A 59,704-nucleotide genomic window follows, 5' to 3' on the forward strand; every position below is an offset into this window, starting at 1 on the left:
GGGATGGACGTGGGCTTTTGGGAGACCTGGGGATGCACTGGAGGATCAGAAGTGCTCTAGGGATGGACGTGGGCTTTTGGGAGACCTGGGGATGCTCTGGAGGATCAGAAGTGCTCTAGGGATGGACATTGGCTTTTGGGAGACCTGGGGATGCTCTGGAGGATCAGAAGTGCTCTAGGGATGGATGTGGGCTTTTCGGGGACCTGGGGATGCTCTGGTGGACCTGATGCACTCTTGGGGTGAACATGAGCTTCTGGGTGACCCAGGGGTGCTCTGGAGGATTGCAAGTGCTCTAGAGATGGAGGCCCAGGGTCATTTGGAGGATGAGAAGCCCTCTTGGGATGGATGGGAGTTTTCAGGGCACCGAGTGCGCTCTGGTGGGTCTGCCGCACTCTTGCAGTGGACGCGAGCTCTCGGGTAACTCGAGTGTGCTCGCAGGGGTGACCGTGTCCCAGGCGGTCACCTCTCCCTCCTCCGCTTCTCGCAGGTGGCCGAGCAGCTGATGACCATCGCCTACGAGAGCGGCGTGAACCTGTTCGACACGGCCGAGGTCTACGCGGCTGGCAAGTGAGCGCCCACTCCCGCGCCGCCGGCTCCGCGCTGCCTCGCGCTCCCAATCACGGTCCCATCCCGCTCCGTGCCCTTCCGTGGTTCTACGAGCTGCATCCTCGCCAGGCGCCCCGTGCTCGGGGTGTATGTGCACCCTGGGGACCACGAGCAGGACATGGGGTGGGATGTCCCCTCGGCACCCCCAGCGAGCCGGCCGCGGGGAACCGCGAGCACTCAGCCCATTCTCTTCCTTCTCTCCCCTTCGGCAGGGCGGAGGTGATCCTGGGAAACATCCTCAGGAAGAAGGGCTGGAGGTAGGACCCGCGGCGCTGAACAGCACTGCGGGAGCAGGAGCTTCACTCAGCCGTGTGGGTACCGGACCGCAGCATCCCGGGTTCTCCTGGGAGCAATAACCCTTCTCCTTTCCTGTCCGCAGGAGGTCCAGTCTGGTCATCACAACCAAACTCTACTGGGGTGGAAAGTAAGTTTGCTCTCCAGGACATCTCGGGGGTATCGAGTTTGGCTTTAAAGCAGCACATCCTTCTCGGATGCGGGGTTTGTTTGCCCTCCCCCAGGACAAAATAGTAGCACTGAATTTTTTCAAATCTACCCGAATATCTGTGCAGAAAAACAAGTGAAATAGCTGGTGAGCTCATTCTGTGAGCTCCTCATCTGGAATCGGGGGCAAACAAATTAAATGATAAAGTGGTATTTCCCCCATTTCTCTGAAATTATTCCCGCTGTTGGGTGCGGGGCCGCTTTCCACCTCTCCAGCGGGGGAATGTGCCACGCGACGCTCGTGCAAGTGCGCATGGTGCAAGCGCGTGCCCGCCTGCGGGACGGCGCCCAGCTCCTCGTTCCGGGCGCAGGGCGGCTGGGCACACCCTCACCAACCTGCCCTTGTCCCCTTCGCCAGGGCCGAGACGGAGAGGGGCCTTTCCCGCAAGCACATCATCGAAGGTACGTGTCTCCCCTCCGCTCGCGGGTGCATGCAGCGCACTCGGCACGAGCGCCACTTTGCACCCGGTGCAAGGAAATGCAATAATGGCACGCGCTGATTTTCTTGCCCCATGCATGCCGGAGATGATTAGGTGATTTATCCGTCAAACCCTGTCGCTCGGGGTGCTGCTGTTGGCAGCACCGCTCTGCGGGGCTCACTGGGAGGGAGCCCGGCGCCCTGGAGCCTCCGGCTCTGCCGGTGTCCGTTGCATTTCCAGAAAATAAAAAGCATCGCTGGCAGCGGGTGGCATCACGTCACAGGCAGCGTAGGAAATAATGCAAATGTCGCCGCTCGCTGTTTTCCATAGAAACCTCCCAAACATTTCCATAGAAACACTTAGCAAAAGCGCCCAGCTTTTCAGCCCCAAAGCTTGTGAGTGCTTCAGGCTGCTCCCTTTGGGCACGTTCCCCGCGATGCTGAGCCCGGCACCGAGGGTGTGCGCTGGAGGGGCGCTGCGGGGCCCCACCGAGCTCCTCTGGGGCGCGGGGGCACCCACGGCCGGCGCTGGGGCTGGTTTCGGGTGGGTTTTCCTCTCCCCTCCGCTTGCAGGGCTGAAGGCTTCGCTGCAGCGGCTGCAGCTGGAGTACGTGGACGTGGTGTTCGCCAACCGCCCCGACGCCAACACCCCCATGGAAGGTGAGCGGCCGCACGCCGAGCTCTGACACGCTCGGGCTTTTTGCCTTTGTTTCACTTCTCCTTTCTCCTTTAGAAATCGTGCGCGCGATGACACACGTGATTAACCAGGGCATGGCCATGTACTGGGGGACGTCGCGCTGGAGCGCCATGGAGATCATGGTGAGCAGGACACGCCGTTTTCCCCCCGTTTTCCCTCATTCCCCCGTGTTTTCTGCGTGGGGCTGGTGCCTGCCCTGGGGCCCACAGCGCGCGCGTCCCACTGGGTCCCACAGGAAGCCTACTCGGTGGCCAGGCAGTTCAACATGATCCCGCCGGTGTGCGAGCAGGCCGAGTACCACCTCTTCCAGCGCGAGAAGGTGGAGGTGCAGCTGCCCGAGCTCTACCACAAGATCGGTACGGCCGGCGCGCGATGTCGCGCGCGGGGGCGAGCGGGGCCGCCCGCATCCCTAACCCACCGTCCCGCGCGCAGGCGTCGGAGCCATGACGTGGTCCCCGCTGGCCTGCGGCATCATCTCAGGGAAATACGGGAACGGGGTCCCCGAGAGCTCCAGGGCTGCGCTCAAGGTGGGTCCTGCCCGGCCGCGGAGGAGCCGCGGGATGCGGGCGGATCGATGATGGATGGATGGATGGATGGATGGATGGATGGATGGATGGATGGATGAGTCCGCTCCAGCTCCGCCACCACCTGGAGCAGGATCACCTCTTGGAGAAGCACCATTTCTCCCTTTCATAGCTGCTTCAGGCAGCCAGTCCTGATTTCCTCAGGCTCTATTAGCTCCCAGGGTGATCTTTTTGAAGAGATGGTCATAACTGCCCCAAGGCTTCCCCTTGGGAAGACCAAAGCTGACGGCTGCTTGTGCCGCGGTTGCTCCCAGTGCTACCAGTGGCTGAAGGAGAAGATCGTGAGCGAGGAGGGCCGGAAGCAGCAGGGCAAGCTGAAGGACCTGTCGCCCATCGCGGAGCGTCTCGGCTGCACTCTACCTCAGCTCGCCGTGGGTGAGCGGCGGCGCAAGGGGACCGGTGGCACCGGGAAGGGGCCGCGCTCCCCGGGAAGGGGTTGGCTGGGAGGACATCCATGTGCGAGCAGCGCCGCGTCCCCGGCACGCGGCACGGAGGAGGTGGGAGCAGGGGGGACAGTCCAGCCTCCACACGGAGGGGAAGATTCCCAGCGCGCAGGAAGGGCATGTTCCAAAGGGGAGAGGGCAATACGGCCGTGGAACAGCCTTATCCCCTTTGATGGGGCCAGGAGGGGCTCAGGCGGCCTGGAAAATACAACAGCTTCTAAAAACGCTCTAATTTTCCAATAGAGATAGTGTTTTTGACAAACATTATGAAAAGCATTCCTGTGTGGCCATAGGAATTATTAGAAATAGAAATAGAAATTGCAAGCTGTGGGCCTCAGGAAGGCGTGCGAGCCGCAGGCGGCGGCACCTGCTCTGCCCTGCCGCGGGCGGCCCTTCTAGGGGCCGCAGAGGCCGGCTCCGAGGCCGGGAACGGGAGCTGTGCCCTCGCTCGCAGCATTCCCAGCTCCGGTGGGTTTGCGCGTCCCGCGGGCCGCGTCCCTCACCGGGCTGCCCCTCTCCCCCAGCCTGGTGCCTGCGCAACGAGGGCGTCAGCTCCGTCCTCCTGGGATCCTCCAACCCCGAGCAGCTCATCGAGAACCTGGGCGCCATCCAGGCAAGTCCAGCACGGCTCCGGCTTTGGACTTCAGTCCGAGCTCACTTTGGACTTGTAAAAACCTGTGGCTCTAACAGCAGCTTAACGAATGTGGGCTTTCCTCTGCTGCCAGGTCCTTCCAAAGATGACATCGCACATCGTGAACGAGATGGACAACATCCTGGGAAACAAGCCCTACGGCAAGAAGGACTACAGATCCTGAAGCAGCGCATGACGCGCCGGCCCGCACGGTTCGAGCAGCGCGGAGCCCCCGGCAGCCCCGCGCCGGGCCACGGCACCCACGGGCAGCGGCGGCGCCGGCACTTCCAAGCACAGCCGATCTCTCTTACCACCGAGAACGGTCTCCTGTTTTCTTACCTTCGACTGAAACCATTCGTTTTGACTTTCCTCTTAGCACCTCATGCTTGTGCTGTGAAAAAACATATGTAAAGCAAAAAAAAAAAAAAAAAAAAGAAAAAAGATTTATAACCTTTAGGTACTTGGTAATTAAAGAAGGATGTACAGATATATTTTTTCAATTAACAAAGCCAGATGCAACTTAAGGTTTTAATATATCCACATTTGGGGCATGTCAGCTATAAAGTTTCTTTGGTTAGATTAACAGAGAGAATGGGCATGTTCAGATTTTCCATTTGCTTTTTTTTATGCTGAATACAGGCTTTAGACTTAGGTTGTAATTGAATAGAGGACTTAGGGCAGACAATTAGTTAGAAACCCTATAGCTCAGCTCCTACCCATACCAGCAATCCCAGCTGTGGAGATATTGCTCTGGACAAGTATTTCCGAGGACAGGCTGGAATTGCAGAGTGAGGACTCCAAGGGGAATGTCAGGATAAGGCAAACAGCTGCTGGTTGGGGAATTCTAGTTCTATATAGGCTTTAAATCAACAAACCCTTGATAAAACTGTAGGTTTTTTTCAATTTGCAGGAATCTGCCTCTACTTTTGCCTGCTTGTAGACATAGCTATTGCAGCTTTAACTATTCATGAGCTTTTAAGGGTATAGATACTTTTAAATGTATATAATATAAAGCTGCTGAAAAATTACAGAAAAATCAGGTATGTTTTTTCGTGGAGGGCTACCTGTGCTTTAACTTGATCTAGAATCGGGCACAAGTAAATGCATAGTATTTTTAAGATACATTTTCAACCAGTAGGGTTTTACTGTGAGCATTTCATCCCTCTAAGGAGTTGATGGTCAGCATTAATTTGCCCATTTTCGAGAACTGTGTTATATTTTTACCATGAGTTTGCTTTGTAAAACGCATCTAGGATTTCATTAAATATTTCACACCTGTATTGAATAATCATACTTCCTAAAGGCTGCAATTCTGTACAGTATTTGTAGGATCCTTGTATTCTATTTCCCTTGACTTCATGGTATCTGCAAAGTGTGTACAGCACCTCTGTGCTGCGCGGGCAGATATTAATCCTTATATATATATTTTTTCTTCTGTATTTAATTCAATGAGCTATGGTATGTGTAAATGAGCTTAGCTGCTGTATATCAGGAACTACAATCTGACTTTGACTTCTGCTTGGACTAAATAAAAGCATTTTGTGCATCTAATTTTATACTTGGAGACATATGCTGTTTATAAAAAGGAAACCTGCGCACGAGTTACAAGGTATGGTGTCATCGTAATGTAAATTATGCTGAAAACGAATTAAGATTCCACTGCAAAACTTTAATCTCTACCTGCACCCATTTAGGACAAGGGAAAAGGACACGTGGCCACGACGTGGGGCTCAGCCGGTGAGAGAGGGTCTCGCTTTGCCATGGGCTGCGCCTCTCAGAGAAGGTACTTTTAAAGCTAGCCTAAGGCTGATGCCAATCACAAAATCTATTTTTGTCCAAAATTAACATAACGGGAACATCTGCAGTACTTACTGTGTATTTCCTAGATGAAAATTTACTATTTAACTATTAAAAAGGATCTTCTTCATGCGCAGCACTGGGCTTTGACTTTATACACTTACCAAGTCAATTATTTTCCCAGTAACAGCCTTGCTCCTTTTTTCCCCTCCGGGGATACAACCTAGTGCTCTCTTTTTCTCATCTACATGGGAATCCAACAGTTCGTTATTACAAATTATATTAATCCCTCCCCCCTTTTTTATTAAAAAGTTGATGACATTGTCTCTTACTTGGAGCACAGGCTACCAGTGCGCTTGCTTGCGGGCTCAGAGGAGAACGGGCTGCTAAGCGGTCCCCAAGCTTTAGGTGAACCCTCAGCATCCTACACGTGAAGCTGGTTGCGTTACAAAAATCACACTTTTCATGAAGAAACCCACAGAACAGGCTTGCCTTTTTTTAAAAAAAAACTTTTTAAACAGTTTTTATTTCAGGCTGTCAATTCTGCAACATTTTCTCTCCCAAAAAATCTGGCACGTAATATGCTCTAAGCTCAGTAACTGCCAATATGGAAAAAAAAATAAGGTAAGATGAAAAGCCGTTAATAGAAGACTTAGTGAACTGACAGTAATAGCAGAAGAAAGGGCTGCTTCAATTTACTTTTCTCTAGATGGCAGATTTCTTGAAAAATACCTGCAGCTAGTCTCCATCTCTGCAAATACTGACAAGTTAAATGAGCATCAGCACTGCCTATTTACATGTCGGAATTTTACTGTACAGTTTTGGTAGAAGGTACGAGGGGGAAAATTAAAAGCAAAAACAGCAAAATAACAACCTTTAAGTCTAATTGCTTACAGAATATTGGTCTTGGCATTACCTTTGATGAGTTTATAAAATTGTATTAGAAATTCTTTTATACACGCTAAAAACTCGTATTTAGTGTCATATTTAAGCTTACACAGTCCTCTATACAGCTAACTTCTGTAGTAATTAGTTTTCTATTGAGGACTTTAAAAGTTGTTAGAATATACATGTACATATAAGTGTGAATATATATTAAAAAATAATAACCTGACAGGTCAACAGCAATACAATTATGCATGGTAAGCAGCAGTAATATGGAAAATATTCCCTTAATAGCTAATAAGCAGGAGCAATAAAGATAAATTCTATATTGAGGGAAAATATCCAAGATAATTTGATAATTTGAAGTGTAAAATAACTGAACAGAACAGTTAAGTTTCTCTGGCAGCTCTAAAGTGTACCCAAACCCATGGAATTTTTAAGATGTAAACAAATCAATAGTATTACATTTGCTGGGAAGCAAATTAAAGCAAATTACATAATGTCATTAAGATCGAAGGAAAAAAAAAAATCTCAACCTGAAAAGATGCTGAAGAGAGAGAAATATGCCCAGGAAATGGGTAGCACAGGTACTATATTTTGTCGCTGTGGCCGTATTTGTCAGAATTAGCAGGCTGCTGACTGTACTTTAGGATTAGCATCAAGAAGAGCGGAAAATTCTTGATCAGGCTTTGACAAACGCTGACAACTACAGGCATTTCATGCCTCAAGCAGGTGGTGGTTACTCTTCTGCCCTCAGCAATGGCTTAGAAAGAAAATTCTTTTTAATAGCATTACCAAAACAGAACACTTGATATAGATACTGACACTTCAAAAGGAGCATCAGAAATAACTGCTGTCTTTCCTGCTGTGGTTTCCAAATCACTGGAATCTGGCCCTCAGTCGTGCCTCTAGTGCGCTAGCCCTAGGACACAGCAGGGACACAAGTCAGAAATGTTGTTTCAACTTGTTATGGGAAAATTTACAAGCTCAGCACACTTGAGGCCAAGACAGATGGATCTCCAGGGCAGAGACTGCAGCCCGCTGAAGTCCTGTTTTACTATTTTTGCAAAAAGATGAATATTAAAAAGATCAGCATAATAATTCTTACTTTAGCTCTGATTATAGACTCATTCTTCTTTAGGATACCAACTCTGTAAGCAATAACTTTTATAATACAATTATAGTAATAGAATTTATCATTTAACAAGTGTATTATCTGCTTCACTGATAGCATGAGAAAAACAGAAGAATTGAGTGATAAATGTGTTTAAACAAAAAAGCAGCTAAAGTGATTTTCCTATTAGTTAGGCTGTGCCGGAAAATCTGCATGTTTTTCCTGATTTAAGACTTCAGAGATGAAGGCAGATTTTTTTTGGAAACCAATTCCAAACCACCTCCCTAGGACACTGTTCAGGTTCTGTCCATAGGTCAAAGTTGTTCAAGAATAAGGAGTCTTTCCAGGAAAATAGTACATAGTGACTTCAGAGGACTCGTCTCAGTTAACAAGCTCTGAAACACTCTCTGCCCATGCAAACCCCCTTTTTCAGCAATTCAGAATGGAAACACAAAGAACTAACGAACAGAAAAGCCTCCTTTTTATTAAAACTTTCCATGTTACAATGATAAATGGCAGATTGTCACTTTTTAGGATCAGGGAGTCCGGCTCTTGTAGCAGTCACCAAATTGTGTTAACGATTTTGAGGGCAGCTTTCTGTGCCATCGTCTGCCTGGTACCTGCAGTACAAACGTACCCACGAAGCGCTTCAGAAAAGGTATGTTCAGTAACTGCTCACATGCCATCTTCCCTGTTTGCTAAGTAACAAACTTACTCATCCAATTACTGAATAATGGCTTGTAAAGATACCAAAAAGTAAATATAATTCACTCATTTTCCTTTTAAATCCCACCCCAAACCTTCAAGAAGTCATGCCATAAAAAAGCAGTCCTCTTCCACCCTTAAATGTTTGTAAGAAAATTGAACTCCCCACAGAAATAACCCCCTGCTTTGTGTTGTCTACTTGGATCCTGTAGATAGCAGGGCAATCAGGCCAGATGAAGCACTTATAGAAAGAATATAGTTCCTGGAAGGAAAAGGTTAAGGATATAAACTTTTAAGGTACCACTGCCATCCTTTGTCGCACAAAACCTTTAGCAGAGGATGTCTGGATGAAAAAAAAAACCCAAGATTGAAACTGTTTTTCTCTATGGGATCTATCCTAGGGGATGCTGAATTTACAAGTGTATTTTAAAACCAGCACACCTACAAAGGCTAGTCTGTTCATTTAAAATGAATTATAAGTACTGTTAAATACAGATCATTCATTAACACATGCAGCTCTTATTAGCAGTATTTGTTTACTTACACAAAAGAAATAATTGTACCTCTGAACCTCCTGAAACTTGACAATTCTGTAATGTAAGAGCATCTGGCAACTAACATGAACGCAGCGTTTCTCTGTGGCTGTGGACTGCTTCCTCACTGCACAAATAATTACATTTGAAATGGCAGCACCACAGCAGTTTCTGTAAATTGTCCAGGTGATACCTTTAAAACACCTACTGCCAGATGATAAATCCTTTATGTGATTTGGAGACTTATGGGGATATTCTTCATTTTGTAGGCACTACAAAATACTGGTGATTTTGTATTTTTTTGAAGAGGCACTACAAAGACCTGCATATATCTAAAGAATAATCTCACAATTCAGACTGCAAACATAACTACCAAAAAAAAAATTTTTAGTTTTTCTAATTTACACTAGTAAAGGATACACAGTTGGGTTGAAGTTCTTCAACACAAAGAATGAAGCAATGATGACCAAGACCAGAAAGAGGGTGTTGTTGTAAAAGATGGAAAAAGTTGTTGCTTCATAATCTGCCACTTCATTTTTCTTCCACAGAATTCTGTATAGAAGTAGAGATATTATTCCACACATTTCTAACTGAATGTATACCATGATGCACGCAGCATTATGAATAGACTGAAACTAATAAAATGTAGGAAAACCCTGGACTAGTGTGCCTTTAGAAAAGGAACTTCTGCTATTTCCAGAGACTGCTGTGGTGTTCACTCTTCAGACAGTCCTGAGAAAGCCTGAATGAAAAGGTGTTTTGCTTTGCAGCTCAAGCACAGCGTGGTTGCCTTATGAGCCCCTCTGATTAAGGTTTCAACGTCTGTGTCCCTTCATTGATAACTCACTTCAAAGAGGCTTTATAGATGAACAAAGAGCTGATAGCACAGCTTCTTCTTACTGTAATATATTGACAAAACAAGGAGACAGTCTCTAAAGTCCTGTCTGCATCCTGAAGATAGTAGTTGGTATTACAACTGAAAAAAGAAGAAAGGAAACAAAGAGTATTACCTCTCATCCTTCTCCTTACGAGACATCTTCCTGTTGTCTGCCTCAGAAAGCTTGCGAGTAACTTCTTTGGAAACAGCATCTTCTCTTTTCTGTGCTACTCTGTTAGAGACACCATTTATGTTAAAGTTTAAAAAATGGAAAAAAAAAAAAAAAAAAAAAAGAATTTTACTAGGTCTGTCAGTTACCTGAACCAAATGGACTCCACCTGTACCTGACTCTAAACTTAGCAATCTCAAGAAAACAAGTTTTAAGAAAAGCATACCTCTTTCACCTTCTATAGAAAATAAAGAAGTTCTTCAGCTTACTATTTCAAATACTTCCACTCATTTGAAAAAAAAGAAAAAAGGAAATGCTGTTTTCGACAGCTTCTTTAATAGCTAAGTCATGCTTCAAGTAACCAGCGAAACTCACTTGTGCTTGAGAACAAACTTGACGTTCTTATACGCAAAAGCCACCAGGTAGGTGCTGATGAGGGTCATGACGCTGTACAGGACGGCAGACTGAACAAGATCCATGTGCCATATCCTCCAGTAAAGCCCTTAAAAAAGGAGGGGTTGGGGGGAAGGAAAAAATAAAGGCATTAAAGGGGTGAGGAGCGATTGGTCCCTTCAAGCCAGACGTCCGGGGAGTTATCAGCTCTGCACTGGGTGCTGCTGCCCCGACACGTGGCCCGGGTCCCCGGGGGCTCCTTTTGGGCCCTGGGGGCTGCTGCTGTCCCTGCCCCCCCCCCCCGCTTCTGCTGTGGGGCAAGGGGGGACCCCCCTCCCGCTGCCCCCACCGTCTGCCACCCCCCTCAGGGTCCTCCCCTCGGGGACTCCCCCTGCCCCCCCTTTAAGGGCCCTTTTAGGGGGTTCACCAGGGCCTCCCCCCCCGACCTCCTGCCCCCCCGACCGGTCACCACCCCGCAGGGACCCCCTCGCGTCCCCCCGGCTCTGTCACGCCTCCTCCGCTCCCCCAGGGCCAGTCGCCCCCCAAGGGGCCTGCCACCCCCCTGCCCCCCCCCGGGCCTGTTGTCGCCGGAGGGCCCCCCCGGCGCCGCTCACAGATGGGGATGGCGGAGACGATGAAGGCGTTGCCGAAGAAGAGCGCCGAGGACTTGGCCGAGAGGTTGCGGCTGAAGTCCTGGAGCAGCAGGTCCTCCTCGGACTGCTGCCGCGCGCCGGGGCCGCCCTTGGGCGCCATGGCGGGACACGGGGCGGCGGGACGCGACACGGGCGACACGAGCGACACGAGCGACACGACGGCACCGCGACGGGCGGGGCGGGGGGAGCGCTTCCGGGTCGCGGCTGGGAGACGTGGAGCGCGCGGGGCGGGGGGGCGGGGCGCGCCGGGAGGCGCCGCCCCCCGCGCGGCCGTTATGACCGTTATGACCGTTAGGGCCGTTGTGCGCTTTTTTTCTTCCCCGTTTCCTGCCCCCATGTGGCGCCGCGGGCGCGTGGCGGTCGCCGGCCGGGGACCGGGACCGGGGCCGCCGCCGCCTGCGGGTGCGAGCGGCGCCGGGTCGTGAGGAAAGTGAGTAAAAAACGGCATTTCCCAGGGAACCGCTGCCGCTGCTCACGGGCGCACGCTCTTTTACTTTATTACTGTTGGTTTTTATTTATTGATTGCATTCGGGTCTAGTTATTGTGCGGTTTAAGTGCGTTTCTTTATTATTTTAGCTTTCTGGGGTAAGTAAGCCGTGGTCTCCCCTCGGAGCTTGTGGAGCTGCAGAGCATCAACCCTGGTCATTCCTTTAATGACTCCTCTGTGGCTTAATGAAGATGATGTGCTGGTGGCTTGCAAAACTTTGGGCATCAGTTGCAGTCTCTTGGTTAAAATGTATAGAGATTGCTGAGGTAGCATCTTCAGGGATGTTTTCCAGGTGGTCTGGGATGCCCTGGGTGTGAGGGACCACAGTAGCCCTTGGCTGCTCAGACAGCCCCTTTTCCACCTTATTTTGGTTTTGGCTGTAACATTCCTGAATTTGCTTTTTTTAACTTGCAGCTTAATAAAGTTATAGCTTTAGAAATAAATAAATTAGCTCCTCTTGCTAAATTCCTCCAGTTGCTGAAATCCCTCATGTGCAAGAGAAGGTGGGAGGTACATCCTGGAAATGAAATTAAAGCCATGTAACCATGGTTTGCAGTTTGTTATGACTGAGGAGAAGCCTGTGAAGCATTTAAGTGCAGTCAGACTCTGCTGAGCAACCTGTTGATAAATATCCAGAGCACAAGTGAGGATGGATTTTTACGGCTCAATATAGTTTGCAGTAACATGCTGCCCTTGCAGACCGACACTGCTTACGTCGTGTTGCCTGCAGGCACTTGCCAACGCACGGGCAGTCGAGTAGAGTACGTAGGAGGGAGGGCATAGGAGCACAATGGTGGTTTTTCATTTTTTTGGGAACATATGGTCTATATGATTCATCATCAGCAAGTGATGGTGCTCCCTATGTGTGCATTTAAATGGCCTGTATAGCTTTCCTTTCTCTGGGTGTTAATTTTAGGCATTGACCTCAGCGGAAGCTTTTAACACTGTTCAGTATTCAGTCATGATGTCTCCTACACCTAATCAGATTATAACATTTTTCAAGCTGTATTTTCTCTTTCTGTGGTTTCTAAGTATTGCTGTGGTGGTCTATAAATGGAAGAACTTTATGAAAATTGTTAAGAACAGGAACTTAGGCTTTTAAATGAGATCTTTTTCCTTCTGCAAAAAGTATTGAGGTTGTCAGAGATGTTTTGATGAACTGGTATTTCACAGTCTTTAAATAACTAAAGAAGTGTATGTGTACTTTGCTGTGCTTCTTTTGGATGAATTTCTCTTGCATGGATCTTCTGTATACCTTTGAAATTTTCCATCTGATATCCCCCTTCCGTTTGAACTGCATCTTTGGGTTAACTAAACTGTTAGGCAAGGGCTGTCTGTCCGCTAGATGGTCTGCTAAAATGTGCATTGAGGATGGCTGCTCAAGCAAGAATGAATGCAATTGCTTGTTTTCTAAACACTTAGTGTGTAACATAGTTACAGTTTGTATACTTGGTCAGTGCTGCTAGTTTAAGACTTTTCTTATTAAACAAGACTCTTTGAGTTATAAGTCGTTGAAGACTACTGGAAAATGAAGTATAAGATAGGTCTTAAAAACAATCTGAAATCATTTGATGAGGGCTTTCAATTTCCCAGCATGATTTATTTTGTCTATTCTGTTGTTGCTGCTTGTCTGTGTGAAATGTGGACTCAAAGGCACGTTTCTGTGGGCTTGAAAAGCAGAATCTCTGGGACATGTAATTTGCAGTGACTAAGTCTGCTCTTTAGTGAAGCTTTGTTTGTTACCATCTGTGCTAATATGAATCTTCATGTTCCATGGTCTAGGAATGTTTGTTGTGTCTTAATGTAGGCATTTACTGGATTCTGATAGTGTGCATGTTTAGGTAGTGAAAGAAAATAGGTGTGGGAGGCAGAGCACTAGTCAGTCCATCATCTATTACTGTTGTTAATTGGTTAAATACTGTCCTTTCTTCCTTTAGGTATGAAATCTGAAGAGAAGTAGAATAAATGATGTTCTATTGTGCAGAAGGGAAAGTTTTGGGGAGACAGCACAGAGAGGGTGCAACCTCAGGTGGGTCAAGAACCAAAGAGCTATTTATTGTGATGACTCTTTCCATCACCTTAACAGCTCAAGGAAGCAGAACCCAAAGACCGAAGAGCTGCCATAGCCCTGCAGTTCTGGTAGCAAATAAGCATGCAGTTAGCATAAGCATAAACAGCATAAACACCTAGGTTAGAACTGATGTCTGGAGTGTGGGGAGGGAGCGTGGGTAAAAGGATTTGATCATTCTTGTAGTATGCACCAGAGATGATTTCATTGAAGAAAGCTGGCTATATGAGCACAATGTTGTGATTGCTCTTGAAATTTAAACTTCCTGAACAGCTTGCTTAAAATCAGATATGCCAGCATGGATCTGAGCAATAATCTTTGGGTCTGTAACTAATGTAAATAAAAGTAGATCAGATTGAGTTTTTATGACATATTATGCAGAATTACGAGGTGGAAGTAAGTCTGGGAGCTGAATCACGAGTGGAAAGATTGAGGAAGTAGAATGAATGAGCCTTTAATGCAGCTCAACGTAACAAGTTGTGCTTTCTGTAAAGAAGACAACCAACAGGCAGTAGGGTTGCCAAATTTGTAGTGTTCAGTTAGAGGTGAAGCACAGGCATAGGGCCTAGGCTTGTTGTAGGCTACGTAACAAAATCCCTTTGATTGCTGCCTGTGATCACACATACACACAGAGAATTCCAGGCAGTAGAGTTAAGTGCTGATAGTCACTCCTTGTCTCTTTAACAGCACGTAGGTTATGAGCAGATCGTACAGAATCCCCACACTAGGGATGTGTCGAGTGATCTGTCGTGGGCTTGTGCTGGCCCATTTCCACAATCTGAATACCTCTTGGTGGGAGGAAGTTGGCCAGATGGGATTTCTGAGTCTGAAATGTGTGTCATCCTGGCACCCACCCACATGTTACTGCTCCTTCCTTTAACAGTGTAGGAAGATCTCGGCGTGGTTGATATCACTTGCCACCTCTCTGGGTGTTTCCCGTTCTTTCAGCCCCTTGAGTCTTGAAAAAGCCTTTTGAATCTTGCCACAGGAAAATGCAAGCAGATGATGTGTAGTTAGAAGAGCTGGCCACCTGTATGTTGATAGCCCTTAAAATGCTAGTATCAAGCAAGAAAGATGAGCTAGAAGAATCTGAAGAATATTTGAATGAAGAAGGGAATACTTGTGACTGTTTTCTTTTTTTGAATGGTTATTTGTAGTCATATATAGTACAGATAAAGTATATAGTTTTTACTAGTCTTGCAACTGTCAAACATGAACTGAATTATAGGAAATGTCACAAAAAGAGGTCTCATCAACAGAGCTGATAGAGAAAGACAATATCCTGCATCCTTCAGAGATGCTGAATTCAGTAATGCTCAAGTTTGTCAGTTACAGAAAATGAAGCATTTACAGTTTGTTCCCACACAATAGATTCTTCCCTCAAGAAATGTCTTTCAAATGCACATGCTCATTCTAGAATGTGCAGCACAGCATCTCCTATTCATAGTAACATTGTCTCTTTCAGACAAAGATCATCTGCTGAATATGGCAATCCTTTTGCTTTTTCTTCGGTATTTTATCTCACACTGTGCTTTAATTTATGTGCTGTGCAACTTGTCGACTGTATCCAGCTGCTCACAATATCCATGATGATGAGGCTTCAGGGCCCCAAACTGGGACAGTCTATAACTTGCAGTCCTGAGGAAAGATGTGCAGGATTTCAAAGCAGTGTGAACACCTCTTCTAATTGGTGACTAAGAAAAAAAGAGAACCTCATGCCTTCTTCCTTCTGAATGTTTTTGTATTGCTTAGAGTTAGAACTTTATCATGCTGCTACAGCGGATGAAACTACAGCCGGCACACTGGATACATTTGGTATGCTTGAGAATAATTACAAATTGATTACTACAGTTTTCAGAAGGCACAGTTAAGTTTGTGGATTTGAATATTAACAATATATCCTGAGCCCAGATTTCTGTGTTCATCGTGTACTGACTCTTAATAGAAAAAAATGTTTTTGCTCAATATGGCAGTGAATCTCTCTTGCTCATTTAATTCATTTCTAGTTGAAGATTTGGATGCTGCTGTCTTCCTCTCTGCCCTTGGAATCCTGCAGAGTTTGTAGGGGGAGAAGGAGTCAGATTTTTTTTTTTTTTTAAACTAACTCACTGTCTTACAGGCTTGATCCTTTTAAAGAGATGTGTGCAGATGGATCTTTGTGCTCCTTCGCCCCTTCCACTTCTCAAGGGTGCTGTACGGCTCCCATTAGTCATTAGAACATGGATTTTGCAGAGCTCCTGTGAAGGTTTGCCCTAGTGATTTGGCATTAGCTGTTTTCCTTGGATGTGAAATACTATAAGGCTGTTGCCTTCCATGTATCCCTGTAGAATGTTTTGGCACTTGTGATAGAAGAATGGCCATTGTTTGCCTGTAGATGGTCACCTACTTACATATTTTAGGTGGAACCAGATCTGTTAATTTTAGACCTGTTTTAGTGTTATTTGGCCAACAACAAAACATAGAGAAATTTTCCTACTCTGTTTAAGTAGGAGTCAGTTAAAGGGGATGAAAAAAAGCACTGCCACTCACATGTTAGTTCTTGCCTTGTGGCAGGACCCATCTGATCCAGAGTCACAAAAAATGCAAAAGTCAAAACCCGCGGATTGTATGAATGGGTTTATTTACATGCTTACGAAGTTAAAAGTCAGGCAGTTTGGCCGTACCTGTATAGATCCATGGCACGCTTGCAGCAGCTCAGGGGACTTCCAGGAGAGGGTGCTCCAGTTCAGTAAAATCTTGTCAAAACCGAATGAGTGTCCCCATTCTGTGCATGTTTCCTACCAATTTATGTATTCATGTATCTAAGTGAACTTAAAAGTTGGATAGATACCTTTATTCAGTTTGATGTGCAAGGGTGTCTGGCCAGGCCAGTAAGCAGATACACAAATGGACATGTGATACTGTCAACTAAAGGCTGTATTTCCAGAAGTTCCCTTCACACTGCTGAAAGGAACTGACTAGGGACTGTCTTGTCCCTAGTCACAAAATACTATTAAAATTGTGGGTTTGTTTTGTTCTGGTTTAGCTTACCAAAACCTGCTGCTTGCTCCTTAATACTGTCTGCAAATGTATGCATTTTTTAAGAAATTATTTTTTATTCTGTTATTTTGAAACACCATTAATTTGCATCTCCAACTGGCACAGCACTGAATGGTATAACTAGAGAAGAAAACACCATCTAGAAAAGTTCTTAAATGATTTAATATCACTGATAGTGTTTTTTTTCTGGGATTTTCTTTTGTGTTCGATGAAGTTATCACTGGTTTCATAATATAGTAGGTAAGGAACTGTTATTAAGGCTTAAATGCAAGTTGTTCAGTGTTACTGTACTGCTGTGCTAAAAGCACTACGATGTTTTGCTGGATGTATAGGCCAAAGTTCTAAGTCCTATACATCCTGTAAGTCGTTAGAGTCCTAAGACTCTAAGGCAGCCCTAGAATAGCAAGATGTCTGTGTATAACTGATTAAACGTATTTGCCGGGAAAAGGGCTGCTTTTGAATCATGTATGCCTGTCCCAAATCATATGTTGCTTAGAGATAATCTTACATGACAGCACAATAACTAAAACTGTGCAGATATTCCTATATGCCATGTGCATGTTTTATTTTACTGTGAAATGATAGTGTCATTGAACTTTCAAAGCTTTATTAAACACTGGAAACACAGAATGGTGATGTTCTAAACTTGTAGTTATTAGCATGAGATATTAAAGGAAGGTGAATATGACTTTAATATCAGTAGCTGCAAATTTAGAAGTTGTATCCGGATTTAAAAAGTTTCCTGTGCTGATACTAACGGGAGTTACTCTGGTCTTGATACTTTTTTTTGGAGCTGTGTCAAAGAGAATAATGTTAAGTATATATTGAAGAACAGCACCACATAGTGAATATACGTCCTTTAATTTGCAAGAATAATTTACTGGGCTTTTATAGCAAATAAAGTAGTTCTTTTTCTTTCCTTTTATACCAGTGCTAGATTGTTCATAGGTGAGCAGTTTTGTCATTCAGCATAGGTGAGTGTGTTTTTTTGCATTTTTCACTTGCTTGTGGATAGTACCAGAAGCATAATCTAGTTTGTATTTTTTTCAGAACCACTGTGGCTATGGATCAGTGCTATCCTCCAAAGAGCCGAATACATTTGTCAGTCAGATATGCATTACTAGTCAGTAGCTAAGATTTATGGCTATCTCTCTCGGCAATAGGAGATGAGGAGGAGTAACAACTACTATTGTTATTTACTTACTGATCCACTTGGCTGTAATCTAATGTCATTTTCAATCCAGAACATGGATTTTTAAAAATGTGGTACAACAGTTAACCTCTACCCAGGGTCCAAGGCTGCTTGGTCGGCTGTGACATGCAAGACTTGTCACCACCAGCAGGTCCTTCTGGCCACACGTACCAGCACGGCCAAAGTGTGGACCATTTCCAAAGGGGAGAGACTTAATCATTAAAAAAATTCCCCTCATCACATTTGGATCTTGCAAACCTAGATGAGCTAGACTAGGTGACTTATCCCTAGCTGATGTCACTCCTATTAAACCCAGATTTAATAAAACTGCACTGCCCTCCTCTCTGCATGATGCTGTTATGGGAAATGCTTTTTGTTTTTCTACTTTGTGTGAATGTTAAGCACTTTTTTTTTCTTTTTTTTTTTTTTTTAGGAAATAAAACAGAAGAGGTTACTTGATTAGCTTACTAGGATTAAGAGCATAGATGGAAACATACTTAAAAATTCAAAAGTACCAGTATTCCTATCTATTCAGCTTCTAGATGGGGGGGGAAGAAAGAAGTCTTTATACATCAAAAGGCTCAAAGTATTTTATATATTGTGATGAAAAATGGACTATTGTAGAATTACACAGTTCCTGCCAAATCTGTTAAGTAGAGACGAGTCAGCACTTCTCCCAAGCGGGTTGAACTGTAATGAAAACCTGAACACCCGCAGAGTTCTGGATAGATGACCGAACTAGATACTGCAGCTGAGAAAGATATACAGAGTCTGTGCAAGGTATACTGGGGATTAAATAGCCTCGGAGGAAAGGTGAATGCACAACATATCTTCTGTGTGCCATATTTCACACTACCCTTCCAAGTCCAGTCTACACTTGCTGACTTCATTTTGGTATAAAACATCAGAAAAGGAAAATTAACTTTTCTGTAGCATGATGTGTCTTAAGAAATGAGTTTTCATTTTGTAAGCATTTGGATACAACAGGAATTGTTTTTTTCTTTTTGTCACTAAGAAAAATATGTTGGAGCCTCAATGCCTTCCTCTCTTGCTTTTTTCTAATATGCGTGTTTGAAGTTGAGTCCATTCTTTTGTCACTGGATAAGTGAAGTGCGCATACTGATTAGTCCCTTATTTGCAAGTCAGAATTGTAAATTACTGCATTTGCTCGGATGCAGTTTGCCATCTGAAAGAAATAATTAGAGCTCTCTTTTCTCTTGCTTAAGATTTAACCAAGTATTTAAAAATGAGATCATGCTTTCCTGGCGGTCAGAGTTTCTTTATATGTATGTGTGGGGTAACCTCAAAATTGCTGTATGATCTGATGGTGTGTCATGATGTTTTCCCTTTAATTATACATTTATTTGGAGAAAGACGGTTATTTTGGGCCTTGTTCTTCCCTCAGATACATCCTTACAACCTCACTGTAGTGGGAGGTGTGCGTATTTGACTGTGTAGTTGAACCATCTGTGTTATTTATTTATATCTCGCCATGAAATAAGCTATTACAAGCAGATCGTTTCTATTTTGGTGATTTTAAAATAAATGCAAGTGTGTATACAGCTCTTATGCACTGAATGGGGATATGACAAGTTACCAGCTGCTGTGTTGTAGCCTGTGTGAGATTGTGTCTACCTCATGCTTCAGACACCCAAGAGTTGCATTAATGCTGCTTGACCATTATGAAAATTTGCTTTCGGCTTCTCTAGACCAGAGTGCCATCTTTACTCAGCCTGTACTATGTCATTATGGCATGAAGATAAAGTCTGTAAATTCTTTGTAGCAATGGCATGCTTTCTTTGCGAGTGCAGCTGTGCAATACCCTCGGAATGCACTGTGAGGTCACTTGGGCATCCTGAAAGGACAGTTTTGTTCCAGATGCCTCTGTTCTCTGTATATCTAATTCCATAAAGTCACTGAGCACTTATATAGCACAGAAGGGAACAATGATTGTTTAAAAAAAGCAAAACATACAACTAATGTAGTATTCCATCAACATAAATTTTAGCTTTTGAAGTAGTTTACCTCCTGTTAATTATTTTGAGGGGTATGTTGGCAGATGCATTCAATTCTGATCTTGGTATGTTCTTCATAGAATGCCGAGGGTTGGAAGGGACCTCTAGAGACGATCTAGTCTATCCCCCCTGCACATGCAGGTCACTTAAGGCATGGGGCACAGGGCTGCGTCCAAGCAGGTTTGGAAGATCTCCAGAGAAGGAGACCCCCCAACCTCTCTTGGGAGCTTGTTCCGGGGCTCTGTCACTGTCAGGAAATCTCTCCTCAAGTTCCTGCGGAACTTCTGGTGCTTCAGTTTGTGGTCATTTTCTCTAGTCCTGTTGCCACCACTGAAAAGAGGCTGCCCCCTCCTCCTCACTGCCTCCCTTGAGGTATTTATAGACACTGATCACATCCCCGCTCAGCCTTCACCTTTAAAGGTTACCATGTGAGTAAATAGCAGTTTACTGTAATCCACAGAGTGAGTAAATGGCACTTTGCTGTAATCCATGGAGTTGCTGCTGCCCGTGCTTCCTTTTGGGAAGGTGTTGGGCACTGGGGAGCACTCTAGGCCAACCCCCCCGTCATCCCTGCGCGAGCGGGCTCTGAGCTCAGGCCGTGCAGCCGCAGAAGGTGAGTGTGACTGCGGCGTCGCGAGGCAGTGCTCGCTGCGCAGTCCGTACCGTGGAGCCGCTGGTCTGGGGAGGGCTGCGGGGCCCTGTGGCGGCCCGCGCGTCCCGGGCTCGTGTCCCGGAGCGCCTTGGGGCCGGGCAGGGCCTCCCCGCGGCCGCTGGGGGCCGCTGCGGGCCGGGCTGGCGGCGCGGAGGGGCGCGGGGGGCGGCGCGGCGGCCGCTCGCCCGAGCCCCGCCTCGGCCCGCGCTCCGGGAAGCGATATTTAACCGGGCGGCAGCCGCACGCGGCGCGCAGAGGAGCCGGCGGCCCCGGCTCGGCTCGGCTCGGCTCGGCTCAGCGCGGCCCGGCAGCCGCCCACAAGTAAGCGCGGGGCGGGGGGCGCGCAGCGCAGCGCGAGCTGCCGCCGCTTTATTTTCCTTTCCCCTCCCCACGCTCCTTGTCGTTCTCGGGCGTCGCTAAACGGAGGCGAGTGCCCCCGCTCGCTGCAGGGCGGCGGGGCTGGCGGGGCGCTTGGGGTGCGGGGCTGGCGCCGCGCGCCGCGGCTCTCTGCCTTGTTTCGAGGTGACCCTGGCTGTGTTCGCATGCTGGAGTGCTCGATTAGAAACGCCAGCAAAGCCTGGTATCTGTTACCACTGCTTTGTGTGTGTTAGAGATGTTGGCAGATTAACTCCGTGCGATAAAGCAATTCTTGAAAAACAACAGCAAAGTCTGAACGTTCCAGTAATGAAATGAGCAATAACAATATTGAATTACGTTAAAGGTAGGGCTGGAAATGACCATAAGTCACTTACTTGGCTCCTGAGCACAGTGGGACTCCTTGGATCCAGTGTTATCCTCTTATATAGCAGAGATGCTGTTAGACCTAAGCACAATGAAGCAAAGCATCTGACTTCTCGTGCACTTGAGCATTTAAGACCTTTGAAATTAATTTGAAGTTTTAAGGAACTGAATGTGAGCAAGAGAGAAAATTGCCTGATATCTCCATGGAAGAATAATGGAGACCAGCAATTTTGAAATTAATTTTAGGTGGCCAATCGTGTATCGATTGTCTTCAGTTTTCTATTTTTAGGTTAAATTTAAGAGGTACAGCTTCTTTTTCCTGGCTGTTCTGATAATGCTCTTTCACAGGGTAGTGCAAAACCCTTATCAATGAATGTTCCAAAACAAAAAAGACTGTGAGGAGTTCTGAAGAACATTTTTTAAGCATTTGATTACTACTGTTTTCTTATCAGTTTTCTGAGAATTTATTTCAAATGCAAAATTACTTTGCTTGGAATACATATTTCCAGGAAGTAGCTCTTAATGTGCTCCACTCAAAGCTTGGAGGCTGCATGTGAAGAGCTTGAAGGGTGTTTAATTAAACATAATCAAATATTGCAAGATTCTTGATTAAAAGGTATGAGCTTTCTGATGACCTACTAGATGTTTTTATTAATATGTTCTTCTACTTTATTAAAAGTAGTTGCCCTATTAATGTAAGTAATTTATTTTCCCGGTGTTAGTGATTGACTTGTCTGTGCCCCTGGTGCTCCTCGCTGCCTGGTTTAACCCTGTAAACTCAGTGTGCACTGGGCGCGGGTGTCACAGCGGGTGCCTGTGTCCCCATCGCGTGTGAGTCACAGCACAGGGTGCTGCGTGAAGCAGGAGCGCCGGGTGCGCCAGGGACCAAGTGGCAAACGTGTAGGAGGAACAGGCTGTGAGCACTTCAGCTGCCGCGGTCGTAAAGCCGGGGATTAAATCCTTGCCCCTGCTGAAGTCAGCGTGAAGTTTGCCACTCGCTTATGTGAAACCAGCAGTTCTCTGATAATGCTGCTGGGAGAAGGGTGAGTTTATGTGAGGGGGGAAGTGTATGGATAGAATAGGGACATGTAGGTCTGTCTGGTGGGAGGAAGAAACGGTGCATGAGTGTTTTAGAGTGCCGTGTTCGCCTGCTGCGTCTGGGGCTGTGTGCCTGCTCACGCTTCCGTTCTTGGGTCCGCGCGTGAGACGAGCCGGCACGACGCAGTGCTCGCCTTAGCCGAGTATAATGAGCCCGAACGCTGTTTAGTAATAAACATCCGTGCAGGGAGGAGGGCAGCAGTTCCGCCCCCCCCTTCCTGCCCCTCCCGGGACTGTTTGTGCGTGCCTGAGTGTCTCTGAGACATCGTGTGTGAGAAGACGATGAGTGCGTGTTTGGGATTAATTAGCTCAAGTTTAGCTGGTTTTATGCTTTACGTGCCTAGGGGCTACCCACAGTCACAGAGAGGGGAGGAGTTTGCTGTTGCTGGCTTGAAATCCTCTCCAGGGGTGATCTTGTTCGTGTCAACCATGAGCAATTAGAGAGATTAACTGTCTTGTTTTCCTTTCTGCCCTAGACTGTTTCTTGTGAGGCTCTGGGACATTCGAAAGTGATTTGGAGAGAGCGAAGTCTGTGTCTGATGGACACCGAACCAAAGCCAGCGTGTGTCATGCAGCAGGCTCACTGCCCAGGAATGAAGTGCCCTCCTTCCGAGGACTTTCCTCCTCGGGTAAGACTGTCTGAAAAAATCCCTCCAGTGAAGCCTTGCTTCAAGAAGAAGCAGCAAGTGCAGAAGAGACTGGACACAGAAACTCTCCGGGCTTTGCGGCCAATCTTTACCAGCTTGCTGGGAGCTGGAGCGCTGGATAGAGTCTTTGTGCCCCGCGGCCAAGGTGGTGGTGATAGTGATTTATGTGAACCTGCTGTGAAAAAAGCTCTGGAACTTGGCTCCTCTTGCTCCCAACCAGAAGGTGATGTGACCATGTTGATGCCAACTGCTCCAGCTGTGCAAAATAAACTGCCAGCAGCTCATCCTTCTCCTGGGCATCCTGAGCAGGAGGTCCAGTCAGGAGAGCAAGGCTTCTCATCAGAAACTACTCCTGGAACTGCTGCTACTACTAGTAATGAATCATTCCAGGATCATCCTTTGCACGCACCTTCTAGTGATGCTACAGCTTGCCCCTTGTTTCCAGATAAGATCCTGGAAAGCTACACATCTGGCTTATTCCAAGAGAACAGCTGCCCAGTGCAGTACGATTTGAACCCAAATGATAAATTCAATGCTGGGATATTCCAGAATAAAAGTGAAGAAGCTTCCCTTGATCTGGTATTTGAGCTCTTGAATCAACTGCAGTATCACACCCATCAGGAGGATGGAGTAGAAATCTGTGTGGATTTCCTGCAGGGCACTTGTCTTTATGGCAGTGACTGTCCCAAACATCACACGGTGTTGCCATATCACTGGCAAGTGAGAAGGACAGCAACTCAGAGTTGGCAAAGTGTGACCAATGATTCCCAGGAACATCTGGAAAGACTGTACTGCAACCCTGATAATGACAGGATCAAAGTGAAATATCGGTAGGTAACTGAATTTACTCCCTTGCTAGCAAAGCCAAGTGTGTCAAGCCAAGAAGCAGTTAAGAAATACTTGAGAAATACTTTTTTTCTCCTCTGATATGTAATATACAAGTATTTTCCAGACTCTGTGGTGAGGTTGACTGAATAATATATCTCAAGTTTGCCACAGACATAAAATTCTTTCACACCTATTAAAACTGCTGCTAAATATCTGCAGGTATTATTTGTAGCAGAAGCACTTGAAGCATGTGAAAGGAAAAAAAAATCAGTTCTGTAAAACTGAAAGCCATCAGAGGCTGTTGTGCGAAGTTGTATTTGATGTTCCTAATTAGCTTCATCTCTGTATGTGAAACGTGACGAGATGAACGAGCCTTTGCAGTGATTGAAATGGGAATGATGCAGCAGTGCTTTCTGCTTTGTGATTCCGGAGCGACTGGATGCAAGCACAATTGTCATAATTATATTCTAAGGAACTAAAATTAGGTGCTGTGTTCACTTTCATATAGTTGATAATTTATGGTGATGTTTCAGCTAATTCTCTATGAGCAACCTGTGCAACACCTTCAAAAATGTTGATCTACAGTTCACGTAGTTTCACCTAAAAATGTTGAAGTGTACATTAGAAGTTCTTGTTTCCTCTGTGTAGTAGTGTTTTCTAGGTTCAGAGAGTAGGCAGCAGCAAGCTTCCCTGATGGTGTTCTCAGTTTGGACTAGATCCTGCCCGCTGAGCTCTGAAACAAAACTCCTTTCAGCTTTTGTAGCTCATTTTGAATAGTAATGGAGAGCGACAGTGTTGACAAGATCATCAGATCTAAGTAGTCCCTGTTCCTGGGAATGCAGGGTGTGGACTCTTAGTTTTCTGAGTACTGAACACTTTCTTTTTCTGGAAGAAATGTGTAGTACATGTTTCTCATACCTTTTCTGTCCTTTTATATTATTTAAGCCTCTGATGCAATTCTAGCAGTAGTCAGATTCTAAATGACACTTCCATAGCTGTATGGGGAAAACTCTTCCCCCCCCCGCCCCTTCTCCTTTGGCATGTCAGTCCTTTGGGATTTTTCATTGCCCCTTCCACTTCCTGAAGTTTATCTCTTCTTCCTTAATATTTTAGGGCAAATTTATTTTATTTCTATTTACTATGTAGACATTTCCCATTGGGCATCAGAGGCCCGTTGTAATGGTCAAGATCAGTGCAAGTCTTCACATTGACCTAACTGGGCATTGCATTGCACCCTGAAAATCAGTGTTTATCAACTCTCAGATTCCTTTGTGGTGGACTTAATCCTTTTTCTTGAAGGTAATACCAGAATATAGATACCCCACGCTGAAAATGAAGTAGGAAATAAGAAATAAATCATGCAATATAGGAAATGATATTCTGTATAATTGCCTTGGAAAAATATGCCAGTCTCTATAAAAAAAATAAATAAACCCTTTAACTGCATAGCAGAGTAAATCCACCATGTATTACAGCAGAGAGACTTGCCTTTATTTTCCAGGTATTTCAAAAGATTTCTGAAAAGAGAAATAGCAAATGTTTAGAGGAATAAGACACACCCAAGCAAGTCATTAAAATTTGAACTCTTGTGCAAATGAGTGAAAAGTCTGTTTTATTTTGTCAAGCATATATCACAGGATCCCTTGGTACACACATGATCTATCCATTCTAAATTACGGAGTCAAGAGAGATTAAAAGAAACAATGCTTCCCAGCTGCTTAATAGCCCTCTTTCCATGCTGTAAAGCTGGCTGAATAGTGCTCTCTGCCTTTACATGTATTTTGCAGATTTCCAGTCTGGTGAGTATTTTGGCATCTTGGTACACTGAGTTTCTGTCTGTCTGAGCCGGTCGGGAAGAAACTTATCAGGATTATTGTCAGACACGTTACATTCTGTTACCATGACTAAAGCCGGAGAGGCAGCGCGATCCCAGCGAAGCCGGGAGCGCCGGCTGCACTCCGCGGGCGCCCCTGCTGCGGGACAGGTTCTTGCAGGGCAAGCTAGCTTTGCACAGGTTAAGCAAGTAGCAACCCACCAGCATTCACCTGACTCTCTTTTTCAGCAGCAGTTTATTGAGACTAAAGTGATTTTAAACATCTTCCAACTGTTTTTGGTATCCCCATGCAATTACTGATTCTGCACCTTGAGTTCTCTTCCTACTCTCAAATGACCTTGAGAAGATAATTGCATTCATAAGTGCCACAAACATACCTGAATATGAAGTTGAGGGTTTGCTATAAACTTATAGAATCCTCTGCCCTTCCTGTGGTTTTGTAAAAAAACTGCTGTGGAATTAGAAAATGGCAAATTCTGCAACTCACATATGTGTTTTTGGGGTTTCTAGATAAGTATCAGGGAGAACCTAGAAATGAAGCTTCTTTTTTTTATTATTATTTTTATTTTTTTTTTTTATTTTTTTTTTTTAAGATTAGAGCTTCTAGTTGCAAACAGTGAATCTGATATTCCTTAAAGCTTAGAGGTAACATGCTTAACATGGTTTTATATCAGTTTTGAAATGGAGATGTGTCAGAGTGAGTTGTCTTTTACGCAACCCCTTGTCCGGGAAGAGCCTCCTGGACCTTCAGACGTGGCCAGCTTGGCCTGCGCGGGAGGCTCGTGGAGTGTCCCTGTGGTCACTGCGAGCCGCCCTCCCCTTGCCCAGCACTGTTGGGTCTCCCAGCAACACGATGCAGGAGCAGCCCGCGGAGCCCTGCCGAGGGCAGCTCGCGTTCACATGGTGACCGCAGGAGTTGGCTAAAGCTACTAATCCTTGGTGGTCGGACTGGCTTTGCAGGCCTCTCGGTGCAGGTTGCGCACAACAAGGAAATGCCTCCTCAGCAGTTTGCGTGTCCAAGAACGCCTGACTAGTAACCAGGGGCGGTAGCTGCTTGTCCTCTTTTGTTTTGGACGCAGCTTGTGTGGCATAACAACGGGTGCCACAGGCTGCAGCTGTTGCTGGGGGGAAGTGGCGCCGTTCAAGAGGTTCTGGCCACTGGTTAGCTAAAGAATAGGCTCTAAATCCAGATAGGAGTTTCTTCAGGTAGCTATTTATGTAAATCTAGCTTCACACCCATGTTATTTAGACGAGCAGGGTAAGAAACATTCAGCTGTTGTGTTTTTTTTTTTTTTTTTATTTTTTTTTTTTTTTTTAACCTAGGGAACTTGATCCTAAAGTAGAAAAAATGGTAAAGCTTGTTTAATTCCTTCTTTGGGATAAGGCTGTTTCAGATGATCAATCATTGTAGTTTGTCCTCAAACTGAATATGCAGTTTAGTGATAAATCATTTTTTTCCTTAATTTTTTTTTCTTCCTTAAATTTATGAAGTATTTATAACCCCACCCATCAATATCTCTAATGAAAGGGAGGGTAGGAGCACTTCGCTGGGCTGAGGAGAGGCCCTGGAGCCTTTCCAGAAGCACCTCAGCTCGGTGCTTCAGAGGACGAGGCCAAGCGCTGCTTTCCAGCGCAGGAGCACCCAAGCTGTTGTATTTTAAGATGTCCTTCAGTGTGGGGAAATACTTGGCTGCAGAACTAAGCTGTTTCTCCCCGCACACCCACCTGTCCGATCATGCCTTTGGTTGCTTTTCAAAATAAGACACATCATTACTTACTGCATTAGGATGTGATTCAAACAACTGTGCAGTTCCTGGCCCCTCAGACTTTGGCTGAAGTTTCCACCCCGCTCTTGGCAAAGAGGGATGTCCTTGTGCCTGTCCAACTGCCTGTGCTCCAACATACCCCGACTCACATCAAACAGTAGCATCTCCGAGTTATTTTATTTTTTTTATGTAGCAACATGCTATAAGGAAAAATCCCTGTATGAAGTGTAATGGTTCAAACAACAATCTTTTGTAGCCAAGTTCTCTGAAACCTGAAGCAGATTGCTCAGTTCCTTTTACCCCCAGCTACATCTGGGTCTGTGTTAAATTACACCAGAATTCTAACATACAGTTTCAGTCGAACTTGTCGCAGGAGTAAAAGTCACAAGCGTCATGAAACCTCCGTGTGCTCTGTGAGCTGCCTGGCAGCTAAGGCAGAGCCGGGCGCGTGCCTGCCGCGGGAGCTCGCCCGGCACGTAGTGTGCGGGGCCGCGGGTGACGCGTAGGCCCGCACGCGTGCTCGCCGCCTGCGCCCAGCCAACATAAATACAGCCTCTGACCCAGTGCTCTATCAACCAGCCTGCAGAAGGAGCTGAGGGGGAGAAAGGAAGTCAGGACAAAAGATAAGCCCCCTGGGAAGTGCTTTGCTTGGGCCCGATGTTCATAGGGTCATTGTTTCTCTGGTGCTGTTAGAAGGGGTAGGCTTGACTTTAAAATCACGTAGAGCCCAGTAGACTCATCCCTCTCGTTCAGGGACTTCTGACTAGCTGTGACCCACTGAATAGTTAAATTTGCAAAGTTATCTTGCTGATCTGCACAGCTGCCACAGCATATGAGATAACTCCTGTTATTGATAACACCGGAGATGAGAAAGCAGCTGAAAAGTACTGACTTGTGATTTGTGGGTGGTGGTTCTTGAATATACACAGCTGAGTGGTTTTGAACTTCTGAATTCCTTGCTGGAAGGAATGCAATGCAGAGACACCAACTTAAAAAGCACATGAAGTGATTTGAGAAGTGCATGCCTTGTGCTTTGTAAGAGTACATTTCAAGGGATCCGTATTTGCCCTGCCTTATGGTACCATTTACATATGAAATAAAAGTAATTGGCTTCTAGCTATACAAATCTAGGGGAGGTTTTGAGTGTTGCACGAAGCTGTCCGGGGAATTAGAAGCAATCACTCGTATATACCTTTCCTTGTTTCACGTCAGTAAACAGATGACAGTTTTGGAAACAGCTGTCACCTGGCTTCAGATTGAGGTCAGTCTGTTCTGTGTGTACTCATGTTAATAAAACAGTCCTTTCTGAAACAAAGATTTATGATTGTTTCAAGCAGATTGCTGCGAAGAATTGCTTACAGGTAATCCAGCCATCGTGATCCTGGAGCAGTCTGCCTGCCCAGGGCGTTGAGGATGAGGAACACAAAGAGTCTGTTACAACTATTTTCTTAGCAAGAGCAGTGAGTGATCCTGGAGTTCCTCCGTGGTTAGTACACGAATTTGTTGAAATCGGTAGGAATTTGATTTGGGTAATAATTGCAAAATTTGCTACTTGTAGTCAGCTCTTCCAGAGAAGATGCCTCTGTTGGGAAGCTCCATTTGGAGGATGTGACTTGAAACATCCAGCTGGGACATTCAGAAACTGAAACACCTGGAATGGGTGGTCACTAGTGAGTGTTAGACTTAACATAGCACGATCATATGCAAGTGAAACGTTGATAAAATGATGCAATTTCTTTATTTGTCAGAAATCTCAGATATTTTTCAGTAAATAAGTCCTGAAACTGGATAGAAATCCAAAAGAAGAAACAGGTATGTGTATTTAAAAAAAAAAAAAAAAAAAAAAAAAGAAAAAAAGCCTTTACCTGCAAAGTCACTTAAGTGCTTTAGATTGTTTCCTCTTTGCAGCTTTTTATAAATGAATCTTTCTCTTGAGCAGTTTGGAGACCCTCTCCTTTATCAGTGCTCTTGCTTGTCCCTCCAAGTGGTGCAGGTGCTGGCTCTGGGGTACCTGCCATGGATTCTTGACCCTGCAGAAAAGCTAGAAAAAGACTTTTTTTTTTTTTGTTCATTCCATCCTCAATGAACAGATTGCACTTCTCAGATAATAGCAAACTCACAGAAGCAGTAGTCAGAGCTCCTTTTCCTTTTGCTCCTTATATGTATAGCCCTCAGTGTGTTTCATGGCACTAAAATAAGCGCTGGCTTTTAAACCGCCGCAGGGTCAGTGGGCGGGTTGGGCCCAGCCTGGGCGCAGCAGCCAACTTGCCCTATCGGTTTTACAGCTACTTCCTGCGGCCGCAGTGATACAAAAATTAAAGCAAACAGAAACCCTCTCCGAACCATCCCCGCGTCTGGGGCGGGTGGGAGACCTTTGAAACTTTGAAACCAGCAGTGTACCTCAGACAAGGACATCCATGTTTATCCGCTAGTACAAACAGAAGGTGCAGCTTGGATTCGAATTATGAAATATGGTACACGCAGTAATCCTTGGAAGATTTGAATGTGCTTCAAGTCCTCGTTGCTGCAGATTTTGTAAGAACTTAATAGCTGCTCGCAGCAAAGGGCGTTTTAGCGCAGAACCTGGCGTCCAGCACCGGCCAGCAGTGGGTGTCCTGGGAAGACCGCAGGAACATTGCCCTGCCCTGCTGCCCCGCCAGCACTTACAGTCAGGAACCCCCTCCACCAGCTCTTGCTGCTTCTTGTGAAATAGAAGATAAGCTGTAAAACTACAGTACTGATAGAAAAAAAGATTCTCTGATGAGAGAGTCTTAGCTGTGGATGTAAATCTTTCTGTAGCATCTTTATCTTCTCTGCATCTTCCTTGCTGTATCTGGTCTGCGCGATATACGATCGTAGCTGAGAGAAGCACGAGGCGGGGACAGATCAAGTAAAATACAAAAGTTAATTTCCAATCCTTCCACCAGCCATCCCTCTCCAGCTTAGGAATGGGGAGATACTGATAAAATGAAGCCCCTTTACCAGCCTGTGCTTCCCTCCTTGCCGTGGTGCCCCTTGGAGGGAAGGATGCTCCTTTCCTTTTAAACTCCTTGTGGCTGCTCTCCAGGATTCGGTTGTATTTTTATTGCTAAATTATGAAAAACTCGCAGAAAGATGGTCACTTCGCTTGGTGTTACCAGGTGCTAGTTGACTACTGCTGCCTACGGAGTCAGTCTCTGTTTCACTTGCAGGAAATTTCAGCTACTCTTGTCTCTATCTGACACTCCTATTTCAAGCTACGTTTGCTTAGAGAGAGATTATTAAGACCAAATTTCTCAAGTGATCGAGTTTCATACAGCTCTGATTTTAATCACCTCTGGAATATAAACCCCTATGATACTCCACCAAAGCTGGACTACAGCCAACAATTTCAAACTGTTTATCCCAAAGTAGATGAAATGTTTCCAATTTTTAGTCACCAGAAAGTGTAAATGTCTTTTTTTTTTAATCTCTTATTTATCTCTTATAGTAACTGAATTTGATTTAAATCACTTTGCAACCTTAAGCACGAATGGTTTCATACTTGTTTGGATCGTTCAAGTTTGCCTGTTCTCTAGAGTGGTTTTTAGATTATTGCTCTTTCGGAGAGGAACTGGTTTAGTCATAGAGAGAAAATCAACAGTTTCATCATCTAAGTCGTGTTTAGCTCTCAATCTTGCTTTGCATCACAGCTGTTCTGATGGGAACCGAGTTTCATTTCCTGTGCAGACCTTTGTTGTTCGGTGTGCTGCTTTTTTGTTCTTTTTTTTTTTCCCCTGAACTCTGTGGTAAGATTCGTGACATGTAACTGAACTTAGGAGAAGGGTTTGAAAGCACATGCATTTTGATAGCATTTACAAAGAAATGTTTTTTCAAATCATCCATTGCTACTTAAGGTATAGAACATTTGTTGTATTAAATGGAAAGAGCATAAAGGACTCGCGCGTTAGGTTTAAGTTTTAAGAATGCAAGAAAGAACAAGCCTACATCACCCTTATTTTCACAGTCCACATTCATCCAACAAAAGACCTCACGATGGTAACTTGCTGATATGGGTCAGTGTCCTGAAGAAACTAGTCTAGTGTGTAATTTGTTAGAGTAGGGGTACAGAAAGAAAAGTAACTTCCTCAGGGGACCAGACTCTGTTTTTGAGAACACTTGTGAACTTTGAATTGCTGCTGTCATACAGCACAGCATTTGGTTATGTATTTTTGCGCTATTCTTAATAGGGTTCAATATGTTCAATCTTTTAATGGAAATGATCCCATTAGGCTGCTTTATATAATAAGCAGAGAGCTTTATATGGTTAGTTGTTGCAGCTAATTTCTTAAGAAATCTCTGCTACCATCTCTGTTGTAGGTTCTCTGTGTGATTTTTGGAGAAACTATTTAAGTGTCTCTCTGCCTCTGTCTTTCTGGGCAAAAATGGAGATAGTAACAGTCTGCTGTGGAAGCAGAACAAGGCAGAGTCTTACGGTGTTTGCAGAGAGCTTTGGTATTTTCAGCTGGAACATGCTACAGACACAAAGCACTGTTTTTGTTACAAGTTTTAAGCTCTACTGAAGGCTGTTCCTGCTGCATGATGCAAAGACATGATGGAAATAACACTTTGCCCCACCAAGGAATTTGAATAAATTTCCCACTTTCCCAGACATCTGACAAACTTTAATGTTCATCTTCTTTTCCGCTGCTGTCCAGACGCGACTGCTTCCAGATAGAGACTCCCCAGGCTGCAAGGAACAACAAACAGTAGGGAACGTTTTGTCATGTTAGCCATAAACCTCCTACAGAAGTGCGAGGAGCACTGGCTGCGTTCGTGGAGCTCACCCTTTGGGGGCACTTGGGAGGAGTAGCTGGGATGGGTCTTTTTCATCTTTTTCATGTCTGCTTCCAAGAAGGGTTTTCCGTCCCTGTTTTCTTGAGCATTTCTTGTGCCGCTGGCATTGTATTTTAGGTATTTCATCAACACCGTAGGTGAGCCCTGCCGCCTGGATGCCCTTCGGGGAACGCACTGATGTCACGCGGGTCTGGCTCTGTGGTTTCCCCCCTCCTCATCCATTTGCTATCCACAGTCTATACGTTATATGGGATGTCCTTTATTTTAGATGAAGGCTTGTTTCATGTTTCCACTCAGAAGTATCTCAGAAGAAGTAAAACATTATACTGAAGATAAAGTGATGTTATGCTAGCAAACACAACAGGCATAACTGCAGGCATGTAGCCTTCTTGTTTCTCTTGAATCCCAGATTTGTGGTCTTTGTCCCGTATTATGTCCTGGGGCAGCTGAGAGGTACATTTGTCACGTTTGCTGTCATCAGTGGTCTTGCAGAGTTGCACCCAGGAGTGTCATCATGCAGTTGCCTGCAGTAACCACCATTCACTTCTTTTCATGGCTTTACATTATATAAACTTGCAGTAGGCGTTTTAATGTACAAAGGATGCGCTTTAAAAGAAGAGCTCCTATTGAACTGCTTGCTGAATATCTCATAGAATATCTGAGCATGAATGCCTGTTTATGCTATAATTTTAAAAGGTTAATACTTAGGAATATAGAAATAAATCATTAAAGAATATAAATAAACAGTGAAGTACATTTTACGAGTCAAACCTTTTAAAGAATGAGAGTATCTTATTGGTCACCCAGTTTGCCATTAATGGGCGATTAATGGCAAACTAAACTACTGGGAATTAGATTCTAAGCCCTTCACTAGTGTTGAATATAAAAACACTACTTTTAAAAAATATTTCTAGTTTAACAGAAGTGTTTTAGTTTCAGGAGGATTCTACTGTGTTATGTTCTAAAAGAAGCTGCTGAGCCTTTTCCTATGCACAGCCAAGGGGAATGGAGAGAGGATATAGCAATTTTTAAATTGTATGTGACTCAGATTTCACCAGATCTTTTTTTCAAGACATAATTGAAAAAGATGAGTTTGATTTCTGATCAGGAATTCTTACTATCAGAGCAACTTTGAAGATAGCCATGGTTGTGACTGCCCAGAACTGCTGCCCTTCCCCATCCTTCAGCTGCATGGTGACACGTGAGTGTTTTACACAAGTTGGAAGGCGGCCTGAGATGCGTGGGAGTCTCCCGAGGACAAATGCTCTATTTGTGTAACAGGCAGCCACCCAAAGATGGGCTGCTCAGAGAAACGCGGCGACCTTTGCAGGCAGATAAATTGATCCTCTCTGTTAAGTAAGGAGGAAACAAATCCATTCACTGCATTGTATTGGGATCCTTCACATTCAGGTTGTACATAGGCATTCAGGAGGAGCACTGGGAGGGGGAATGATCCGCTCTTGGTGCTCGACGCCCCCATCTCTATCCCAGCGAGTTGTCAGCGTAGGTCACTGAACAGCAGCTGCTCTGTCCTCAGTTTGCCAAGGGGGAGATGGATCTGATAAAGGAGAGGCAGAAAGCAACGAGCTACAGAAAATTAAAATATATATATATAAAAAGTGCAGATACTAGACAGAATTGTTGCTAAATTATTTCTTTCATTACTAAAACTTCAATACAGATTTTGCTGAAAAATTGTTAGCTTACAGTGAAATTGTTTTCATTATAAGATCATTATAAAGTCATTAGCTACTGATATTGCAACTCTCGAGTAGAGTCTAACAAGATGCACAGGTGCAAATTCAGCTGTGGATGGATTTTATTTAATGTAGGAAAAAATATTGCAACTTGCTTTACTGAAATTGTGTGTAAACTTTTCCTGCTCTGGAAAGAGTAAATTGAATTTTTTTTTTTCCCCTCATTGTAGCAAAACCAGAAGAAATCTATGTACAACTGTACAGTTCCCCCCCAGCACCACAGTTAGAAAATGGGCGGCCTCCAATGTTTTTTGCATATGTATCCATTAAGCTATATTTTCAAGAGCTTATCCTGCAGATCTGCTTGCTCTGCAGTAAAAGCAGTAGGAAAAGCAATCTCGGAGTGTTCATCTCAAAAAAATGCTTTTCCTTCCAGCAGTTCCCGCATATAGCATGGTTGTGATTCCCGTTGCTCTGCGACATAGTTACAGCTGTGCGCTGCATTCTCTATTTTCACACAGTTAAGTGCATGTTACAAATATTCAGGCCACGTGTCAGCAGCCAGTCACTTTTCAAGTACTTAGGAAGCTTCTTTTGTGGTATTCAAACTTTTTAGGACTTTTTTTCTTAACTTTTTAGGATCTTAACCGATATGTGGTTACTTTAAAAGGGCTCAACTTGTTAGCAGTTGCCTTTATTATGCCTAGAGCATAGGGAGGGATATTTCAATTTTTAGATTTCCTTTACTTTGCATTTATAGAACTACTGCAAACATTTTCATTATCTGTTTCATCATAACCACATGAAACACAAAATTGTAATAAAATTAACTGAAACTGTGGGTTACGCCTTTAAAAGGAAGCAATACATACATAGAAAGGTTTTGTGTTTTGTTGCAGTTTTGCACATATCAGGTTTTGGAGTGGATGGAAACCTCTTAGAGTATTTGACTTGAAAACTGAACGAGCTAAGAAGGAATGCTCAGGTTGTGCATGGTTTCTATCAAGAATTACCTTCTTGCGTATACATTTTATAAAATATCCACACATTTCATAAAATTTCCACACAGCGTGGGGGAGTTTTTGCTTTGGGTGAAACAAGTCAGTTCAATTCCTCACTTCATCAATCTCCCAAAACTTGCTTTTCTTAGAAATGGTAATTTTCTCTGGCCCTCAGTTTCAGAATGGCTGGAGCTTATAGGCTTTGAGATGCTCTTAAAACAACGTTAAAATGTTTTCATGAAGAAATTCACTGAAAAGATCATGCTCATGGTGTGTTGTCTGCAAATACTTAGATAATAACACAGTTTGGTATTTCAGAGAGATGATTTCCTCATGATTTCACACATTGTTTTCAAATAATGTAGACTGTAGTCTGCTGTTATGGAACAAATTGACTGCATACCAGCAAGGTGGGGTGATTTTGTTATTTCTTCACTGCAGAATTATTCTTGTCCGGGAGGGCCCTGCATTTAATTTTAGTGTTTTCACCCTTGTCACTTATTTTGGTTAGTGCAGCTTTACTTCTGCATAGCTCTGTGTTTTATCCCTTGTATCTGACCTTTGCCTTGCTCGTCCTGTTATTAGGGGGAAATACAGACTCTTACCCTTAACCAAGGCTGGTGCACTTGGTGCAGAGATGTTTTCCTGAGCAGCGTGGGTGTCTGCGCTGCCCATTGATGAAACGTGCCCGGGTTGTGTCAGCCTTCATCAGCGTGGCAGGCTCCCCGGGGGCGGATGCGGCCCCGCGGGAAGACACGAGCCCCTGGTCGGCACCTCCTCCTCGGAATTGCCTGTCTCCTCTCCGTACTCGGATTTCCACCCTAGCTGTTCCTTAGGCCGCTGACGCGAGCAGGGAGTGATCTGTGAAGCTTTCTACAGGGTCGTCTTGACAAATTTTCATCTTAATTAATGATGGTGTATGACGATTTCTAGAAAACCATGTTCACTGAACTGGTCCTTATGGATAATAATTTTCTATCCAAAGAAGGGGAAGAAAAGTAACTGCTTGGGGCCATTCTTAGGGCGGGCAGGTTTGTTCCCGCCTGGAGCGGAAGTTCTCAGTCACGTCCTCACCATAAGTTGGCCGAAACTCCTCCTGGTTCCAACCTGGTATTTGAGCTTTGGCGGAGTTGAAAAAAAGAATATTTAGGAGGTGCTTTTTTCCCCAGAGGTTTTAAAAAGTAGCTCTTGCATTTGCATTTTTAAGACATTTGATATTACTTTTGAGACTCTTTCTTTGGAGTCTGTGTTGAGGTTCACTGAAAGTAAAGAGAGCAATCTAAAGGACAAGAGGCAATGGGCACATACTGAACCACAGCAAGTTGCACCCCTAGGATGAGGAAAAACTACTTTCCTGTGCAGATGACAGAATCTGACTGCAATTAATGATAACAGATAATGAGAACAGCTAAGCACCTGCAACTCCTATTGAGAACTGAAGGATAGTTGCAGCTGATCATCATGTTTTAAAGTCTGAGCTCTTCATTAGTTCTCTATGAAAATGCTATAATAAAGCTCTTCAGTGATTGTACCAACGACAGTGTGAAAGAGCTAGCAAAATTGCAGCTATTCTCAAGCAAAGTAGTATGTATAACACCCTATTGATGTTTAAAATAGCTGTCACTTGATGTGGCAAATTTCATATGCAGTATTTCAATGTTTATGATATTAATGGACCAAAGTTTTTAAAATAAACTGTAATTTCAAGGAGCAGCTTTATTTCTGCTTACTGTTAAGAATTCAAAGAAAATATTTTCTATCATTTCAAAAGCTGTTTCAGAAAATAAGCTGCTAATGAAAACCAGTAAGCTGATGACTAGTTAATAATTTATAAAAGTAGAAAACTAATGATGTAAACAGCATTTATTTGAAAATACGTTAATCCTAGTTGTTCTAAAAATTGTCTTTTATAAGGGATGAATGTATTACTTTCATTTCTTTGAATTTCTTATTTTAAGATCTTGTTTGCCAGTAATCCAGGGACTTGTGATTGACTAATGAGAAAGACAGGTTTAGAACTCCAAGCTTTACTTAGAGTTTTTCTTCTTTTTTTTTTTTTTTTATCTTTTTTTTTTTAACTAATAAAGCAACATTAGAAATAGCTGAACTTTTTCTAAGGTCAGTGTTAAACTGACTTCTTTGTAAAGGAAAAAAGGAAGCGCACTTCTCCTGTGCATAAAGGGTATAGTCTCTGAGTCAGTCTGTAGCAGCAGTTTGTGTCGTTTTGAGACGCCAGTCCCTTTACATGAAATTGCCTATTAGCTTTGATTTGGTACTTTTGGCTGGAAAACAAGCCCATATTCCTCAGCCGAAGCTCCATAATAGTGAAATCACTTTTCCTTTTCATATTTTGCCAGTTCCCTTCTGTTGCATGTGATGAGAGATAAATGAACTCTGGTGGATAGGCAGCAGATGCTCCTCATCTGAAGACATTTACATTTTCTTTTCTTCCCTGAAGCACTAACTTTTGCTACTATAACCTTTTGAATAGTATGTGGCTGCTTCATCAAATATGGCTGTGTGTTGTATTTATTTAGATAGTATGCAGAAAATGTCGAGGATGTGGATATTGTTTTTTTCCGATAGTTCATTTGTAGCGAATTAGAATCACTGGGTTAGGAGAATTGTTGTTGTCATTTCTCTGGGCCAAAATCCCTGTTTTTTCACTGTGCTGTATAGGAACTGCTTAAGAATTAGTTTTCACCATGCTGTATAGGAACTGCTTAAGTAGGTAGTCTGCCCTGACTACCTTGTATGCGTTTAGTACAGATGATCTCTGCTTTGCAGTGATGGACTAGAGAGTCCTCTAGGTGGAGGAAGCAACGTGTTGGAGCTCTGAGACCCCCAGGAGTCCAGTGACTTGGCCAAAATCTTGGAGAAGGGGTTGGAAGCGCTGCTGCCTTGTCATCCTGTGACTCTTGGTGTTCTCATGGCTTTGATACAGCGGCTGAACCCGGTACTCTCTCATCTGTGAAGTATAAGGCAAGCTAGGCTCCAGGCTCCACGGCGCTCTCCACGTTCACAAAGGGAGAGTCAAAAGTCAAAGAAGGGCAAACAGTTGGTCCCATGTGTCCAGTTCAAACTCATGGAGCATCTTTAAGGTCATTGGGGTTGTGTGACATGAGTGCAGTCAGGGTCAGGGTGCCTCTGAGAAGGTCTAACTGCACTGCTGGATGTCTGTTTTGATATCTCTGAATGCTTTTTGAATAAATTGCAAAAGCTGACTTTTTTTTTTTCTTTCTAGGGGACATGAATTTTGGGTGGATTTAAATGCTATGAAATTATATGAAACTGTTGAGTTCGACCAAATGCGGAGGCTGTCCACACCTTCCTGCCCCAGCTCCAGCTCCAACTACTACACAGTCTGGAAATACTTCTGCAGGGACCACTTTGGTTGGAGAGAATATTCCGAGGTATTTAACACATTCCAGAGTTGCACTTTGGGGTTAAAAGGCAAAGCTGCACTGGAGGTTTATCCTCAGGTGGTCTGAATATTACTTGGCCTCTGCTTACAAGAAGAAGAATAGCTCTATAATATTTGGGGCCATTGCTTTTCACTGACAGGAGATAGATAGTTTTCTGCCCAACTGGGAGTCTAATTTATAACAGACCAAAGACTTTTTCTCAGAATTGTTTAAATTCACCCAGCCCCTTATAACCGTGAAGAGCTCAGCCTGCAGCCAGATTCCCACAAGAGCTGTTGCAAAGGGTATTTGTAGGAAGCCTCTGGAGAACAGAGGTTTGGAAATCATTTTAAAATATTAACCCAACTTTTAGGAATGCACCGTGCTATATCATTGCGGAAGTGGAGGCCGAGTGACTAACACTAGCAAGCTGAAGGTAGCGTTTAGGTATTCTCGATGTGACCATCCACCATCCGTGCATAGTTTTCCTGTCAACACCCATTTGTTTCAGTTTAGTCACCGGGGGTGGAGTGTGGAATTTTAACTGATGGCCTCGGTCACGCCGCCTGGGCACCCGAGCGGAGGTGGCGCGAGGCTGCCCTGCTGCGGTGGGGAGCCAGCTGGGACTCTCCTGAGAGTCCCCAGAGACAGCCCCCCTCCCTGCTCGTGCGAAAGGTGGCAAGTACCCTCAGAACCTGTAGGATTACATATTTTTTTGTCTTGAAGAGAAGTAAAGGTGGTTGTGTCTGACTGGTTTTACAGAACAATCCAGTGTTTCGGTGTCACTCACAGCTGCTAAACCTCCGATGTGCCTCCAGCCTGTGATTTCAAAATGCCCTGGTACTTAGAAAGTGGAATTAATTGCTTCCAATAGAACTGTGAATCATTTGTAAAATAAGTTGGGTAATATATTTATATTTTCAGTCTGCTTTCATCTATAGTCTTAAACATTTAGGAAAGTTACTCAAATAGAGATATTTCTGAGGAAAAGGACTGAGCTTTTCAGTATCAAACATGGTTTGCAGAAAAAGTGATAGAATCAGAGCTGTGCACTGCAGGAGTGCTATGTGAATCATCCCTCATAACATCCGGGGCAAATGAGACTCAAATTTGAGAGCAAACCAGCCCATAGCAGTTTCAAGAAGGTCATTTCTAGTCTCTGGAAGTCTGTTTTTAAGGCAAGGGAAACATCTTTCTGCAGGTTTCTTAATGCTACCATTTAGCTTGTTGCTGTTTCTGGTTTATTTTTCTGTCTGCCAAAGTATTGCACAGTAGGCTGTGAACCTCCAGAGTCCCTTGCTGTCTCACAGACCATATTATACAATCACCTTTAATAAATGGGTCAAGCTATATCCTAGAAGTAGTTATAGATTTTGGTCCTCACTGCTGCGGTTGACAGGCAGTTCCTGAACTTCCATACTTTAATAAGTAGGATGATTTTTCTAAATACCTGTGTTAAATCTGTTAATCTAGCAAGCCTGGTTCTTTTTGAGTATATAATTTATGTTGTATATGCTTTTGTTTTATTATATTTCTCAAACAGCCTGTTGTAAGACTGATAGAAGAAGCCAGCTGCCGAGGTCTGAAAGAGGTTCGGTTCGTAACCTGGCATAATCAATATATCCTAAATATCAAAGACGGATTCCAGCAAAACGCATGCTTCAGAAGAGAAATCAAGAGGAGACCCCTTCTTCGTTCATGCATTGTGCTGATGCCTTTTTTACAGTACGTATCCCAGCAAAATGAAAACTTTGGATTTCAAATGCTCCTTCATGTTGTATCCCTTAAGATGTGGACGAGGAAATCATAAAATCATAGAATGCCCAAGGTTGGAAGGGACCTCAGAGGTCATTGAGTCCAACCCCCCTGCACACGCAGGGTTACCTAGAGCACGTGGCACAGGGCTGCATCCAAGCGGGTTTTAAAGATCTCCTTCTTTGGAGATCTTCTAGGTGATATGTGTCACTGTCTAGAAAAGTCAGAAGATCAGTGCGGGGGAAAAAAAAAAAACTAAGTTGTATTCATTTCATGCAACTATAACTATTTTCAAATGTGGGATTTAACTATATGTTCTTTTTTTCCAGATAAGTAGTTACTTGTCTGTAAATAAGAAATCCTAATTCAGAAATTCTTGTATATAGAGAGAGGTTCTTTGAGCATATGTTCAGTTCCAATAAAAATAAGTGGGATAAAAGTGTTTGGTAGAAATATTCCTTAATCAAAACCATGGAGTTACTCCTTGGAAAAAATACAGAATATTTGGGCTATTCAGCAGTAGATTACTCAAAGTATAGAAGTCACAGCTTTGCCCAACCCCACCTTTAGGTAGAATGAAATGCTGTTACTGTTGATTAACACTACAAAATGCTGTTGAACATTTTCAGTGCAGTAAAGAATAAATTTCAGAATATACTTAAGGCTCTTTTCTCTGATTGTTTTATGCAAAATTTAGATTTTCTTAGTCACAAACTAGAAATGTTCAGTGACAAATAGTTTTAGTTACATTAATAGAGTAAAATTATTCAGCATCAATTCTACAGTGAGTCTTGGCATAAATAATGGGCAGGCCTAGCAGTGAATTGAAAACAGCTTGCGAGTCAGAGCCCGGGTTAAGGTCCAGCAGTGCCTTTAAGCTTACTTAGAGGAGGACAGAAGATTAAAGGAAGGTTGTAGGTGAAAGCTAATAATCCCATGTCCTTCTCTCCCCAGGATGACCAGGAATGTATTTGTAGAGAGTAGAACAGGGGCTAATACGCAGTGGGCAGACTTTCTGTGAATTCTTTAGGGTCAGTGTGAGGGAACTACTTCCTATCAATTGTGGCCTCACGCTTAAGACTGCACGTGATGAAGTGGTGCTTTGGCATTCCCACTGCCTGGAGGTCAGACTTTTCCCGAAAATGGGACTGAACTCTATGTCAGAAAATCTTACTTAAAATTAACAAAGCAAATCTCTACAACCTCTGTCTGGGAAATCTTAACCATAAAATGGTGTTGGCTTTACAATAAGTACAGTCTGAGTTTTAACTTGTTTCTTAAAAACTATGTGTATATACTGTACTGAAGCAAATATCCTGTTTGCACAGCCTTGCCAATCAGCTGGTTTGGTAGAATATGTGAGGAGCCTTGTGCTGCATTCTTCTTTGAAACCCTCCTGCTAGAAACTGACAGTCCTGCTTGGAAGAACATCCTGTATGTCGCTCGACAGCTGTTGTACTTGCTCAGTTTCTTTGAAGATGACGGTCTTAAGCCATCATTTAGTGTATGCTGCAGCTCTAGGAAGGAAAGTTGGCTAAATCCTCCCCTAGCTGCAACTAGAAGTCAGTATCTTTAAGAATTGTCACTTAGGAGTGAACAACATGCACAGAATTATGTGATTTTTGGATGTCCTCCATATAAATAAACAAACAAACAACAACAATAAAAAAATATATATATATATATATATATATATATATATATATATAAAGTCTCCTTCTTTGGAGATCTTTAAAACCCGCTTGGATGCAGCCCTGTGCCACGTGCTCTAGGTGACCCTGCGTGAGCAGGGGGGTTGGACTCGATGACCTCTGAGGTCCCTTCCAACCTTCGGCATTCTATGTTTCTATGATATATATAAATATATATTTATATATAAAATAAAGCTTATGCCATCCCAGGTCTTTTATTTTGGGGCACTTCTCCCTTCCCAGCTGAATGTTGTATTTGGAGATGTATGGACCTCCAAGGCTTTCACAATTTTGGCTGCTTCACAGAGCTGCTCTCCACTTTTCAGGAGAAACATAATATGAGGAACTTCTTACCACCAGGCTCTGTTTGTTACTTGAAGGTTATCATGTACCTTTTGGGTCTTGGAACATCAGAAATACAGATGTACTTTGTTTGCCAAGCCATTGTCCAGCTTTCCACCTCTCACCCTCTTCAGCGATCGCCAGCCCTCAGCTGTAGGTCCCAAAAAATGAATGTTCAAAAAGATTTTATAATTTTGAAGATGAATTAAAGCATTCCACTGTTTTTATTGTCATTGCAGCTGGGGATGAACGTGTTCACCCATCAAAGGTGGAGTGAGGAAAGTGTAGCATTGTAATAATTTTTGATTAGAACTCATAAAAATGCCATTTTTGTGATCTCACCATCACAGCTGGAAACATTATTGTTAAGAGCCCAGGAGTTAGGAACATATTGTCCTGTTAGCGAAGGGGGGAAGTCATTAGTCATTAAAGTGGCAGCTTGGCACGCGGGGCCATCAGGGGAGCTCGGGCTGCGGTGCTCATTAGCTCGCTGCATTGCCGAGCACCTCGCTGCGAGCGCCTTTGGGCAGAGCCTCCAAACAAGTTGTTGTTGGAAGTGTTTTTGGGTACGGTCTTGCAGGGGGGGAACCAAAAATTCCTAAAGAAATACTGGGAAGATGTATGCAAAAGGAGCAAGTGTGAACTTTCTGGTCACAGCAGTCCTGATTCTGATTAGTACTGAAAAATAAGGATTAAGATATTTCCAGATGCTTTGTTCATAGTGACTATTTTACTACAGTTTAAGTCTGTGATTTTGAGAGATGCTAAATTCATGTAGCTCCAGCCAGCTGTATTGGGCCATTGAGTGTGCTGCACCTGTAAGGGTTTGACCACAGCTATTTAAATCAGTTACTGAGTCTATAAATCAAGTTCTGAAATTTCTTTTGTTGTGCAGTAAACCTTATTCTTATTTTCCGTATACAAAGACCTTGTAATTCTCACATGAGACTCCAGCAATTCTTAGCAGGGGCAGCCAGAGTATTTTAAAACCAATTGAGATTTTGTAGTAAAGAGTGGGAGAGACTTTGAAAAGTCAGTATTTGCCCCGCTAATCATGGTCACATGTGGTGTTCCCTGCCGCAGTCAGATATAAAATCACAGAAGAAGGACTCACGTAGAAACGGTGCTTAACGTGTGGTTGTGCTGACTACAAGTGCTGGCTTCTTAATGGCTCCCGTTGTGTAATAATAAACTCTGACAATTAATTTAAACTAGTCAGAATAAATGAACAAAGTGCACCTAGGGAGGCAATGTTTTGTACTGTGTTTGGTGACTTACTAATCCCTAACTTGTGTTGATGTGCACCTCATCTTCACTGTGAGTGAGTGAAATTCAACAGTAATATTGCTACCCATTGACTTTAGGAGGAATAAACATAATAAATAAATCCCCCTTGTAATATTGTAGCTGCCATTTCAATAATTATTATTAGAAAAATTCATATTCTGGGTTTCTTTAAAACTATTAATAAACATAAAAGAATTTTGCTTCAAATTAAATAAGTAATGCTCCAATAAGTAAGGATTATTCAGTTGAGTAAGGCTCGTTCAGATGCTCCTCGGGTGAACTTACGCCACAGAGTCCATACTCTTTACCTAAATTTAGCTGGCATGACCTGTTCAGAAGTGTGAAACATCTCACCAAGTTGGAGTTATATTGAGAATAGAATCTTGCTGGTTCCCCGGTCAGTGTTCAAATCAGCTTGATTTCAGCGCAGCCGGTTCCCCTCCTCCCGGCACGATGCCTCCTTCCTGCGGAGCTGCCAGGGCAGCAGCTCTCGGCGCCCCGGCCCGCCACCCTTTACCTGCCGCAAACGCGGGGCTGCTCTTCACAGGGAATCAGCAACTGCAAATGCACATGTGCATCTGGCCTGTGCGAATGGAAACAGGAGAGTGTTCCTTGCCGTGACACTGGGGAGTACTAAAAATGTGTCATTGAGAAAAAATACGTGCCCGTTTTGCATGTAGATTTTTCCGTAGCCTTATTCGTGATTTATACTGCACAGGAAGGTGTGCATGTTTGTCCTCCTTATATTCCAAGGAAATGAGGTCAAATGTTGACAAATTAATATTGTCTTATTCTGTATGTCTTATGCTGTATGTTAAAACCACTAATATGTCGTGGCTTGTTTGTGAAGTAGTGGTACGTGGTGGCATTCAGCCTGCACTCTCGTGCTGTAACTACCACTCTTGTCAGCAGCCCAGAATGCAAGTAATGGTGACGATGACAAGTAGGCTTTTAAGTCACCACCAGTCAGTTCTGTAAGTGGAACTGCATCCATGAAAGCCAAAATGTTGCTATTAATTTTAATGAATGCAGGAGTTATTAAAATAGAAGAAATAGTTGGCATGTTCCTTTTAAGCATTAAAGATATTCAAATTGTTACAGAACTAAAGAGCAGCAGTAATTGAAGATATGTTGATGACTAAATAAATGTAATTTGAAGGTCTTCTGTTTGTGAACGTTTAATTAGAAACTCCTTCTCCTTCCCAAACTAGGACTTTAGGTGGCAATTCTCCAGTGCCCTCTCCACCAACTGAACCGGTTTCGTCACAAGTCTTATCTCCCACTGCTGTTACCTCTCCCAACTTCTACCCAGAGACCTGGATTAGTATGGATCCATCTCAGGACTTCATCCAAGTGCCTGTTTCAAAGGAAGATAAAAGCTACAGAACCATTTATAATCTGTTTCACAAGACTGTGCCGGAGACCAAATACAAAATACTGAAGATTCTGAGGGTGCAAAACCAGTTTCTCTGGGAGAAGTATAAAAGGTACGATAGTGCAAACATTGTTCTGTTACTGTTTTTCTTTTTTACAATAGGGGTGAGGTACCTTTAAAATTAATGATTTTAGCTGCAAAATACAAATTGATCATTAAGCTGAATACATAAACTCCAGAAGAGCAGGAGTGTTTTTCTGAAGAAAGCAGTCTTCAGCTGAATAGCTTTGAAAAATAAATATTGCTGACTGCATGTCTAGAAATCTCCTGTATAAGAGGTTTTATGTGCTATTACTAAGTTTATAAAATAGGTTTTCACAGAAACTTCAAAATAAATCTAGGGTGTCTAGTTGAAAAATACATGGATGTTCTTTCCGTTCCCTTTCAAGCCAGCCAAGGAGGAACTGTCTTCATCAAATAAGAGCAATTTTAAAAATAGCCCTTTGTGCCTTGGCTCTGCAGAATGTGGCAGCCCGGGGTCTGACAGTGCTCCAGCAAAGCGCAGGTTCAATGTCAGTCTGTTCCATCCAAATCCAAGATGATGTGTTTGAAGTTATTATCCTTTGGTCATTTAGTAATGGATCTGAAATTAGATTTGTGGATTCTCTGCCCCTTCTCAAGAAGTGCAGAGGCTCAGGAGAAGTCGAAGGACGGGTTGTGTGAGCACAGCAACTTACAATGTTAATTCTTACAGTATTAATGCCACTGCAGAGAACCTCGTCCCCCTGTCTGACAGCAGTATCCGTGGCGGGGCGCCCTGGAAGCCACAGTAACACTTATCCCTCGCGCAGACATCGGTTTTGCTCTTGAGAGGGGTTCCTTCCAGTTCGAGGTGCCATTCAGAGATGAGCAGGCGCTGCTCAAGCTTGTCTCTGCTGCTCTGGGGATGACAGAACTCCAGCCTCCAGCAGTATCATTGCTCAGAACCTTTCAAAAGTGTTAAATGCACACAAAAGCTTTATTTTGAAACAAAAGTCCTGTCTTGTTATACATGCAGAGGTATTTTCATGTCTCCTCTTACAGCTCTGGTGTTCCAGAGAATAATAGTGATACTTTTTACTTCAAAAACTGCAATGAAAATCCATCTTCATGTGCAGAACTACAGTGAATACTCATCTATGCTTTTCATTTTCTCTTCCAGGAAAAAGGAATACATGTTGAAAAAAATGACTGGTCTTGACAGAGTCATGAATGAGAGGCATTTGTTCCACGGCACCTCCCAGGACGTGGTGGATGGGATCTGCAAGCACAACTTCGACCCGCGTGTCTGTGGGAAGCATGCCACCATGTTTGGACAAGGCAGTTACTTTGCCAGAAAGGCAAGCTATTCTCATAACTTTTCCAAAAGGTCACCCAGAGGAGTCCATTACATGTTTTTGGCTAAAGTGCTGACGGGAAGATACACAGTGGGCAACCACACCATGAGGAGACCTCCGCCCGTGAACCCTGGCAGCATCACCAGTGACCTCTATGACTCCTGTGTGGACAATTACTTTGAGCCTCAGATTTTTGTCATTTTCAATGATGATCAGAGCTACCCTTATTTTATTATCCAATATGAAGAAGTTAGCAACACTGTCTCTATTTGAAAATCTGTGCTGCTAAATTATTCATTGTAATAAACTCTTATTAATCTGACATTTGTAGCAGTTTTCGTGGAAAAAAATGGACATTGTAGAACTGATTAAAGTTATTTGATTGGAAGGAAATTTCAAAATATAAGAAAAAAGATCTGAAGTGACCAATTGTACACTTGCTCTTTGATTATGTATGTGCAAATTGTAAATATCTTTCCATTGTTTATAGTTGAAAATCTCTGCCTTTTGTTATAAAACACTGTTTATTTATGTTAGTAAATATTCATGCTTAAAAATGTTGTTTGTGCATATAATTTAATCGGTATGGGTATACAGCAGTGGTGAGAAAATTGTTTATGCCCTGATCTTGAGATCTGATGGACAGGCATTTCTGAATAATCACAACCACATAAATTTTGTCCCAAGAATATTGAGTAAGAGATTCTCCCAACCATTATTTTTTAGTAATTTATTTAGAGAGCAAAGCAAAATTTGCGTGCAGAAGGATGCAGAGAGGTCACAAAACTAACATTCTGCTCGTACTTCATGTTATTAAATACAGCAGCACAAATGCACACATCATTTTCTGCCGTGAGCCCTAAACGAAGCCAGGGGAAGGTGGGGGCTAAAGCGGGAGGCTCCGCAGCAGCTCTTGCCTCACGTTACCAGTTTTCCGTCCGCGCCGCTTCCAGCCCTGCGTTAACGAGAGCGGCTTTCTGGAACATACGTCTTGGGAGAGGAACCTCTTGCAGAGGATTGCTTAGATGAGACCTTACATTTGATAAAGGATGAAGATCTTTGTTCATGTCCCTTAAAATTAACAAAGCCGATATTAAATAAATTAAAAAATGATACATTTCAAAATATCTGTGAACACATAATCCTCATTTAATTAGGGTGTTTTATTTTTCTTCCAGGCAGTTATGCTTGGCTCACTCGCTCTTCAGCACCTTTAGTGGTGACCTGGAAAAGAAATGGAGAGTCCTCAGTGAAGCCCAAAGTGCCGGGTGTTGGCATAGCCGGGCCGGGTGCTGGAGCATCCGGCGCTGCGTGCAAGGTAAGCGCTGCCGAAGCGCGAGCGCGTCCTGGTGCCGGCGGCTGCCGCGGCGCCCCGCGACCTTCTGCTCTGCTGCGAGGCTTGAACGAGGCGGCAGCTGCCACGGGCTGGCCACAATTACGGCATTGCAGTTCCAGGACAAGTGTTACCGTTCACAGTCCAGTGAGATTAACCTTGGTGATTTTTGACCTCGAGCAGTTCCAGGGTGGACTTGCTGGGGAGAGAATGAGTTGCTCTCTCTGTCATCCTTCCTTGTTTCCTGTGGTAGGTGAGACCTGCTGGGGCAGAAGAGGGGGCCGTCCCAGCAGCTGGGTCCAGTTAAGCACCAGTCTCTTCTGAAGCTCGTGGCTGTCCAAGGGAGCAGGGAAAGCTGAATCCCTGTGTCCTGGGAAGGAGGCCTGCCTTGCTCTGCTGGGATGTGACACTGCTGGGGATATGAACCACGAACACTGGTCACGTGCAGCCGGTTTCCTCAAGGGACAACTTCCATTTCGTGGAGGAATGCGTGGTGGCTGATGAGAGTCCGGTCATACCTGACAGAGCTTGGCACCAGCTGGGCTCTAAAATGCTGGGCTGGGGCCCAGTCACGGTTCTGTTTTGCCCTCTGCACATCTCTCCATGACAACAGGGGACGTAAAGCTGGTAGGATAACAGAGGTGGAAGAGCAGAGCGTGGCAACTGAGATAGGGGCTGGAAGTGCGTCTGACCCCGAGCTGCCCCGGGCTCTGGATCCTGCGGGATGGAGCTGGCCGTGCGAGTGGGGTGGCCTTTGCAGGCGGCTCGGAGCAGGGAGCAGCTCCGGAAAGCACAAGGAGCCTTCAGCCTCCTTCTGTCAGCTCCTGGTGGCACCTTCCCCTTCCCCGCGCCGGGACGAGCGGCAGTTCTCACTCACTCGCACCGCCTTGGGGCTCGGATGCAAACTGGGGAGCATCCCCTCCGGCTCCGCACTCCTCTGCCGGGAATGCTCCGGAGCGTCATCCCCATGCTCGCATGATGACAACCCCAAAACATCCTCTGCATTCATTTTTATTCTCCCATGGCCATGAAGTTTGTTTTTATGAGAATATTTTCCCATACACAGGACAACAAATGTCAAATTGACCTAAGGATTGTTCTTTCCCAAATTTCCTTTGGGCTCCCTTTTCTTCAGCTAGCTGGGTACAAGCTGTTTCAAATGTAATTAGGCTCTTATAAATCATCTTCCCCTGCCTTTCCTGTCGTTCCCTGCCGCAAGGAGCCGGCTCTCACGTGCTGCCAGCTCCGGCCTCCACGCAGATGAGGCACATGGAGCTGCCCAGCGCTCTCAGCCCCCATCCTCTGCACATTGGAACGCACCGGCCTTGGGGACCTGGCATGAGAGGACCCAGCCTGAGCTTCTCCTCACGATTCTGGGTTAGTTTCACCCCAAAGCAGCATCATCTGCCGCCCTCTCAGTGCTCAGAGGGCTCTAATCCAAACACGCCACTCGCTGACGAGGGGTTGCACTGGAGAGACCTCCCGCGAGGGCCTGCGGTTACTCATTCACTCTATTTATTTTTCTCCTTCCTCTGCCCGGCTCACGAGGTGCTGAGAGCAGGTCCTGGCCGCCAACCAGAACGTGAGTCACGGAGCTCAGGGTCCGGCCGCGCGCCGGCACCGGGTCACTGTCACCAGGGTCCTGCTGCCCCGGGAAGCCTCCCTGTTCCGCCCGCTCCGGGATGCTCCGAGCGGGGAGGCGGCTCCCGGGCGGGGAGCAGAGCGAAAAGGAAACAAGGAAGTGAGCTAAGAAAAGTGAGAATCTGCTTCTCGGAGCAGGAGGGAGGGAGGGCGCAGGGCGGCCGGCAGCGGCGGGAACAGAAAGGGAGATAAGCCAGGTTCAGGGAAACAACCCTCGGGAAACCACAGGCAAAGGCCCTAATAGAAACTGAGAGGGAGGAGAAAAAGAAACCTCAGGAAATGGCAACAAGGATGTGGAAATGCAGGTGCCACCTGTAAGGAAGGCTAAATGAGAGCTTGCAAAACCCACAGCCGCCCATTGCTCTAAATTACAGCCGCTCTGCACGGAGCGGGGCCACTCTCCCTTAGCAGCCTTGGAGGAAAGCCAGGGCATTAGGTACCAGGCCAAGTACACCCCGGACCACGCTCAGTCTGGCCTCTTATGGGCACCTGGAGTTTGCAATTAGGCTAATGGTTGCTGCAAATGGAGCAGGACTCGGCCAGGTGTTTTACATAAACGTACGGGCTGTTTCGTGTCATTAGCCTGGGGAAGCCTGGTGGCTAAATCCCCTGCAGAGCTGCTCGCCGAGCAGGTGCCCCTGTGCACCCCAGGGTAGGTCCTGCGCATTCCTGTACATCCTGATCCCTGCTCGGAAAGGAGCCACGGGTTTGTGTCCATCCCTGCACGGCTCTGCCTTGGACTCTCTGCGGCACGTCCCTATCCCCATCCCGGCTTTCCCTCTTCCTGTAAGCACTGCGATGCACAGGCTTTGTGTGGGCTTTGTTTTCTATGGGATGCCTTTGTGCCAACACACTGGTACCTTTTTTAACTTCTGTTTTTCCTTGGCTGTCTTAGCTTGCTATCCAGCCTACCCTGCGTGCAAGCAGGCAGGGCTCGTCCAGTCCTCCTCCTGGAGGGGTTTGCATCAGTGAGTTGCCTGGGGGGTAACTGATCAGTGAATGCTCTTGTTCCAGAACACGTCCAAAACCCTCCAAAGCAGAAGTTTCTTTTTGCTGCCAGTAGCAGGGACTGAATGAAGCAGGGATGAACTGAAGAGCTGAGCACCTGGCTCAGGGGCGCAGGGGCTGGGGACGGGCGAGGGCCAGAGCTGTTGCTCATCCTGCCAGAGGGACGGAAACCCTGGGACTCGGCCATCGTGAGCTCCGCTCCTGCCTTTCCAGGCTGTAACGCTGGAAGTAACGCTGTAGCTACGCCTACACGGCCGGTTGTTGTTCTGGTGCCCCGGGCACAGCGGTGACACTGACGGCTCCGTGTCGCCCCGGCCAGCGGCACCCTTCCCTCGCCAGCCCTGTAGCCCTGTTCATGGGTGCACGGGGGTTGGAACTCGGTGAGCATCCTCATTAAATCCTGTTGATATTGATTTATTGCTGGGAAAGCAGTGCTGGCTAGTAAGCCTTCCCCTCCTGGGGACCTTAACACACAGATTGGCCCCATAAGGGATTGGGAGCAGTTTAACACCCTGCAGGGAGATAAGGACCCCAGCGAGCTCTTTGCCGTCACCGTTCCCCTGCAGCCTGCGCCTGACGCAGTGTTTACTCCTCTATAAATAGTCCCTGCTGAGCACAGAGCGAGCCTAAAATGGATGTAAGCGAAGGGCTGTCGGATCTGCTCTCCGGCTGCGATACGAACGTGCGAGGTAGCGGGGCTGCCGGGGCCTGGAACCGCCGCGTGCAGCCTGCGGCACGCGCCCGTGCGCCGAGAGCAGCCGAGCTCGACCTCGGGGCTTCCTTGGGACATCTTTCCTGAGTTTCCTCTCCCTGGGGAGCCCAGAAAGCGGCCTCACCCATTCCTTGCCGAGTCCTCCCGATCCTTCTCTCTGGGGACTTTTCCCTCTCCATTCATCTCCAGTGGTGCTGGGATGGATGGATGGATGGATGGATGGATGGTGATGGGATGCCACAGGGAGCTCTGTTCCAACGCTCCCTAACCAGCAAGCTTCTCCATCCCCAGTTTTCCAGCTTTACTGGTATCTCAACTTTGGGGAAGTGAAGGCTGATCTACTTCTTTGATGGAAATATTTCATTTTGGGCTTTCTGGTGGCTCAACATCCCAAACCCCGCGTGGGAGCAAGGTCCTGGCCACGTGAGCTCCGTGTCCTCAGCCCTGCGGAGTGCTGTCGTGGTGACAGCAGCCACTGGGTCATGCAGGAAAACTAGAGTTGCTATTGGAGCCCGGAATTCCTTCTCTGCTGTCCAGGAACGAAGCAAACCCTCTTGGCGTATGGTCCTCCCTGCGGGCACAGCCCAGCAGTGAGTTTCCAAGGGCTGTCCTGCTCTCTTGGGGGCTGTGGATGCTCAGGGCTTTGCGGAATTCAACTCCCAAGTGTGCAGGTCTGGAAGGAAAACACAGGGACAACGTCCCTCCTTAGAGGTGGCTGTTGTGGAGCTATTGCTGATCCCACTAGAAGGGCGGACTCACCATCCTGGCACATGGGAGCTCCAAATTTGCTCTCTCCTAGGCATAGAAGGGTTATTTGCCTTCAGAGACACATTCGCCTTCATTCAACTGATATAAAAGATCCTGAACCTGCAGAGAAGGGAACGGTTCCGATACCTTCTACCAACAGGATCTGTTGTCCCGGATCTGTTGTCCTCTTGCAGGAACTTGCCTGCTTAGCAAAACTCCCTCAGGAGCAGCCTGGAGGAATAGGGACTGGCCGTGTGGTACCTAGAAACGAGAACGTAAAACAGGTCTCGTGCCAAAGAATAGATAATGTAATGTACTGAGCGAGCAGGATTTGTGTCTGCCAAAAATAACTTTGCTGACCTAAAGTCACTGCAAAGTGACACCCCGTGGATATCTGTGCATCTCAGCAGCCCTGAGCGTCCCGTTCCCGCTCATCCGTTTAAGCAATGGGCTGCTGAAAGTAAGGCTTTGTGCTAAGACAGCGGCACAATCCCTGGCAGGAGCGTTGCGGCGGGGCCGGCTCGGCCCGTCCTCTCGGCTCCAAGAGCAGCTCAGCAGGTCTCCAGATGAACTGGCTCCAGATCTAGCCTCAAAATCCCCTAAATTCCCCAAATTTGGGCTCTGCAGTTCGGTGGCTCCTGTGCATGAGGGTAGCCTGGACGCTTGCTGCCGCGTGGGTTGGTTTTGGGAGCTGGGAGGCGGGGAAGGGAGCTCAGCAGCGGTGTTGATGCTGGGAATTGGTGGGTTTTGTACTTCTCTGCGGAAAAAGCAAACCCTGCTATTTCAGTGCAGTGGAATTTCAGTGCTCCACACTTCGAGGATCTCTTTGGCTTTGCATGCCAGCACAAACCACGTCCAGATGTACCAGAAGCGAGACCCTTTTGCAGAAAAATCTCAAGTAACTGAATTTTACGCAAGAGCCGGTGCTCTTGCCCAAGGGGACGACCTGAGGTGGAAACCACCTTGGTGAGCGTGAAGGACTCGGGAAGGGAGCGTGCCAGTAAACACCAGCATGGAAGCCAGCTCCCTGCTGGTTTCCCACGGCCTCGGCGGGTGCTGAGTCAGCCGGAGCGGCTCCGGCTCCGGCCCGGTGGCCGCCGTGTCGCTGATGCCTCTCCCAGATCATCTTTGCTCGCGATCTGCTGCGCTCAGAGGGCTGCCGGGCCGCGCCGGGCGCTCGCGCTGCCCCCAGGCCGCCTCCTGAATTCCAGGAGCACCAGAATTCAGGAACGTTCCACAAAACCATGGGGTGTGCACAGGAGCCTGCAGCGTCCCGGAGGCCTCGGGCTTGGCTAACGCCCCGAGCGAGCGGTTTGTGCGAGCGGCCGCCCCGCTCGTGGCCGCAGGGACGAGCCCTGCCGCGCGCCGCAGCTTTAGCGTAAGCCCCGCGCTGCTGAGAGGCCAGATCCGCTCGCTGAACTTGGCTTAACCCGTCGCTGCTGCCCCGTCTGCCCTGCGCCTTGGCCACGGCCCAGGGCGCGGGGGCTCCGTCCGCCACCCACAAGGGATTCCCGGGCAGGGAGCCTTGCGGCAGCAGGTTAATGTGCAGCTTCCGTCGTGGCACCGTCGCCTTTGCGGGAGGGGGAAACGCGGCTCGTGCCTCTCTGCAGTTTCTGCAGCTCTGTTTTCAGACCCGCGGAGTGCGGTGCAGGCTCTGCTCCAGAACCTCGTGCAAGCGAGGCCGGACCGCTCGGCTTGGCGGACGTGCAGGACCTGCCGGGCTCCTTATTTATTTATTCATTTATTTATGGCCCATCTTTTGTTCCTGTCTTTCCTTCGTCCTTTGCAGGGCAGGGGGCAGCTCTGTCCGTGCACAAATAGCCCGCGCTGCTGGGAGGCGATGCCCTCTAATGCCATTAGGTTAATGCCGGATTCAGAGCCGGTGCTGGCGCAGTGACAGCAGACGTGTCCCCTGCTCCCCTTGCGCAGAGGCGGCTCCTGCACACGCTCAGGGGCAGTGATCTCCGTGCCAGGTTTAACGGCACCCCTAGCCCGGCCTGGATGTGAAACCCCGTGGGCTGCTTGGGCTCTGCTTGGGCTTTGGGCCCTTTGCCCCAACCGGGAGCTGGGTCTGGAGGCGCTGCCTGAAGCAAAGAGGGGAAGCCCCAAATCCTCCTGGGCTCCCTGGGCTTTCAGTGGAAAAGGGAGGCTGGAAAAGCCTGGAAGGCTCCAGGCTGCAGGGGGGTGGATGGACGTATCCCGGTGCTGAGTGCAGGGTGTTCCTGAGAGCTCTCAGCATCCCTGCCTTTCCCCTCAATCCGTCCCCAGGAAATCCCGGCTGTGGGACCGGGACGAGCCAGGAGTTTTCCTGCCTTCTGGGGCTCCCTTCCCTTTCGCTGCCCTTCCACGAGGCCAGTGTTACACGCTGGAGCTGGATACGTTAACCCAGAGGGGAATGACCCCTCCTTCCAGGAGGACTTTGGTTGCTCTTTCCAGTTGCCATTTTCACAGTGAGTTGCCGGGTTTCATGGATTAGCCGGAGTGCTGAAAGTCAGGGAGGGGCAACGCTGGCCATCGCCAGCCAGGGTGCCCCTTAACTTGACAGTCCCTGCACTGGGAAGGGACTGGTGGATCCACCTGTAACTGGAGCTCTGTGACCAGGCAGCTGCACCAGCACCCGCTGCACAGCCCTGCCATCAGGCAGTGATTCCCTGGAAAACTTGCTTTCTAGAGGAAAAACACTAGAAATTCCTATGAACTTGGCTCCCTGCACCTGCCAGAAAAGAGGGGTGAATCCAGCGGCTCCCAGTGGGGATGAATCGGAAAGAGCATGGGAAAAATGAACCAAGGAACGACAAAGGCATTGTAGCACACGGGGAATTCTAGGACACGGGGAATTCACCCTTTTTATAGCAGCAAGTGGTAAGTTTTAAACAGAGGAGAGATGCAAACAGAGAGTGTCCGTGGAAGCAAGGAGCGGTTCGTCCCGCGGAGCCGTTTCCTTTCCGCATCCAGCCCTGGCAGCCGAGTTTCACATTCTCACTTTCCCAGAAGGCGAGCAAGCAGCAGGCCAGGTTTGGGTTTAGTTGCTGCTCTCGTTTTCCCTCCAGCACTATCTTTAGAGCAGAGCGCCAGGACTGGCTGGGATTCCCCTCCGCTAACATGAGATAGCTGCCCTTAGTATCAGCGGGAGCCAGGAACCCCATCCCTGGCGCCCCAACGGGCTTGCTTTCCTAAATATGCGACTGTTTGCATTTCCTTTTGCAACAGGCGACGCTGGAGCTGCAGCCAGGTTTCTCCACGGGTTGTGTAATTCTGTCTGTGTTCTGCAAGGGGCCTTCGAGAGCTCGGAGATGTGACGGGTTATTGTCTGGTGGCTAATTGCTTTTGACACCTTGGTGGAATTATCCCTTACTGATCACATAGGGAGATGGGAATAACTTAAAAAAGGGGTTTTTAAGAAGCTGTAATAAAAGAGGGGCTTTTACAGCCCTTTGTGGTTGTGTCCAGGAAAAGGCTGTGCCCGACCTACATGCCCTCGTGCCGTTCCCCAGACGGGAGGTTGGCTCCAAGGCTCGCGCGGCCACCGGCCCTTCCTCCTGGCCGAGAAGGGGGTTAATGCACAGCCATCTCCTAACTTCTATTTTCGAAGCTCTGAAAGGCAATGCCTGAATGTTGGTTGGTGCCATCCTTAAAATAAACAAGGTGGCAGCGCACGGGAACGCACGGGCAGGAGGAGCAGCCCATCCCGCTGCGTTCCTCAGGGAGGGCCCGGCTCTTATCGTGTGTTTCTAGAGCACCCAGCGCCGTGGACCTTGGTCCTGCTGGGGCCCCTGGGCGTGGGGCAATATAAATATTTAATGTGCCCTTAGGCCGACGTGCAGCCCCGCTGGGAAGTGCCGCTCCTCACGCTGCCTTTCCGTGCTTGGGGATGCTGAGCGGCACCTCCTTGGAGTGCATGTAAGGCACCGACACCACGTGCCTCAGAGCTCGTGGCTTTGTGCAGTTCTGCCTTCCATCGATGGTGAAAAGAGCTGCAAACCACACACGGCGGGTGGGATGTGTTTGTCTTCCCGGCTGTCCCATGGCTATGGACATGACTAATCCCCGGTGACAGCCCCTGCTTGGAGCCTGCTGTTCTCTCTGGTGCAGCTGGGCATTCAAGTGCTTTCTGCCACCAGAAAATGAAATTAAAATTCTTTGGCAATGAAACTAATCCTGCAAAAGGGAGAGCTAGCGCTTCTGCTGCAGCCACTGCGAATAAACTCAGATAAACTTACTCTTACCCTATTCTCCGGGGAACAGCTTCACCCCACATCAGTGCAGCCTCCAGCCGAACCTGTCCCCGCGCTGCTGCAGGGCGAAGCAGGGTGGCCGTGGCCGCCTCTCCTGAGGCCACCTCGAGCCTGTCCCGCACCCGCATGAAAGCCCTAGGTTGGAGCAGCTCCCGGGCACCTTTTGCATTGGAGTCCAAGAAGGTCCCAGTGACTTTTATCACCTCCATGTGCTGATACCACTCAGGAACTATGGCACGGATCACCAGAGCCTGGTGCAAAGCTGCTGGTGAAATATTATGTAAACAGGAAAAAAAACACGTTCCCTGTTCCCTTAGTGACTCCATAGTGACAGGGAAACGCTGTGCAGTTGCACAGGCGGCTCTTCCCTGCTCTGCGCCGGGCCGGCCCGCGACGCTCCTCGTCCTGCATGCGGAATTCCACCCGAGGGAGCCGGAGCCGCCCCGCCGAGCCCTGGGGAGCCGGGAACGCGTCCCGCGTGGTGCCCAACCCGAGGGACCGTGTCCCAAGCCCGCCTGGCACGAGATCCCGGCAGCGGGAAGGGTAAACAGCAGCTGAGTGCGGGGCTGATAGCGAGCGGGAGCTGCCCGCCTCCCCTGCGCCCTCACCCGGCTCCTCCACCTGGCCCGACCCGGCCCCAGCTCCTTCCAGGACGAGACACAGAGAAACCAGGAGCTTATAAAGCTAACGATTTATTGTCAAAAAATTGCTTTTCCGGACCACTTAGAACGGTTGCAAGCAGCAGACCTCATGGAAATGGTGGGTAGCTCACACAGAAGCAAGAACTAAATTAACTGAATTAACTGTGGTGCTGAGCAAGTCTTTGCACTCTCGTTACGTGCTGCAGGGGCCCCGAAGCAATGATGTCCCGCAGAGGAAATGTTGCCTCCTCTGTTGAATTGCGCCCCGGCTCCGCCACGAACCAACTCGCGTGCCGATGGTGCCGGCGCAGCTCGTTTAACCGCATAAACCCCCGAGCGGCGAGGCTGAGCGGCGCGCGGTGCCTCGACGGCCGCGCTCACGAGGACGCGGGGATGAGCAGCATCGCGCCGAGCTCGTGGCAGCCAGAAAGAGCCAGGCTGGCACCCCCACAGCATCACAGAATCCCCTCCTGCACCTGTGTTGCAGGCGCTAAAAACCCAGCCGCCCCACAGTTCTGGGTCTTTGGAGCTTGTCTCGTTTGGAGCCAGTAGGTTTAGCTGACAAATGTACTAGGAAACAAGTCAGGTTCGAAAGCAGAGCAAGGAAACTCTTCCTGACAACATTTCCATGTGAGGCCCACCCCGAGATACGAGGCCGTGGCTGTGCTTCCCCGGGGCTGTGGCAGCAGGATGTGCAATCGGGCTGCACACCGCGCTGTCTCCGCGCCGGAGATAAATTTAGATTGCCAGGCCACGCCGGGGAAGTGCAACATTTGCATTTTCCTATCGGGATGTGCCAGGACATGACACTGCAATCTCCAACCGTGAAGTAATAACGTGTTAATAAAGGAGCAGGTCGATCCACTGCAAAGGACTGTTTGCTGCTAGTTAGTATTTTTAAAAAAGCTGACTGGGGCTATGCATAGCACCCGGGCATGGAGAGGAGAGCTGGAGCAGCTCACAAACTGTTTCAACAGCAGATATCACAGGGCAACCTTGGGCCAGCAAGCCTTGACATCCCCAAATAACCCCAATTGCTACGGACACATGAATGTCCCCATCCACAGGGACATTCCCAGTCACTTCAGTGCGCGCTGGGACACTCCGAGGCTCCTCTCTGGCTCACCGTGGTGTGAGATCCTGCTAGTCACACAGCGATCTCGACTCAGCCCTCTCATTTCTCTGAACTTTCAGGGTTTCTTCATTTGTTTTGCTTTTTTCCTCTCCTCGGTTCTATTTCCCTTCCGTGCATTACAGTGATCTCATCATTGCTTCATCACTTGCACGACAGACATTTCTTCCCGGACTCATTAGGGCTGCAAGAAACATCTGTCCTGCTTCACCCGTTCTCACACCCTTGCAGGGGGAGGGCTGCGTGCGCAGGGCAGGTTTCATTTTGGCAGGATCCTGTGGTTTGGGTTTGTTTTTTAAGCCAACTATATAAATGTTTTGCTCCCTACAGATTGTGTATTTAAAATTAGGAAAAAAAGCAGGTCGCTCTGCGCGTGCGGATGGAGGGAGCGGGGAGAGCGCTGGGGTTCTGCGTTCCCGTGGGAGCCTCCGCCAGGCGGCTGGGAAAGGGCCGAGCCCTGCGCCTGTGAACTTCACCCTTACGCTCTGAGTCCTGCTTTGCCACGGGGAGGTGGCATCACGAGTGCCACCGTGTCCCGGGCTTGCAGCGATCTTGCAGATAGGCAGAGCCCTTGAGTATCTTGATGATAAGGGTGGGAACGGTGCCCTCTCACGCACGGGCGCCCCCGGCTCTGCCTGGTCCCCTCGTCCCTTGGCCGTGTCCTGGGAGCCGCTGTCCACGTCCTCGTGGCGCTGGTGCCTGGCTGCGGGAGCTGCCCCGTTCCCTTCCTGCCCTCGCTCTTGCGGCTGTGCCTGTCTCTGGCACCTTGCCCAACGTCCTACTGCCGACGCAGGCTCCGCGGGAGCCTCTTGCCTTCCCCAAGGTCCTTCCCGCTGCGGCAGAGCAGCCCTCCGCACGCACCCTGCTCTGATCCTTGACACCCGTCCTGGCTTCGAGCAGCCGCCTCCTCAGGCGGAGGCCTCCCTGCCATCCCCTCACGTGTCCCTGCGGCCATCGGAGCGCCCGGATCCCCGTCCTTGTGATGCATCCCCGTGCACCCCGTGACCGGCCGCACTGCTCCCCGTGCAGCTCTGCTCCCAGTGCCCGCTCCGCACATCCCCGCATGCCCTGCACAGCTCGCAGCGGCAGCTGCGTGCGTGCGTGCAGCGGGGACAAGCCATGCTGTCCTCGCCCTGACCCCGCTCCTGCCACCTCGCCGGCGTCCCCAGCGCGGCCGCGCTGCCGCTCCGCGCTGCGGCAATGCGAGCAGCTGCGGCCCCGGCGGCTTCTCCCAACACAGCGCCGCTAAACCCTGCGTGCTGCCCCCATCGCGGGGCTGGGAGCCCCCAGGCAAGAGGGTAAAAACGCCTTTCCAAAGGCAGGAGCGGTGGCGAGTGGGAGCGCGGCTCGCCCCGTGCCCTGGCACGCTGCCCTTCATGCCGGACGGCGTTTGGCAGCAGACTTTGGTCCCGTGTGCCGCGGCACCGGTGCTTCCACGTGTGCGCGGGACGGCTCGGGGGCCGCGTGTCGCTCCCGCGCGGTCACGCAGCCCCCGCATGGCCCCGCGGCCCCGGGGCTGTAGGGGTGCCGCGTGTCGCTCCCGCGCGGTCACGCAGCCCCCGCATGGCCCCGTGCAGCCCCGGGGCTGGCAGAGGCTCTGCCCAGGCTACTCTCCTGCTGCCTCCTCAGCCCAGGCACCAGGGAGGCACAGGGAGGCACCGTCGTCGTTCCAGGCGGGAGCCGCCTGATGCAGGGCAGGCGGCCCTTCCCAGCCAGGGATTGCCAGCCTGCCAGCACCTCCTCATCCCTTCCAGCCGGGATCTCCTCATCCCCTTCAGCACAGCACCTCCTCAGCCCCCAGGCAGGATCCCCCCCACTAGGACAAGGTCCCTTTGTCCCCCCAGGACAAGATTCCCTCATCCAGTGCAAACCAGCATCTCCTCAGACCCCCAGCCCAGGACCCCCCCATCTGCTCCAGGCCAGGATGTCCCAGCCCAGGACCCCCGTCCTGCCCGGTGTCCCCCGTCCCTCCCGCTGTCCGCCCGGCGGCTCGGCGCCCGCCCGGGGCTGCCGTGACAGCGGCGCGGGGCGGCTGCGGCGGCGCCTGCGGCTGCAGGGACGGGGCACCCGGGGCTGCGCAGCCGGCGGCACCACCTGCACGTCCCGCGCCCCGGCCCAGGTGAGCGCGGCCCGGGGCCT

General features: G+C 47.1%; 3 protein-coding genes across 3 annotated transcripts in view; 2 read left to right on the plus strand and 1 right to left on the minus strand.

Moving 5' to 3' along the window:
* KCNAB1 (potassium voltage-gated channel subfamily A member regulatory beta subunit 1) overlaps window positions 1-4,108 on the plus strand; it is a 14,405-nt gene extending 10,297 nt beyond the window's left edge. Inside the window, exons 4-14 of the mRNA XM_026045213.1 lie at window positions 488-567; window positions 819-863; window positions 986-1,030; window positions 1,466-1,509; window positions 2,099-2,185; window positions 2,259-2,344; window positions 2,458-2,578; window positions 2,655-2,749; window positions 3,061-3,181; window positions 3,774-3,862; window positions 3,975-4,108. Coding sequence (XP_025900998.1) covers window positions 488-567; window positions 819-863; window positions 986-1,030; window positions 1,466-1,509; window positions 2,099-2,185; window positions 2,259-2,344; window positions 2,458-2,578; window positions 2,655-2,749; window positions 3,061-3,181; window positions 3,774-3,862; window positions 3,975-4,064 — 903 coding nt within the window. The 3' untranslated portion in view covers window positions 4,065-4,108. The remainder of the gene's footprint in view (window positions 1-487; window positions 568-818; window positions 864-985; window positions 1,031-1,465; window positions 1,510-2,098; window positions 2,186-2,258; window positions 2,345-2,457; window positions 2,579-2,654; window positions 2,750-3,060; window positions 3,182-3,773; window positions 3,863-3,974) is intronic.
* A 4,035-nt stretch (window positions 4,109-8,143) lies between these two features.
* On the minus strand, window positions 8,144-11,143 carry SSR3 (signal sequence receptor subunit 3). The gene is made up of 5 exons (XM_026045413.1): window positions 10,968-11,143; window positions 10,336-10,462; window positions 9,925-10,023; window positions 9,335-9,466; window positions 8,144-8,643 (listed from the first exon to the last, which is right to left on the minus strand). Exons 1-5 carry the CDS (start codon window positions 11,104-11,106, stop codon window positions 8,577-8,579), a joined length of 564 nt encoding a protein of 187 aa, XP_025901198.1. The 5' UTR covers window positions 11,107-11,143; the 3' UTR covers window positions 8,144-8,576.
* An 11,603-nt stretch (window positions 11,144-22,746) lies between these two features.
* On the plus strand, window positions 22,747-46,597 carry TIPARP (TCDD inducible poly(ADP-ribose) polymerase). The gene is made up of 5 exons (XM_026045386.1): window positions 22,747-23,775; window positions 38,131-38,299; window positions 39,834-40,015; window positions 44,577-44,852; window positions 45,942-46,597. Exons 1-5 carry the CDS (start codon window positions 22,838-22,840, stop codon window positions 46,387-46,389), a joined length of 2,013 nt encoding a protein of 670 aa, XP_025901171.1. The 5' UTR covers window positions 22,747-22,837; the 3' UTR covers window positions 46,390-46,597.
* Window positions 46,598-59,704: the final 13,107 nt, after the last annotated feature.

This window comes from Nothoprocta perdicaria, unplaced genomic scaffold, assembly GCF_003342845.1.
Source record: "Nothoprocta perdicaria isolate Ctin4 unplaced genomic scaffold, notPer1 scaffold_4, whole genome shotgun sequence".
Lineage (NCBI taxonomy): Eukaryota > Metazoa > Chordata > Aves > Tinamiformes > Tinamidae > Nothoprocta > Nothoprocta perdicaria.

What these genes read in the sequence shown, in the direction of transcription:
- TIPARP (XM_026045386.1), top strand. Translation starts at nt 22,838, where the DNA reads ATGGACACCGAACCAAAGCCAGCGTGTGTCATGCAGCAGGCTCACTGC. An exon ending in GTTGGAGAGAATATTCCGAG is followed by an intron (nt 38,300 to 39,833) that starts GTATTTAACACA and finishes TTTCTCAAACAG; the next exon opens with CCTGTTGTAAGACTGATAGA. An exon ending in GTGCTGATGCCTTTTTTACA is followed by an intron (nt 40,016 to 44,576) that starts GTACGTATCCCA and finishes TTCCCAAACTAG; the next exon opens with GACTTTAGGTGGCAATTCTC.
- SSR3 (XM_026045413.1), bottom strand. Translation starts at nt 11,106, where the DNA reads ATGGCGCCCAAGGGCGGCCCCGGCGCGCGGCAGCAGTCCGAGGAGGAC. An exon ending in CGTAAGGAGAAGGATGAGAG is followed by an intron (nt 9,467 to 9,924) that starts GTAATACTCTTT and finishes ACTTCTATACAG; the next exon opens with AATTCTGTGGAAGAAAAATG. An exon ending in AAGAACTTCAACCCAACTGT is followed by an intron (nt 8,644 to 9,334) that starts GTATCCTTTACT and finishes TTTTCCTTCCAG; the next exon opens with GAACTATATTCTTTCTATAA.